This window comes from Borostomias antarcticus, assembly GCF_949987555.1.
Source record: "Borostomias antarcticus genome assembly, chromosome: 13".
NCBI lineage: Eukaryota > Metazoa > Chordata > Actinopteri > Stomiiformes > Stomiidae > Borostomias > Borostomias antarcticus.
In genome coordinates this window covers 3,642,964-3,713,723 of record NC_140246.1, presented here as the reverse complement: position 1 = coordinate 3,713,723, position 70,760 = coordinate 3,642,964, and the positions used below count along the sequence as shown (strand labels likewise).

Sequence of the window (70,760 nt, the reverse complement as noted above, 5' to 3'; positions counted from 1 at the left end):
ATGTAGTTGTATCTAGTCTAAACTCACCTAATCTCATATAGTCTAAATCTGAATTTCCTAAACGTCCTTGCTTTTTCTACATCTCATTTTTTCCCCGGATCTTTGCAGGTACACAAGTGTTATGACGGATCTCGCGACTACATATGATATGTTGAGGGACTAACAATTATACCAAAACACAAAGGCCTCAATACAGCATTCCTCCAGGCCTAAAGTGATCTCCGTGCTTACAAACAGCTCAAGACAAGACGGTGCTCCCCTCAATACGATGTCCTTGACTCCCTCACCCTGTACAGTAGGTGGCAGTTGGCCGTGTGTATAGACCGGGGTTCTGTAGGCGGAGGATGACAGTCAAGGTAAACTGCTTTCAGAGCACAATCAGCCCCGAGAGGCATTCATCAGCAGTGAGCACTGCTGTCCAATCTGAGGAGCAAGTTAGTAGTCATGCTAAGATGTAAAAAGCCGGCTGCACAAAAGAATGTACATCCAGTGGACGAGAGAAAGAGGAGAGAGAGAGAGAGAGGGAGAGAGAGAGCGAGAGAGAGAGAGAGAGAGAGAGAGAATGAGAGGGTAAACAGAGACAGAATAACAAAACAACAAAGGTGGGAAAAGACAGAGAGAGACAGACAGAGAGACAGACAGACAGACAGACAGAGAGAGAGAGAGAGAGAGAGAAGACAGAGATAGAGAGAGAAAGAAGACAGAGAGAGATAGAGACAGAAAGAGAGAGAAACAGACAGAGATAGAGAGAGAGAAAGAGAGAGAGACAGAGAGAGAGAGAGACTTTAAAAGACAGGAAGCTGAGTTAGCAGCAGAACAAACTCCTTTACAGAGTGCTTGTGAGACTCGAAAACAATTATGAGCCATCTCCTCCTCCTCCTCCTCAGTACTGCCTGCCTTGTTCACTGCTTTGTTTCTCTCAAGGACATATTCATTATTTCAGATGAGACTCATTTGAGTCCAAATAAAGTGTTTCCCTCTCTCTCTCTCTCTCTCTCTCTCTCCCTCTTTCTCTCTCTCTCTCTCTCTCAGATCACAGGTCCTGTGATGTGTCGCCTGTATCTGAAAGGATGTGAAAGAAGGGGTTTGAATGCGCTTGATGAAAGTGTTTTGTGGCACTGATGCCGGTTCATTAAGTTTGTCTCTCATTTATGTTTTTGTTTTCATTGGCGGGGCGAGTCCAGGCAAGGACATTTTATCCTTTTTTAAAATTTGGTTTCACAGAGGAAAAACAGACAAAAAAATAGAATATACAGTCTCTCAACTTAAGACGCTGTCAGGGACCAAACCGGAAAGCAAGAGGAGTCAGAAAACTATTTATTTACTACTTATTTACCCAAAAAACATCACAAACATGAGACAACGTGCTGGGCCCATAAAAGAGGTCAAATTAATCAAAGGGTTTCCACAAACAGAATAAAACAGACCTCCCAAACAGAATATAACAGACCAAACTGAAGACAGAGGGGAACTGATATACTGGCGGATCAGACCATTAAGAAACAATAGGGGTTTTAACCAACAGACAAACATACAACCTAACCCACAAATAACCAAAATAAGGCAACTATGAAAAGGTAATGGACAAATAATTACAATATAATATAAAGGTAATGATTACAATATAATATAAATCATAAAAAAAGATCCCAATACAAAGATCTAAAGAAATAACTGAAATACTCAAACTAAACATAACATTCCCCCCACAATGCAGCAACATTTGGACTAGGCCAAATTGGCCGCCTCCTCTATTTAAGGGCGGAGACTGGTGGGGCGTGTCCCTTTTGTTCCCGCCTGGCATGTCGTCCCTCCACAGCACTGGTAACTCCAAACAAACACAAATGAGACACCATACCTAAAATCTTCATATAGCCTATTGAACTGTACACAAGTAATTAAATGAGCGCGCTACAAATGGAACTAATGTGATTTGTTTGTTTGACCATGTGGTGTGCCAGCAACAAAGGAAACTTCTCAATAATAACTATATTACTGAATATAATGTGAGTGAATGTAATGTACTGTGAGAGAGTTACCAGACCAGTTGTGTGGCTGTGGATGCGGCCATCACAGACGCCCATTCAGATACCTCTGCGTTGGACCTCTAACCCAGGTAACTGGAGCCCCGGTTGTGTGTGAAAAGGCTATAGAAAAGCATTCTTACCTGAGATGAAAGGAATGTCTTTTCTCTGACCACGACAGTGAGAAAAAACATGGCTGACAAACAGTAAACAAGGAGGCAGCAGTCTTTTGTGACTGAGGGAGAGGTCAGGGGTCAAACCAGCGTTAATACGCTCACTAAGAGCCCCGGGTCAGGGTGCCACAGCGAGAGGAAGGCTGGCGTATCAGGGGTCAAACACACTACAACAATGAGATGGAATTAGAGGTTTTAGGTGCCATCTCTCCTTGTTCAGAGGGTATGAACGTGACTTGTGTGTGCAAACATGTATTGAGAGGGTACACACACACACAGACGCACTCACAAACGCATACACACGGACACACACCCATAAGATGGCCTTCGAGAGCTCTGCATTCCACATTTAATTGGAAGCAAAACCCAGCAAACTACACCCTTTAAAGTAAACTTCTCAGAGGTCCAAGTCGTCCAATCAGAGGCCGGGGCGAGGTCTCTAGAGAACTGGCGCTCCCGCCCTACAGAATTGGGCACAGATTACCTATTGTCCAATAAACCGTGGACACACTCAATCACACGCACGCGCGCACACATTAACACACACACACACACTCAAAAAGACATCAAGCTACAATGCTTCTCAAGAATACATACACATGTACACACACAACATAAAATGTACAGCAATTTAATATAATAGACTAAACTGTTTGAAAGAGAATGAGCAGCTGGAAATGTGTGTATATTCACTGAGAACAGGAGAGAGTAGCCTATTGGTATGATTTAACCTAGAAAAAGCCAAAACCCCAATTAGGACTAGAAATGCATCTTAAATTAAGTAGAGGTCATTTGGGCTGAACAAGTAAAAAATAAGTGTGGGCTTGTTACTAAGGTTACTGAAATTAGAGATCTGATCATCTGTCAAAGATTGTCAAGACAAGTCATGATTTTATTCCAATTCCCCAGTAAATGTGTAAAGAGACGTTATCTTGTCTTCAAAACATTTGTCTTGTGTTGTTTTAAGACGCATATATACTGATCATAGCCTGTATGCTATCTTTACCTTATTTTAGGTAGGAAATAAACTGGATTAATGCACATTAATTGTCAATTCTTAACCTAGATTTATCCACAGCTTGTACTGTTGAGGACGTTTTTGACGCATTTATCCAAAGGTATAATATTTTCCATGTAAAAAAACACAAAATTTGAACTTGAAATGTGAGGTGATTTTATTTATCCAGAGAAACACCTTGAAAAACAGTGTTCAGACCTGCCATCAGTACGATGATCTTAGCTCGAGAACCATCTTCCAGCCGTAGAGGGAGGCTCGGGCGGGTTTTACATGGTTCACTGCTGCCATCTACCAGTAGAAGTGAAGTATGACAACCCGGAGACCAGGCATGCAGACTCAATGATGGGACATGCGAAGTCTAGTTTCATGTGGACACTAAACCCAAAACCTCGAAGGCACTTTCCTGTATCTGAAACGACAATGTTAAGCAGGAGCTCTTGTCACTACAATGTATTCCAGAATAGGTTATATGCCAAGTCGCCTATTTCCTAAAATCTATCTTCATGATTCTTCATGTGGAAATTATTCATGTTAAAATTTATTTTTACTTTATTAGGGCCTACAAGTGTCCAAAGTCGTCAAACGGAATATGTGAGTTTCACCTGCTATTTCAGGAAACACCATTATTTTCTCATTCAGTCCCGGGGTGTGTGGTGTTATGTTTCAGAGATGTTCTCTGCTGTTGTCTCTGCTGTCATTTCTCCATGGAGACAGGAGCCATGTTGGATCTCTCAGGCATCTGTTTCCTGCCGTCTGGCTACCTATCCTCCCGCTCCCCAATTCCCACAATCCCTTGCTGTCTTTTTGGCTCAACTCCATTTTCCCACAATGCCCCAGTGATGGCTGACACCTGACGTCCCTCTCTGTATCATACCATCAGATGTCTCAAGCCAGCAAGTGTACACACACACACACACACACACCACTTGGGCCAGGCGGGGCAGGCTGTGGCTGCTGTGATGTGGAGTGTGTTTAACGGAGTCCTGCAGGGTGTAATCTGATTGGTTTCTCAGCAGAAGGTCCAGGGTCCCAGCCCTACATCTTTTTCAACAGCCCAGTCCCTCTGCCCTCGATGGGGCTTCAGATACTGTCACTCGGCAGAGAGAGAGAGAGAGAGAGAGAGAGAGAGAGAGAGAGAGAGAGAGAGAGAGAGAGAGAGAGAGAGAGAGAGAGAGAGAGAGAGAGAGAGAGAGAGAGAGAGAGAGAGAGAGAGAGAGAGAGAGAGAGAGATCATGCTTGTGTGTTTGAAGAATGTTACAATCCCTACTGATAGCACATCGAGTGTATGGGTGGGCTCGTGTCTCGCAACTCGGCACTATTCCGTTTGTGAAGCTGCTCCGCACGCGTCTTCCACCCCGGTAGGTCAGAAGAGAGGGGGTGGGGTGGCTGAGTTCGGTTAAGATGGTCAGCAGACACCGGAGAGCGAGGGGGCGGGGCCAAGCTAACGGTGTTTCTTTCTCAGACGCCAGAGGAGACGAGAGGAAGACGGCGAGGGATGAGAGGAGAAGATGGGAGGGGCCAGAGGATATTGTGTTCGTTGCAAACTGTTGAGTGGCTGGGGAAATCGGGACCAAAATATGGAGGGGCAAAAACGATTAGAAAGAGAGGAAATTAGAACAAGTGGCTCCAATATGAGATATCCTGTACATTAGCCTACATGCTAGTCTCATCAAGAGCTAGTTCCGCTTATAGCTTGATTGTAGCTCCTGTGTGTGTGTGGAGGCATTCATATTAATATAACTCTGGGGCCTAACATCATGTCCACACACAACTCAGAGACCCGCAGTCCGCACAGCTCAGAGACTTTTACAATAGTCCTGTTGTTGACAGATTCCATAGTGTTTGTGTATTATTTGTCCATCAACGGTGGGGTGACCAGGCTATGACAACTGCAGCCTTCACAACAGGCTGAGAGATAGAGAGAGAGGGGGGGGGGGGTCTGTTTGATCCTGGGGGATCTTAGGATGTAAGGCGTTTGAAACTGACAATCCCTTTGTGTTCATAACACGTTTTTCACTATTTACTTATCCACCTCCTCCACCGCTAGCCTATTGTAGGCTATTATCCCCGGCAGACGGCAGCTGCCTGCATTGTAACGCTGCGTCGCTAATGTGAAACAATATCTCTAGCCGTGTGCATTAGAGAGCAGCTGTCGGTATTGTGGGAGCTGAGCGATGCTAATCTGCCTCAGTGTCGGTAGCCCTCCGTTTAGCGCTTTGATCCTCGCCATTATGGCGCGCATCGCACAGAGGGCCGAGTCGGGGGGAAGCTGCGGTGGAATGTTTCCACATGGCTGAAAGAGAAAATCTCTCATAATCATCAGCCTATCTATTAGCAGATGTTGTGTGTCTCTCTCTCTCTCTCTCTCTCTCTCTCTCTCCCTCTTTTATGCACACACATTTTTTCTGTCTAATGAGCTGTTTACACCTGTGAAATGTTCTTATAGGACCCTCACAGTAGGCTACTCCTGTATTTTGTTCCAGGCCACACGCCGAGTTTGTTCCAGGCCCACACGCACGCACACGCACGCACCCATGGGCGTAGCGTTTAGGGGGGCACTGTGGACATGTCCCTGTCCCCATCAGTATTCAGAGACTACTGAATTGTCCCCAGCAATAATTTGGTACACAAACGCTTAACAGATCTCCTTCTCTACTAGTCCAGCCTATAGCCTAGCCCATGGGTTCCCAAACTCCATCAATGTGGGCCTCCCCTCTGAAAACAGTGACACACCCGCGCCCCCCCAACCCCCCAAATTTTGCCAGGCAGCGTTAGCTGGCCCATAACGTTACACAGCTAAGTTAGCTCGGTGGCACCTGTTGCTAGTTAACGTTATGACGTTTTCGCACAATACATTCATGACTGCGGGGGGAGGCTCTCTCTGCACTATCCACACATTTTGGATACATCTCTCCCATCAATTATTTCGAATTTCTGACCTTTAAAATCACATTTCATTTATAAAAAACATAGAAACTTCTAAAATAAAAAATGTTTTCCTTTTTTTAAATTTTTCTAACCATCCCTCTGCGCCTCCCCTGAATTTCTTTGAGGCCCCCCAGGGGAGGCCCGCCTCACAGTTTGGGAATGCCCGGCGTAGCCCAATAGCTTATCGCTAGGATTGGCTTGCCGTTTCTTGCTAACGCGTGGCTGTATGGTTGAATTTGGTTCCGTCAACACTACAGTTCTGTGCACATGAATACGGGAAATTCCCTGCGTCTCGTATTGATTCAATATTAGAAGTGCATTTTATTTTTCAATAGGCTACGGGACAATTCCTTACGGCAACAACTTGCCAACCATTGCAACCGCGGCCAGATTTGAGCCTTGACGAGGCTCACTTGCCTACTGAATTGCATAATGTTAGTAAACAAACCGGGGGCCTCATTTATCGTAAAGCGTGTAAAAAGACAGTACACCATGTCTGAAGGACGTGTAATGTACACACCTTTTGTTGTGTGTACTTTACACACTTTTCCATTGTTAAATGAAATCCCAAAGTTGGTGTAAAATTGTGTGTACATTTTTAGACACTTTTTTACACCATTTTTCCCCGATTTTGTGTGTAAACCACAATGATAAATGAGGCCCCAGACATCTAATGTTTACGTACGTTTTTGAACGCTATGGTTGTTATTAATTTATATGCAGCAAGTGCACATATGCATGATCATCAGTTCAGGAGGTTAAACAACCAGCCATCAGGATAATCCGATCTGACTGTAGGTCAAATGTAGGCCTATGCTTTTTTTATTTTATATAGAGCAAAAAAATCCAAAAATAATCAAATCAAAAATACGCCCTTGCCCACACCATATCAAAGCCCTATATCTACGAGACCATTCTCCGTGGAAAAAAGTGATCACACTCGATTGAGATTAGGCACAATTATACCTTTGACTGGTTTGGACCGTAACAATGAACCACTTAATGAGGTTAGAGCAGCCAGAGAGAACTGGAGCGAGGCGACAAGCTGTGTACAATGAACAGAAATATAAATATCAGGCCGTGCTTAAGCAGCCATTAATAATGTATAAATAGAGTGAAAGAGCCTTTTGTGATTAACGAGGTGAGACTTGTGCTAATTACTGTTTCCTCCGCGTGTAATTAGGTTGGCACGTCTAATAAAGATGAAGGAGCTCTGACCCTCCCCTGTCCCACAGTCCTCCTCTCCTGCTCCTCCTCTCCCCACACTGCCTCTCTCCCCACTAGTTGCTACTCTCCCCACTAGCTGTTCCTCTCCTCCTCCTCTTCCACTCCTCCTCCTCTCGTCCTCTTCCACTCCTCCTCCTCTCCTCCTCGTCCTGTCCTCCTCCTCTCCTCCTCCTATTCCTCCACTCCCTGCTATAGCGCCCCTCCTCTCCCCCACTCCTGCTCTTTCCTTCCCCTGCTCCTCCTCTCCTCCACCACCTCCTCCTTTCTCCTCCACCACTTTCTCCTCCTCGTCTCCTCCATCACCTCCTCATTTCTCCTCCTCTCCTCACCAACATGATGTTCAGCATAATGACCTCCAATAAAAGCTCTTTCAGTGTGTGTGTGAGTGTGTGTGTGTGTGTGTGTGTGTGTGTTTCAGTCTCATAGCTTGGGGGGAGCTCCTGGTATCACTCTCTGGAAGTGATTCTACAATGACCTTTGAAATTAACATAAGTGGAGGCGTGAATAGCAGATATTGAATTCTGTAATTAATGTGCAAATCTGTGAGCTGGAGGGATGAGTTAATTGAATTACAGGCAAAGTGGAGCAGCACTATTCTGTTGTAATTATTTCACTCAATAAGAAAGTTCATAATAGAGCAACGGATGCAGGTATGATCTGTGCGTTTTCAAAAGGGTTGTTAGAAACTGGTCGTGTCAGGGATTGTGCACATAAGAGATTCACTTAAAGGGGCTATAGATTACATTTCTATGTAGATGAATCATTTGTAATATATATATATATATATATACACATACATACATACAAAGAAATGTGTAGCATAAAAGTATTGAAATTAATGTTGTTTCTCTGAGTTGTCTGAGGTTTGGCCCCACCACCTATGGCTCACGAGCCTTGTTAAGAGTTATTTATTAATTTTAATGATTCATCTACATAAAAATGTCATCTATAGCGCCTTTAAATGTAAACTGAAACAGTATTTTCCTAATTTGCATTATTAACTCATGTACTGTCACTAGCCACAACTCTTGTTGTGAATGATATAGCTAGCATTCTAGATAATCATCAGCACTGTGCGGCACTTTCTATTGACCTTTCTAAGGCCTTCGATACAGTCGTTCACACCATTTAATTGAATAAATTAACTTAATTTGGCTTTGACTATTCCTCAGTTAATTGGTTCCATAACTACCTCACCTCAAGGTCTCAGGCTGTTGTAGCAGATGGGGTCAGATCAAGCTCTCAGACAGTTCTTAATGGAGTCCCACAGGGTTCTATCTTAGGCCCACTGTTATTTACTCTATATATTAATAACGTTGTTCCTGCCCTGCATGATTGTTCTATTCATTATTATGCAGATGATACAATCCTTTATGCTATGGGTTCTTCTCTTGAAACTGCTTTTAATAGCCTCCAATCTGCTTTTAAACTTTTTTCAGCGGTCTCTCATTAGTCACAGCGGTTTTTCTCAAGATCAGATATATCTGATGTTAACTCTGGCATTATCACGCTACAACGAGAGGAAATTGAGATAGTTGACTCCTATAAATACCTCGGTATCTGGTTAGATAACAGGCTATCCTTCAAGACCCATGTGGAGTACCTCACTGATTCAATGAGAAACCAGGCCAGGTCCAGCCTGGCTTATGTGCGTGGCTGGCTTGTTTCCGTTCAGGACTGGTAGGACGGAAGCTAGTCATGCCACTGAAATAGCTGTGAATTGAAATGACATGAAATAATGTCTGATAAATTCAGATAAGTCTTGTTGCTTGGACACATCAGTTCCAATGCTTCCAATGCTATTCCAGCACAAAAAGAGCTGGATAGCCAGTTAGCTCATGAGCTCACAACAACTAGCAGCAGCTTCCATAACATTAATGGTAGTGGTCAGAGGCTAAGGCAGTTACACTGATGATAACATAAAGTCATCCCCATCGGGAACCCCGGTCTCCTGGGTGGGTGTCCAATCAATACATTAAGCTCATTCCTCCATCAACACCTAAAGCTGTGCCAGTCAACCATTTATAGCATTTATAAGCATTTATATGTAAAAACATACAGGAAATCTATAGTAGCCTAAGCTACTGATGTTTTTTTAACACATCAACAAAGGCCAATAATTTGAGAGTGAGCTAATAAGAGGGCAATATTTAGGCCGAAACAACCAAGCTTTTAGGGACACACTAAATAAACTACAGAGCCATTATATGACAACAATGGCCAAGCACCACAAAGAGAATGACAGGATGATAAAATACACCCCCTTAGGGCACAGCACTCAATAGCCTACTCCCCTACTTCACTAATCGGTGTTTAGGCTACTACAGTAGCCTACTAGGCTACGTATTATCCCACTGCTCCAGGTCTTGATTTGATTTGGTCTTGACTTCTGTAAGCTAGAATCATTTTACCTGGCCTACAATGTTAAGTGAATAACAAGCTAGTAAGACCGGTGTTAACGGACAGTAACGTGGACTGTATTTTCATGAGGACTGTAGGGGGGGACGGAGCACTACCAAAATGCTAAACACGGATGAAAATGAAGCGATATGGCAGAATACAAGACGCATTTAAGTCAAAAACAGTCTCTCAAAGAGACCGCCACCACCACAGAACAAGACTACCTTGGAAAAATAAATTCACTCGGACAGAACGCGTCTAAATAAGTTATTTAATGGTAGCGCTGAGGCTTCAAAACCCAGCATTTGTTTAAATAGACCCTTTTGCTTAGGTAAGTGAAGTTTCATGTTTATCTGACACTTGTAAATATGAGCGCCTCTCCTAAATAGGGTGACACCTATTTATTTTGACGGCGAAGTGAATGGAGCGGGAAAGGACTGTTGTCTGGCATGAGCGAGCGTTATGCGCCAACAGGACTGAGAAGGGCTAGGACGAGAGCTGTGTTCCAAGAGCTTTTTAGCGCTATAGCGCTGTGAGCTCTAGGCTTTTTTTGCAGTTGAAAAAAGTAGAACTTTTTGGGCTAGAGCGAAGGCTGTAAAAGTCTGTTCTGATGACGACAGCGGTCGGTTTTTGGCAAAACTGCAGAGACAGTGAACGTTAGCACTAGCTAACATTAGCTAGCTATCTTAACCAGGCTAGTTAATCTGCAGTCTGCAAAAACACGACACTCGTTGCCAACGTAGGTGTAAAACATCGGTAGCCTGGCCAGCTCTAAACCCCGGCTCTAGTGCGCTCTAAGAAGCTGTAAGCTTGGCGCTGTTCACCTACATTCAGCTTGCCGGTGGACACGCACCCTAAAGCTGTAAAGCAGGACTCACCATTTCATTACGTTTTGCTAGCCGTTAGCCGGTCGAATTGGCCAAAGTTAGTTACGTGCCTCAAATCCCTTGTCTGGCTATGGTCCAGCTTAGGCTGTCTTCTGCAACTGTATCGTAGGGGAAACTGCTGTTAGCCTGTGTAATATAACATTACTGTAGCCTACCTAAACTTGTTTCAATCACAAGAACGCAACAGGTTAACTTTTTGTATGTAACGTGTGTAACGTTAGTTGTTACCTACTTTGATTTGTGTCCTGCTCCTGCCTACTATCTTCCTCTCTTTTTTCTCTGTCTGCTTCTTTCAACACCATCATGCCAGGTACAGTTTGTGCGCTCATGTAGGCACATAAAAAGAAAAAACAGAAATAGTCCAAAATAAACCAAATCCTCCTCCATACTGTTAGCGGCCCGACAGTGTAAAAACAGATGGTAACGGTTCTCACGAGTCCGGGACAGAACGGAGCCAAACGAAACTGCCTTCGGCCTGACAGTGGAAAAACATCTATAGTGTTTGATGTTCTGGGACTTTGATGTTCTTCGTCTTGTGGTGGCACAATCAGTTTGACACAGTTAATTTGTGTGCAAAACAGACTGTACATTTCTTTAAAGATTAAAAAACCAGGCCAGGTCCAGCCTGGCTTATGTGTGTTGGCTGGCTTGTTTCTGTGCAGGACTGGTAGGACGGTGATATCTGATAAATAAAGATGGGTCTTGTCACCTGGACACATCAGTTCCAATGCTTCCAATGCTAATCCAGCACAATAAGAGCGGGATAGCCAGTTAGCTCATGGGCTCACAACAACTAGCAGCAGCTTCCATAACATTAATGGTAGCGGTCAGTGGTAAAGCAGTTACACTGATGATAACATAGTCATCCCCACCAGGAACCCTGGTCTCCTGGGTGGGAGTCCAATGCTCTCACCACTACTCTCCTTGTGCAGTGGAGATCGGCAGGTGGGTTTTGGTGTCCTTCTTCCAATCCTTTGTAAATAGATGGGACGGGCGGCAGGACTGTTTTTTTTTTTTTTCTCACGTCAAAATGTTGCCCCCCCCTTCTCTCAGAAGGTAATGCCGTGTTCAGTCATATAGCCTACAACAAACTCTAACACGGAAAACAAAAGTAGCCCACACACATTTCATTTTTCACAACAGCTGAGCGATCAGTGAAGAAATAAAAAATAAATGGGAGCTACATGAGAACTCAATTTTCTGAGGTCAGAATGCAAACGAAAATGTAACTGGCCTTTTATAGGCTATACGCACATTTCTTAAGAGGCCGAACGAATGAGAACGATGAAAAGAATTAGGCCAGGTTGGCTTCTCGCCAGGCCCGGCCTGTGCATTTCTGCCGCTCTAGGCGAAAAGCAATTATGCTGCTCTCTATTAGCAACGTAGGCCTACCATACCGACAACAACACAAAGGCCAATATAAAGTGAAAACCAGCAACAATACACAAACGCCAATATGCCATACATATGCCTTATAGGTGCTCGGTGTCAACAATATTCGCTTCAGTATGCATGACGCAGTATGCGGGATCCATACAAATAACCCCAATGTCTACATAATAAATATAACCTGTTTACAAATTATTTACAGCAGAGATAACGGCACATCTATTTTCCAAATAATCCAATTTCAGCTCCTCAAGCTAAATACCAGTGCACCTCTCCTATGTGCGTAAAACAAACACACACGAAATGTGCGCATTTGCGCAAGCACATTATATCAGCAGATTCTCCAACTAAATAATATATCTCAGTCCTAAACCACTTTATCATGTACGTTAAACACACACGCATGAATGTGCGCATTTGCGCAAGCAGTTTAAACGACTAGAGAGCAAATGAAGATTAGCTTCATATTTATGATGAGCCTACCTTTCAGAAGACTAGAGAGCAAATGAAGATTAGCTTCATATTTATGATTAGCCTACCTTTCAGAAGACTAGAGAGCAAATGAAGATTAGTTTCATATTTATGATTATCCTACCTTTCAGAAGACTAGAGAGCAAATTAAGATTAGTTTCATATTTATGATGAGCCTACCTTTCAGAAGACTAGAGAGCAAATGAAGATTAGCTTCATATTTATGATTATCCTACCTTTCAGAAGCGGCACGACGTGCCTTCATCGCAGCGAAGGTCAATTGCATCCTGGACTTCGCTTCTCTGTCCAGTTCGTGTTCTATGGAGAGCAGTTCGTGTTCTATGGAGAGCAGTTCGTGTTCTATGGAGAGCAGTTCGTGTTCTATGGAGAGCAGTTCGTGTTCTATGGAGAGCAGTTCGTGTTCTATGGAGAGCGTCTCAAGTCCATTTCAGTCAGTCCTTTGTCATTGTACTACGAAGGTAGTTTTTTATTAGTTTCAACTTTGAGAAACTGCGTTCTCCAGAAGCCGGAGTCAACTCCGCAAAACGTTGCTTGTGAACTTGACGGTAGATCTGGTCCTGGAGGCAGGCTAACTCTGGTCCTGGAGGCAGGCTAACTCTGGTCCTGGAGGCAGGCTAACTCTGGTCCTGGAGGCAGGCTAACTCTGGTCCTGGAGGCAGGCTAACTCTGGTCCTGGAGGCAGGCTAACTCTGGTCCTGGAGGCAGGCTAACTCTGGTCCTGGAGGCAGGCTAACGTTAGCATCTGCTCTCGTCATGGTGCTGCTAGTGCTACAGCTAGCATGCTGTTTCTTCTTGTGGACAAATGCCTGTAGATGGTAGATTGGCTCCTCAATCTCCTGACATTGTGGGCTTGACGGTAGATTTGAAGGCGGCCTGTCTGCTCCGATGCTGCTAAAGCTAGCACCTGCTAAAGCTAGCACCTGCTCAAGCTAGCACCTGCTCAAGCTAGCACCTGCTCAAGCTAGCACCTGCTCAAGCTAGCACCTGCTAAAGCTAGCACCTGCTAAAGCTAGCACCTGCTGCTGCTTCTGGAGCAACGGAGGTAGTTGTGCTAATGTTTCTAGTGCTAGCAGTCTCTTGGTTCGGTGGTGGATTTGAAGAAGGTGCGTCATCCTTGCTACTCCCGGTGGGATCAATATATTGAAACAACGAACCCCTCTGTTTTTGGAGTGCTTGGTCCTTCAATAGTCTCTTTTTTTGTAGTCGCTGCCAGATAATTGTGCTCGTTTGGACCACATGCTTCCATTTTCCCTCAGTCATGGCTCGTGAGAGCTGGGGGCGGCGGCAGGTGCAGACACGTTCCTCAGCCACGAGGTTCCTCAGCCACGAGGTTCCTCAGCCACGAGGATCCTCAGCCACGAGGATCCTCAGCCACGAGGTTCCTCAGCCACGAGGATCCTCAGCCACGAGGATCCTCAGCCACGAGGTTCCTCAGCCACGAGGATCCTCAGCCACGAGGTTCCTCAGCCACGAGGATCCTCAGCCACGAGGATCCTCAGCCACGAGGAATGTGTCAATCACGCATTGACGCCTATATATATATATTTTTTTTTAATATATTTTTCAAATGTTCATTTACTTCACATAAATTCAATAACTGACATAGAACCACCAGGTAACCACATTTTTACATAGCTTATAACATCCAGTGACAAAATACTATCCACACTACAAGTTTTGAACTCACAACATTCAGCATGGAAGACAAGCTACTTAACCAATGGCCAGTGTTTTTCAACCTTTTTTGAGCTACGGCACATTTTTGACATTAAAAAAATCCCACAGCACACCACCATCCCAAAATGAATAATTAACATGGAAAGAAGTATATAACTGGTGCACAAGGTCAAATTTAGGCACTTTTATTAAATGGAGCGCATGAATATGAAACTTGACACCATTTAGGCCTACAAAACAAAAAGCATTTAACACTTTTAATATAATAGCTGACAGGCACACGCAAAGCTCTTGTTCAACAGCTCTGTCTCTCTCTGTTTTTTGTTTTAATTGCAGTTAGGCTTGAGAAGCTGAGCTCGCAAAGATATGTTGTGGAAAGGGAAGCAGAGTTGAAAGGTCCTGTCTCAGTTCAATTAGTTCTTCTTGCTCCTGCAAAGCCATGTCCTTTCTGAAAAGAACAGATGAGCTGTATGGGTTCCTCATCCAGTCCAATGAGTCAGTGGAGGCTAAGAGGAAAAAAATGACATCTCCTCGAGGCTTTCCAAATGTTCCCCTATTGTCTCGTACAACGCTGCATGTCCTTGACATTCTTGAGAGGTAACATGTCAAGCGATTTCTACTTGATTGCATACGATTGCATAGCCTACATGTCTGCTAAAAAAAAGTCAGTCATTCTCAAAATAATAATTATTATAATTTTAATATTATTACTGACATTTCACAATTTTCCACGGCACACCTGACAATCTCTCACGGTACACTAGTGTGCCGCGGAACACCGGTTGAAAAACACTGCACTAGGCCACCAGAGCTTTTACAAATCAATGGTGTCATAGTCTTTTATTTTGATGTTCTGGGACCACTGCCTCTTGTGGTAGCAACATAGAATTGCAGGTCAACAAGGGAACACAGGGATGTATTAATTGGGAAGGGAGAGAGGGACAACCTGACATTTGCTCTCCATGCTGCGCTGGCTTTGAGCCACGCACAAAAAAAAGGTTTCTTGTACAGAAATAAGCAGTTTTTCCACTTACACTAAGAAAATGATTGTACAGTCTCTAATATTACCAGTATGTGATTATGGTGACACCTTGTATATGTATGCTACACAGTCCACCTTAGAGCCTCTTGATTCTGTATATCACAGTGTTCTTCGCTCTCCAATCGTAGAGAACAACACTGTTTGTTATTTATTTATAAAGCTATATCTGCCATGTTACCTTCTTATTTATCCTTGCTTTTAAGACCTAGGGACTCAACACGCAACATACTCATTATCAGTCATACATTACATTCCAGGTCCCTCGCACTAACTGTAAACTAGGAGACTCTGCTTTTCATGTTTATGCTCCAAAAAGTGGAATAAGCTACAGGCCTCCCTTAAGTCGAGCAGTCTTGTTTCTATGAACAAGTTCAAGGATCTTTTAGGTAGTGTCTGTAAATGTGAGGTATGTACATGTTTTGCTTAATATTGTGTTTTATTGTGACTATGTATATTTTATTTATACATTTTGTTCACATGCTTTGTTTTATTTATTTACTGTATGCATTTAATGCAAATGTTTTTATTTGGTTTTTCTTATGTTTTTCTTATGCTCTAGGGCGTCGTTGTAATCGAGGGCTTTGTCTTCAATTGACGTCCCTAATTAAATAAAAGTCTCAATCAATCAACACAGTCAGTCCTCATCAATTTTACTCTGCCTTTGTAGTCTGTGGTCAGTACTGAACTGAACTGACGGCTCTTTATCAATTTCATAACCTCTGGCTCCCCCTTCTGGTGAGATATGGTAGTAGTCCGGGAGCCATGGGGTTGATCCTTGTTTTGTCTGGTGGAATTTTTTTCTTTGCTGTTTCTTGTAGCTTGGGGGTACCTCTTCAAAATACAAGAGGGTGCTCTGTAATATCCCTTGAGCATTTTCAGATATTAACCTTCATGCCCGAAAATGCCCAAATCACACAAAAATAGACTCCATGCTGAATATATGAATTAAATGCATCCAATTTACATTCTCTAATGTTTTTTCATACAAGGGGTGATGGGAAATGCATTGCATTCCAAATGATTAGTATTAACCCTTTCAAGCCAGGCCTGTAAAACAACTTTTGTAGCAGGAGTTATTAGCTGCAACACACAACTCAAGTTTGCATTGTCTTGGTCCATTTATTGATATGGGCAACAAAACATAAGCAACAGGAAAAGGGGTGCAGCTCTTCCCCCCACAAAATGTATCTAACTAAATCAAACAAGTGCATCCCCACCCAGTGACTATGCACCCACACTTATGCACATGTTCATTACAAAAACAGTATGGGAAAAACATAACTAATGTGTGGTGTAATTATAACAGATCATTCTCTACATACAACACATGTTCCCCCAGAATTCCCCTCAGTAGAAAGATATTGGGGGTACCTCTTCAAAATACAGGAAGGTGCTCGATGATATCGCTTGAACATTTTCAGATATTAACCGCTTCATGCCTGAAAATGCCAAAATCACACAAAAATAGAAACTATTATGATATTGCATGCATTATAGGATTAAATGCATCAAATGTATTGTCTATAATGACTATTAATAAAGGAGGTCATGTATTCTAAATGAATACTGCAGAGGTGTAGCCAGAAATCATCTTGTGGGTGGGCGGAGGCAAAAAAAATGGATGGGCAATGAAGCACAATTTATGCCCAAGTTATGGTAATAATATTACGTATTAGGGTCTTGAGCATCCTACCCTGAAACATGTACAGAACATTGTGCATGGGAAACCATGCACTTTACAGCTGCCTTTCTTGGAGCTACAAGGAGTTTCACTCTTGACGCCACACCGGATCATCTTCAGGATGTAGTCTGGAACAAGTTTGACATCTTCTAGTAGGTTGATTGTGATCAGTGCCCTGTTACTAGTGTCCTTTTTCCATCCAAATTCCTCTGGGTTCATTGCAGGTGGAAGATTGTTATTGAGATTTCATCACGTACGCTTGGAAGTGGGCCCTCTTTACATATTCAGTGAACTTTGTTGGAGGTATGGAAGCTAGATTTGGTGAAGACGTGTCCTTTCCTGTTCTTTTTTCCCCAGACAAGTAGCCTTGTGTGTGTCATGTCCATGCTCTCCGTTATGCCATAACAGGCTGAGATGAAGGCAGTGGCTTGGTCAAGGTCTTGCTGGAATGGTGCATGCGTCATACTATGGTTTGACGAAAAGGCTCTGTCATCAAAGCCCTGAAAGCTGGTTACGATCTATCAGCTGTTGGCAATGTGGAATGCACCATTCCAGCAAGACCTTGACCAAGCCACTGCCTTCATCTCAGCCTGTTATGGCATAACGGAGAGCATGGACATGACACACACAAGGCTACTTGTGTGGGGAAAAAAGAATGGGAAAGGACACGTCTTCACCAAATCTAACTGCTATACCTCCAACAAAGGAAGCGTTCACTGAAAATGTAAAGAGGGCCCACTTCCAAGCATATCTGTGGCAAAATCTCAATAACAATCTGCCACCTGCAATGAACCCAGAGGAATTTGGATGGAAAAAAGGACACCAGTAACAGGGCACTGATGTGGGTGCATACTCACTGGGTGGGATGCACTTGTTTGATTGTTAGATACATTTTGTGGGGGGAAGAGCTGCACCCCTTTTCCTGTTGCTCATGTTTTGTTGCCCATATCAATAAATGGACCAAGACAATGCAAACTTGTTTGTGTGTCGCAACTAACTCCTGCTACAAAAGTTGTTTTACAGGCATGGCTTGAAAGGGTTGATATTAGCATTTCCCATCACCCCTTGTATGAAAAAACATTAGAGAATGTAAATTGGATGCATTTAATTTATATATTCAGAATGGAATATCATAAATCTCTATTTTTGTGTGATTTTGGCATTTTCGGGTATGAAGGGGTTAATATCTGAAAATGCTCAAGGGATATCAAGAGCAGCCTCTTGTATTTTGAAGAGGTACCCCCAAGCTACAAGAAACAGCAAAGAAAAAAAATAAGGTTCACCTATAAATCGGGCTATGGCTCCCGGACTATAACTAGAAAAGTACCAAAAAGATCCCGCACACTGTCTAAATTGCAATTCATATGTATTGTAACCTTTCGCTAGAAGGTCTAGTACCTAAACATTACAATACATCTGAATTGCAAATTATACAGTGTGACAGTTAGTGACAGTGTATTAGACAGTGTCTAGCTTGTCACACTGTTAGACTTGCAATTCATATCTATCGTAACGTTTTGGTAGTCTACTAGACCTTCATCAGACAAATGGTCTAGTGAAGGTCCAGTACCGAAATGTTACAATACATCTTCTAGTGAAGGTCCAGTACCGAAATGTTACAATAAATCTTCTAGTGAAGGTCCAGTGCCGAAATGTTACAATACATCTTCTAGTGAAGGTCCAGTGCCGAAATGTTGCAAATCTGAATTTCGTGATTGCATGCGCAGGATCTTTTTGTTACTTTTGATTCCTTCATCCCTCTCATACGCACCTGCCTTTTGAAACCAGATGTGCGAAGTACTGTCTGTACCGTTCCTGAAATACTGACAGTGTGAGAAGTGTGGTGCAGGTGGACCTGCTCGCTATCTGCACCTCTCCATTAAACCACAAACACAGAGGCTGTGAAGGAGGCAATGATAATAGACTTTAATCTTTTTTCAAAGCACTTGTTTACATTATTTAAATGTTACATTTCTTCACAGTTTAACCCAGATTACTTCTTAATCAACAGCAAAGTTTAGAAAAAAACATCTCCCTCTATGTACACTCATTCACATCTGACACTGTTCAAGCAAAGATATTAATTACAGTTGTTTTGAAATGTACATATACACATATGCTACAATGGCCAAGTAGACACGGTTATTACACATTTCTTTACAATGTTTAACAAGCACACACCAGAAGCATTGTTTTTTTTCAGAAGAGAGTGTTCAGTCTTTATACACTAAATAAGATTGGTCTAGCAGTCATACTTGAAATGAACACTAGGGTAACATCTACTGTATATAGGTGCAGTCATACAATGTGACATGATAGGACTGTGTAAACACAGAGACATGAAAACATGACAAATCAAAACAACCGGACGCCACACAGGAAGAAGAACCATGACCTTCTAGGACCCCCTCCTAACCCGACAGAATGCACACATGAACCAATCTTAGAACAAGCACTGGTTTGATGTCAACCGAGGGCAGTACTTGTGTACCTCAAATTAGGATTTTGGTCCAAAACAACCCAATGTCTGACTATTCCTCCATCTACGATCAAAAGCTGGACAACAGCGACAGACACTGACAGGCAGGTCGAAGGTCACATGTCAAAATAAAGGCAAGCATAAAGTAAAGAGTTTTAGACGGGCATATGGTAGGGCATATGGTAAGACGGTAATGCCTAGGCTCCATAAACATGGTCATGTTTGCCTCAGTGGATGAATAGGCTCAACAGATAGAGAGCTCATCTTAATATAGCAGGAGCAAACCCAGTCTAGTGTAGGATCTCTTCAACAGACTGAAAACCCACAAACCCTATATGATACTCTCCGAGAGCTACAAAACAGTTAAATAGGTATAAAAACTTGCCGGTTTGAATCAAATATACATTATTTTTCTTTCTTTCTTTCTTCCTTTCTTACATCTATATGGAAAAATACCATGTGCATTATGTACAAGCAAAGAAAATAAAAATCAGCACTTTGGTGTCGGTTTGTCAACCCAGTGGATATAGAACCCCCTCGACCAAACACTGGTAAAAACAGATAAATGAAGACAAGAGTGTGTGTGTTTGCGCATCACAGTGACTCATTCAGATGACTACCATCACTCAGAGACAAAGACATAAACAAAGATGTTGGTCCACCAATCAGAATATTACGATTTTTCACTGCAGCCGTGTCACACAGAGACTGGCGCGCAGTCCCAGATTAACCCACATCTCAATCTGGACTAGGAAAGCACTATCGGTGACCATTGTCTGGTGCAAAGTGGCGTTGGCTCTTCAGCACGCCAGTGATACTCACTAACTCTGGGCCTGTGGCGCCGTAGGGGCGCCGGAAAACGAACGCTCGGACGTTGGGGCCTTCAGCGGTGACACGGTGTTGTCGTGAGGAGCCAAACTAGATGCCCTAGAAGTGCCGGCTTGTCTCGCTCAGCGGAAAGGGTATGTAAACCGAGATATGTGCCTGTGTTTTATACGGAAGCTGGGAACAGAGAACCTACCGTATAGAATCCAGGACCTTGATCATAGAACCTTTCATTTAGAACCAAAAGCCTAGAACCAAGGGCTTAGAACATCAAACCTAAAACCTAGAGCCTAGAACCTAGCCAGTCACATTTGGTCGTTACAAACAAAGCAGGTTCAAACATGTCCATATGTCTTTGGTCATTCTGAGGACTAGTTCTTCCAGACTTGTCAATGTGAAGTGCATGGCTGCTCTGGCCTTCGACAGACAACTACATACAGGTCTATGGTGATGAGCAGTATGCGTGGTGAGGTATGGAGTCTGGTTCAGTCTCAGGTGGGGGGAGGCAGAGCGAAGCCCACAGGCGTGCTATTTAGGGCCGGCTGGGGTCGGCTGGTCGGGGCTGGGGCCGGGGCTGGTCAGGGCTGGGGTGGGTCAGTGCTGGGGCTGGCCAGGTCAGAGCAGGGCAGGGCAGGGCAGAGCAGGTCTGGGCAGGACTGTTCTGGTCTGATCTGGGCATCTTGTCTGGCTTCTCTCTCTTACCCCTAGGGGGAGCTCTACAGTGAACAAACAAGGACCGGCCATGAGTGAGGGGGGTACTTTTATTCTGGAAAGTTCAGCGCTGCCACCTCCGGCTTCATCTTGAAGTACTGTCCGAAGCGAAGGACTGCATATCTGAAAAAAGGATGTGAAAATAAAATCAGAGAGACGTCAGACCGACACAGAACATCACCGCAAAGTACTCAAGGTGACAGCTATAGTATGCATTAGACATGGCTTACGTCAACAGTATCATAATGAAAAGGGACAGTGCAATCCAGTACAGCACTGCTGATGATGCTGCTTACCCCAGGAAGTCAAAGTCAATGGTGGAGAACTTGGCCTGAATCAGCGCCCAGAGACCCCAGAAGAAATGAGATGCCTGGGGAGAGGGAGGGAGAGGGAGAGAGAGAGATGATTAGTGTTCAATCTCCATAAATATTCCAGTCATTTAACACAAAGTGAAAAGTTACCTATACGCACATTGATTTTACGTTAGAACCTGCACACCGAGTTATTATTCAGACTTCTTCATTATCAAAGACAGGCTCGACAGCGTTTCGATCCATCGCGGATCTTCGTCGGGTTGATTTAAAAACACCTGTTTTTTAGCGCAAAGAACACATTTGACAGCTAGGCTAGGGTCCTTCTTCTCTGAGGTGATTTCCAGAGGGACTCGTGTGCTGTGATCACGGTGTGCTGTGCTGTGTGTTCCAGCAGGTTGCTAGGCTACCCCTGGTTCAGGTTACGGAAGCCAGGACTAGGTTTCTGTTTGTTTAGCCTGCGTCTCCGGGGCTGTTACAGCCAACAATAACAATAGCAGACCTCCAGGAGAGAGGCGGCTTTGTCCTTGTGTTGTCTAGCTTTCACAGGTGCCCCAGTTACCATCTGACCTGCTTTACTTTCCTTCAATGTGAGGACAAGGTCACCTTTCACATGCCATCAGGGAGCAGATTGATATGGCTCAATGGATGGAGTCTGTGTATCTACTATAACTATGAAAAGACAGCAACGCATGTGACCAGGACCTGGCTACTGTATAATACAGTTCTTTTATCAAGGGTCTCTGGTGAATTCAAACTGCCTTCTGAAGAGTGTGAATACATCCTGGCCCTTTTATCCACTAATAGGTAGAAGTAAACAAACGACCTGCAAATGCATTTCTCCAGTGCCGTTTTGTGTCAAGGTCCGACATACGTGTTGTTGTGTTTAGTTGTGGACCCACTGCCATCCGGAGAGTTGTTGTAGTACAAGAATGTGTATGTGTGTCTGTGTGCGTGCGTGTTTTCTGTGTGCGTTTCTGTGTGTCGATGACAAAAGTCGGTAGGCTGGACTTGGCAGACCACACCACAGTCTTCCCACGCTCAAGGCTAACCTGGCTACCGGCAGCAAACTGAAACAATTCACTAAGCGCCATTGACACACAGAAACACACACAGAAAACACACACACACACAATTGTGTAATTAGTTTCCTGCAGTGTTTAATATAGTCCTCTGAGGAGCGTAGCGGAACGTCAGAGGTCACGCACTGATCTCTGGGTAACTTCAAAGCCAGCCGGGCGTTTTATCGTCTCTGTGTGAGGAGCTTCAAAAGGAAGCCGGCCTCTCCCGCGTAGCTCGGAGCTCATCAGAAACCTTGCCAGACGACAATGGAGTGATAGACTGAAGGATGACTTCCAAAGGACGACTATCTTCATAGAGGCAAATACAGATATGCAATAGTGTGTAGTTGTGTGTTGTAATCAAGGCTCCGAACCGGTTCAAGGAACGATAACGAACCGAAACCGAAAACAAACGGTATTTTACGAGGAACAGAAACAGGAACGAAAACGAAATGGTCTTTAATTGTTCCAGAACAGAAACCGGTTAATAACGTTATTTTTTCGTTCTTTGTAGTAGGCCTACATTTTCAAATTATGTACTTATCGTTTATAAATTATTGGATAATCATTAACAAATGTATATTCATGGTTTGTTCATGATGAACAAATTATCTACTAATAGCTTACAAATGATTTATAAAGTTAAACTATTTAATAATCATTTTCAAATATATACAAATGCTTAATTCATGATTAGTATACTATCTACTATTAGCTTATAAATGTGTTATAACACATGGTTATTATAAAGTGTTACCAGGGCTTTTTATCGGCCTACTGATCAGGAGATAGGTCTATTCATTTGTTTCACTTCAAGACTTTCTCAGTATTGGAGTATTAGTTTCCTCAAAATCTATAGATGCCATTCATCTTACACATCATCTGTATGGGGTAGATATGGTTTGAGATTCCCCAAGATTCCCAACGTGTGTGATCCATGATGTGTGTGTGTATGTGTTTGTGTGTGATCTATACAGTAGTCCATGGTGTGTGTGTGTGTGTGTGTGTGTGAGAGAGACTCACCAGTGCGAACTTGTTGACCTGTACGTAGAGCACCTCCACCTCCCTGTCGCTGGCCAGGCTGCCCTGGCCCTTGTGTTGGTTATAGGCCTCCAGGTACGAGCGCAGCCACTGCAGCTGGAAGCTGCGCTCAGGGTAGTGGCTGTAGTCCACCTCGTTCAGACCTACACACACACACACACACACACCAGACGTACACACATGGACACACACACATGCACACACACGCAGATGCACACACATGGACACACACGCACACACACGCAGACGCACACACATGGACACACACACATGCACACACACACGGACACACACACACATATGCAGACGCACACAGACACACACACACAGGTTAAAACACAGCAGTGGGGTAAGAAGCTGCTGAAAACAGATACTTGAGTGAAGTACAGATTATTCCAAAAGCTACATGAGTACAGTAACAAAGCAACCGGTAGTACCAGACAAACATCCTTCACATTTCACTCCCACCTTGACAGACTCACCTGCAAACTCATTGAAGTGGTTCCCAATGTCGTAGGCTTGGTAATTGTACCCTGCGTACTCGTAGTCTATGAACTTAACGTTGCCTGGAAGAAGATGAAGGCTTGTTTAGACACGGACAGAGAGTGGGGACATGAGAATGATGATGCTGTGTTTGACCCCACAGATAAACCCCCTCTCTCTCTCTCTCTCTCTCCCTCTCATCTAGGTGAGCTTCATTTCTTTCTCTCTCTCTCTCTCTCTCTCTTTCGTCTAGGTGAGCTTCCCTCTCTATCTGACTGACAGCCTTCGAGGGGCCCTGCAGGTGAAGAGGAGTAAGAGTTTGCATTTTGAGAACGGCGAGTTGCAGGTGAAGACCTTTTGAGGTGAGAGGAGGAAAGCGGAGTGGGCAAGAGACCATGACGTACACAGAGAAGCACACGTTGCAAACACAGAACATAACCATGCAGCTAAACGCTACGACGGAGAAAGTTGACAACCCACATCTCCGTAACGGACTCTTTTATCAGGGGGCTCTGCCCCCGTTTTACTATCCCAAGATGCTTTGTGTGCACCCATAATGCAATGTAAAACGACTGGATCGGCCTGACGCCAACAGAGAGGGTTCTCAACTTTTTCCGGGAAATGCCTCAATTAGCAGCACAAACACACTAGCTCGTTCCACACTGTTGTATCAGAGCGCAACGCAAGAGATGGAGCTGCCCGTTTCATGCAGACGTCTGGAAGAGTGGTTCGTGGTTCATGCACTGTAATAAAGACGTTGTGGTGAAAAGATGGAAGAGATCGGTCAAGGGGACAAGCAGAGGAGTAATGCTGTGTTCACACCGGGTGCGGCGAGAAAATTTGCGCCGCCCAGTTCGCCCCAATCTCGCCGCGGGATCCAATGGTTCACCGCGCGAATCCACCGCAGAAAGTAAAAAATTTTGCAAATGTCGGCGCGCGGCGAATCCTGGCGGCCGAGCCGCCGGGTTCGCCTGATTCGCGTGAATTGTATTGACTTCCTATGTAAACTCGAAGCGTGGCCGGACAAATTTGCGCCAGGTGTGAACACAGCATAAGACCCTGAAAAAAGATAGGGTGGACAAATACCGCCCTCTAGAAAAGGAAGTGAGCGCTGCAACCGGCTACTGTGACCACTGCTGGACTATGGGTCATTCTCTGTTAATGCAAGGAGAGGTGGACGTCTCAAAATACAAAGCCTTACCCCCTCCATGTCATACCCAGAGCTGTGAAAGGTATCTCGCTGTCCCGACACTGACCAGGAAGCACCTAGCCCTACAGCGCTCTCTGTTCAAATGGAGTGGATGTTGAAGTACTCGTTTGAGCTATTCTGCATGTCAAATTCAAATTCAGTCTAGCTTGCATTGTTGTCGGGTCTGGTTTTCAATACAGTGTGTGTGAGTGTGTGTGTGTGTGTGTGTGTGTGTGTGTGTGTGTGTGTGTGTTGTTGAGTTAATCTGTGCTTGTTCTGGGGTTGTCTGACAGTGCTGGACTACAGAGGAAGACACGTGAGGTGGTTACCAGACGCGGTGCGGTCCTAGCCGGACACAACAGAACACCTCCAGTCACTGCCTATAGCCCTGTGCAGCAGACGAAAAGATTTGGGCAAACTCACATCTGTCACACACACGCACGCACGCACACACACACACATACACACAACCTCATGTCATGCAGGCTGCTGCCAGCCGCTCTTTCCTCTCCGTGGCCTTGTGTGCATACACACTTCCCCTTCTCACAACACTCCCCTCTAATGCTCCGCTCTCATTGGCCCACGCGGGACCCAATGGCAAGACCCCCCCGCCCCCTCCCACACACTGTACGTATGCAAATGATAAAACGCTTCCTGGTTTAGAGAAAACCACGGGTTGGGCCTCAAGGGCTTGTTTCTATTCTTCTCTCTCTCACTCGCTCTCTCTCTCACTCGCTCTCTCTCTCGCTCACTCGCTCTCTCGCTCTCTCTCTCTCTCGCTCTCTCTCTCTCTTTTGTGCTCTCACGCAAAAAGAAAAAAAATGTGTGAAGACAGACAGACCTTCACACCGTTTCTCTCTCAGTAACTGACACACAGTCGCTGAACTCCTAGGAGCAAATCCAGAGCGAAGGGGGAAGTTGGAATAAAATGTGAAAGAACAAGTTCACACCTCGGCCGGCCAGAGTGTGCTGGGGGGTTGTGGGGGGGGCATATTTCTGTGACTGCGGAAGGAACAGGCCGCGGGCTACATTCCACCTCGACTAACAGGCCTGCGGGACGACCGTTCACGAGCAGCTGCGCTGTGGCGCTTCCAGGCGCTTCTACGATGGATTGGACATGTGACCCGCCGACGGGCGTGGTTCGCTCTCAAAGCGAGGCGCGGGAGCTCGGTCCGGGCCGCCAGTCGGAGCTGGATGCACGCACGTGCTCCCTAGACTCCCCCCCCCCCCGTATGGCGGGGGTTCTGAACGCTTTTAGGGCGTGGCACACTCTGACACTGAGCCGCTGGGGCGGGGGGCACGGGGGGGGGGGGGCAGCCGCCGTTGCCGTCACTGCTGCGGTCACTCCTAGGAGAGAAAAGCTGGAGCTGTGAGATAGCTCCCCCCCCCCCCCCTCCCACCACACACTCCTCCCTCCATCACCCCTCCACTCCCGCCCCCCCACCACCAAAACTCCTCCCTCTATCACCCACACTCCTCCCTCCATCACCCAAACTCCTCCCTCCATCACCCAAACTCCTCCCTCCATCACCCAAACTCCTCCCTCCATCACCCAAACTCCTCCCCCATCACCCAAACCCCTCCCCCATCACCCAAACCCCTCCCCCCCCATCACCCAAACCCCTCCCCCCCATCACCCAAACTCCTCCCCCCCATCACCCAAACTCCTCCCTCCATCACCCAAACTCCTCCCCCCATCCCTCCTCATCCCTTTTCACAGGTGCCCCCCCCCTCCCTCCCGTGCCTCCCCCCCCCTCCCTCCCGTGCCTCCCCCGCCCCTCTCCCCGAGGACAGTCACACCCAACACTCTCACCATGCCAGTATAAAAACCAAGCCTGTCCGGTTCTGTTTTCATCCTCTTTTGATTCACTGGGGCCGTTAGTGCAGAAAAGGCATTCACAACATAACAAAAAAAACATCAACATTCCCAAAAGCACCACACAAAAAAAAGAAGAAAAAAAAAGATGATATTAGTGAAACTCAAAACTGGCCACTCTGCGTGGGGTGACCGACCCGTCACTATCTGGGTCGGGTCGGGTACCGAGACCGGTTCGGGTCGAGATGGGGGGGATGTTAGATACAATGCATGGTGCTGTTCACTCAGAACTACAGACAGGCCCGTACATTAGGAGGTAGGGGGAGGAGCTGTATAAATGCAGAAGGCGGGTCCTACCTGAGCCTCCACCAGTGCCGTGGCAGAGCAGCGTGGTTCTGTACAGTGCGTGCTACTACAGTGGGCGGGGGTGTGTGTGTGTTTGGGCGGAGGAACTCACCTCCCTGAAGGTTGTAGATGATGTTCTTACACAGGAGGTCGTTGTGGCAGAGCACCACCGGAGAGCCCAGCACAGACAGGCTCTGCTGCAGCCACACCATCTCCTCACGCAGACACCTGGGGCTGGGCACCTCCACGCTCAGCCTGGGGGAGGGGGGGAGGGAGATGAGGGGGGAGAGAGGGCGGGCGGGTGGGGGGGGGGGGGGGGGGGAAGAGAGTGAGATGAAGAGGGAGAGGGGAGAGAGAGGGGGTCGGGGGGGAGAGGGGAGAGAGAGGGGGTGGGGGGGAGAGGGGAGAGAGAGGGGGTGGGGGGGGGGGGAGAGAGAGGGGGTGGGGGGGGAGAGGGGAGGGTTCGGGGGGGAGAGGGGAGAGAGAGGGGGTGGGGGGGGGAGACAGAGAGAGAGAGAGCGAAGAGGTCAGGGGTTGACGAGAGAGAGCCCGAGGGTATACTATACCGTATAGGGTAAAAGCATGTTTGCAGGATGGATATAGGCAAGGAGAGAGAGAACTTTATCTTCTTTTTTTTAAGTGAAGAGGTTACATAACAGACATTGTGCAATATATGGTACCACCTACACATGGCCAAGTACATCCTAAACTGAGAGCCTACGGGGTTGTCAGTGTTGTGCAATCAATTAAAATGGCCTTCACATGACTCGCGACTCATGAGATACTTTCCGTGACTAAGTAGCATCAGTGAAAGATGCCCTAGATGATGTCAGACAGGTGTACTTGTTCTAGAGTAACTCTATCCCTGGGCACGCTACAGGCATGCTGATGCTCAGGCTTTCCTGGTTTACCTGGTCTACTGACTGACCGACTGACCGGTTGACTGACAATGAATGAATAACAGAATTACTGGCTGACTGAATGAATGACTGGCTGACTGACTGGTTGATTGACTGACTGGTTGACTGACTGACACTGACTGACTGGCTGGCGGACTGGCTGGCGGACTGGCTGGCGGACTGGCTGACTGACTGGCTGGCTGATTGACTGACTGACCGGCTGACTGACCGGCTGACTGACCGGCTGACTGACCGGCTGACTGACTGACTGACTGGCTGGCTGGGGGGCATGCACGTACAGCCCTTGGAGAGGTTACATAATCTGGACAGAAACACCTGGAGTGCTTACATAAACGTTGGAATGTTCCTCAAATATTCGCTCAGGGATTTGACACACAACGTAAAATGTGTACACTGTAGTTAAAGCACAGCCAAACCCCACGTACTGCATGGTAGTCGTTACTTAGAAGAGCCTAGATCTAGGAACTCGTTGAGAGAGGAAAGGGAAGAATTTTTACAGATCCCTTTTCTGGCCCCTGGGTGATACTTTTTTTTTTTTTTTTTGCTTCCCTCTGGAATATGTAGGGGTGGGTCGTATGCCCACCTCCCTTGTTCACTGTAAAGCGCATTATGTTGCCTCTGTGTATGAAATGCGCTATACAAATAAAGCTTTGATTGATTGATTGATTGATTGGTTGATTGATTGATACAGGGAGGGGATATGCCCTATGGGGCCCCCTGGCTCGGACAGGGCTTACTTTATGCACTGACGGAGGACTGGACAGCTGGCCTCACCTCATGTTCTGTTTAGGGTCCTCGAAGTACTTGGGCACCAGGGCAAAGTACTTGCCCATCTTCAGCCAGTGGTCGGACTGGGGCACCCAGCCGTTGTGGGCGTGGATGGCGTGGTACTTCGCCATCTGCCTGGCGATGAGCCTGTAGGGCGGCAGTAGAGAGACAACGTGAGAACTCAAATTGTTTTTCGCAGTTGAAACGCACAAAAGTAACGTTTCTGACGAGGTAACTGTACTTTGAGTAAAGAAATCGGGTTCTTACAACACTGGAATATAGTAGTAATAGCATCGTTCGAACGATCTCGGTGTTACTAGAACAGAACTGTGGTGCCAATGACAGCTGGATGACATACTGGATTCAACTGGATCAATCTGGATGATTGTTGTAGCGTACCATGACAACGTCGGCTGAACTGTGGCGTGCCATGTTGTTGTTATTGTTGTTGTTACCTGAACATGGGCAGGCTGCGGATGTCCTCTGGCTCCAGCGCTGTGCCCTGGAGGAACTCGTAGCACAGGCCGTTGTTGAAGGTGCAGTAGAGTTGCGGGGCGCAGCGGTGGGCCTGCAGAACCCGGAAGCTCTTCACCTCGTTCTCCCGGTCCACAAACAGCTCTGTCTTGTTGCCGTAGATACGGACCAGCACCACGTCCTGCATGACTCCGCCCACATAGCAGCCCAGAAGCTTATTGGTGATCCCGTCTGTGAAGAACTGGGGAGAGAGGGAGAGAAAACAATTAAAACCATTCCAGCCTACCACCTAGAACAGACAGCATTTCCAATCAGGCGACCACCCAGAACGAACATTTCCGGACGCTCAGGTCCATCTCTTCTGCTTAGTTTGATACTCAGCATCTGAGGAGTTTATTTTCTAAATAAGGCTTTTAAGCATCAGTCTGCACATCAACCCATCACCATTCAACAGCCTCGTCATTCACATCCTCCATAGTTGGGCTTGTGGTGTTTTGACTGTCACAAATTTCTGACCAGTGCTGGGGTCAGGTAGAGGACAAAGAGATAAGCGTGGATGTGGCTCTATAGATGAGCGATTGTCTGAGGGGGTTTAGAAAGAATTGTTTCCCCTAAAAGAGAGCGGGAACATTTCAGGAGGGCTGGTATTTCCAACCATAATCACATACGCTATCAGGGATTGACCAAGGGCGAAAGGAACGCTTGGAATTTTATTTTGCAGGAGCAAAGTATGGCTGGCATGTGCTGAGTCCTCACTTTCAGATCATTGATGAATAGGCATACAACAGGGGTAGGAGGGGTGGACCCCCCTTCCCTAAGCTGTGTTTACCTAGAGTAACTACGCCCCCAAAATGTGATGTCAGGGGAACCACTCCTCCCAATTTGTTTTGGTTTAGAGGGGGTAAGACAGCCAGGCTTCGCCAGACCCAATTTGCGAGAATCAGAATGTGAGCTCACGTGATCAGGATGGCCCAGGCCAAGGGAAAGGTGCTATGAATATCTTTCATAGGCTAAGTTGTACCGCCCCCCCTTACACAAGATGTGTTTCCATGACAAACATATCCGTTTGTTTATACTGATCAACCTGCAGGGTGGGTTTGAAACCTTTCTCACATGATTTGGAGGTGGTCATAGGACTGATGTAAACACGTTTAGTCTGTGTCATGTTTTCTTTCTATGTCATGCTATTTATCTCAACTGTGTAGGGTTAATTCATTTGTGAATCTCAGTGCCATTTCTACAGTCTATTAAAGATCAGGACCGTTTAGAGCAATATAAAAGCCCATTCTAAAAACTTCTCAGAAAGGCACTCGTAAAACTCATTGCTGGGACTAGCTACCACTTATTCCTGGGGAAATGGTTATTGTAGCGTTTCAGCTTTTTTTTATATAAATAAAAATCTTGCACGTGACGGGCCCTATTCGTGGTCATATTAATGCGGCGCTAGCACTAGCTTGCTGGGTTATCTGCGATCATTGATCAATATCCTGCTTGTTATAAATGCATTGGCTAACTGCCCCGTCCAAAGAACAACTTGAACTGGAAGTTGTAGTTGGAGGTTGCAATCTCCCAATGATCAAGATAAAGCCTTGACTTGGCGCACGAATGACAGCTACGTCAAGAGGCCTGTTCCGCCGCCTCAACTCATTCATTTTCCGGCTCCCACCGTCTACCAGCAAGCGAGGAGTTGACGCAGCTAAGTTACTATTTAAAAAGCCGCATCGCATCACCAGTGTCAAAATTATGTAACCCGTGCACGGTAAGCATAAAGCTAGCTACGACATATCAGTATCATTACGATCAATGTACGAGAATGCATGAAGCAAATAAAGAAATAACGTAATACCTTTATTTTGACCTCAGACGGTTTCCAATTCGGTCTCAGCTCCTTGATGAGTCTCAGTGCGCCAGATCTGTAATCACTCTCGTCTAATGTGACATTTATTTTGGGGACAGAAGGAGCCGCGTCGGGTACATGAATGTAGTTGGCCATAATGCGAGGATCCAGTTATTCGCCAAAGTGATCACTGTAACAGCTGCAAATGCGTATGTATGAAAGATCTTGTCTGGGTACTGGCTTAAAAAGTCTACTCGATATGCGGCAACGCCTCTCAGAAAATCCCACCCAGAATCCCAAAAGAACCGAATCGCAATGCATTCTGGTAAATGGGGTGATTTAAAAACGTTCCTCGTTTTTTTACCTCGGACTGCCCGGCGGTACACTATTCCTCCACGGGTACAACAACAGGAGGGAGCCTTGTCGGTTTTATCCATGGATGTATTGGTTTTATCTGGCCATGAGACGCATCGTTGCCATGTTCGACAAAACGAAGTCAAAACGATTCTCTCCCTTTGACGAATGTTGCCGATATAAATCGGACGGACATGCTATTTAGATTTTAGTTGTCGATTTAAAATAGCATGTAGTGTGAAATCCACTATGTGTGCGACGTTTTAGTAAAAAAAAAAGACTTAATTCACACACTGTTAATGGTAAATTTGGTAAAGCCGAATAACAAATGACACAATAGCCTACCAACTCGTCTTGTCAAATTCGAGAGCAATTAAGCACATCATCAACTAGTTGCAAATTGGTTGGTTACTATACTACGAAATCATCATTTCAGAGTAAAAGAAACTCGCTCATGCTAGAGACTGATTGAAATCAAGACCGCTAAACCTTTACTTTGAAAATCTGCTGAAGTTCATGACACCGGAAACGCTTTAGCTACTTGCGTGTTGTTTTTATTTTTTTGGGGTAGGTAGCGTTGCTGAAGTCACGTTGCTGGGCTAGTTAGTTGCAATATTGTAGCTATTAGCACGCCCTAGGCTGGGAGTGAAACCCTTTTCCTTCACTAAAACATAATTTGGCTAATTTTAGCCCTCCTAATTTTGACTATCTACAACACATTTCCACGGCCGTTTGTTTCAACTAGTTTTAGCCCCCCAGCCAATATAGATAGAACTGCACCGGTAACGTTGGCTCCCTAGTCTAGTTAGCTAACTTTAGGCCAAGACAAGTTTCGCTAACTTTAGCTTATCAAAGCCAAGGCACGTTTCGTTTAGACAACGTTACTCATTTTTGATAAGGGTATTCAAATTACATTTCCTCGTGCAACAAAGCCTGGGGAAGCATGTCTATGAGGCAAACCCCACTCACCTGCTCAGGCCACACCAGACCGGTAGTGGATCTTGCCTTCAGTGGAATAACCCCTTATGGTTATTTTCTCATCAGTGCCTGCAAAGGTAAGGAGATTCTCTCAAATTTGACCCTGGAGCTGATTTAAACATTATCACGTCTAATGTGAACAAGAGGGTGACACTTATGACATCCCATGAAATGTGACAAATCATTGATATGTTCATGGTCATGTTGTAGGGGTTAACTAGCTATGTGTTGGTTCATTCATAGGCAACCATTCACCTTAATTATTTTTGATTGTCGTTGTTTTTATGATTGTATTATATTCTGAGTGGTTTTATGTATTGAATTTATTTTTAATGTCTTTCCCACCTCAATGGATTTCCGAGTTTTAAAATAAAGGTTTGAATGAATGAATGAACTTTGTGACTTTGCTGATCTAACTAGTCTCTCTCACCCGGCTGTAGATGGTAAGCCCATGTTGCGCCAGGGAGACACGGGGGACTGGGTCGGAACGTTCCTGGGTCACAAGGGTGCAGTCTGGGGTGCCACTCTGAACACAGACGCAACCAAGGCTGCCACGGCTGCTGCAGACTTCACAGCGTGAGTAATGGGACAGTCACAGGACGTCCCACCGAAACTCCCCAAAGAGCTGCATAGCATTTCCAATCCAATCCAACTTTATTTATAGAGCTCATTTAAAACAACAAGAGTTGACCAAAGTGCTTTCCATTTCAATCAATACAAAAAACACAGTAGACAACACAATAGAAGCATAATGAAAGATAATAAAGAGCTACTGTGATACTTAGTATTAAAATGCCAGGGAAAACAAATGTGTTTTTAGGCGGGACTTAAACACTGGAAGCGTAGGGGCCAGCCTAATGTGGAGGGGCAGCTCGTGCCAGAGTTTGGGGGCAACGACGGCAAAGGCTCGGTCCCTCCTGTCCTTAAGCCTAGATTTAGGGACGACGAGGAGCGACTGGTCAGCCGACCTGAGAGACCGTAGTGGGATGTACAGATGTAGGGTGTCAGAGAGATAGGGTAGGGCCAGACCATTCAAGGCTTTATAAGCAAACAATAAAATATCTGCTGTCCTTGGTAGAGTAGGAATCGCAATCACCTACCGTTATATCTCATCTCCGTTCTTTTGTGAAGATCTGAAGGGATGGACGGGTGGCAGTTAAAGCATACCTTATGTTTTCAGTGCATTGGGAATTGGGTTGATTGTGAGCAAGGCCATTCTTTGTCTGACTGTATAATTTTATCCTTCAGAAAGGTGTGGGATGCAGTGACTGGAGAAGATGTTCTCACGTTGGCACACAAGCACATAGTCAAGTCTGTCAACTTTACTCAGGTATTTTAGAGCCCAATGGGCAATATGCACAACTCCAGTACTTCCTGAAATTAGACATGCTTCTCTATTTCCTGTCTTACACTATTGGATGAAATTATTATTCAGGTGTGCCTGATCATTGTGCTGCAGTCAGGCACACCTGATTAATCACTTCATCCAATAGGACAGGAAATAGAGAAGCATGTCTAATTTCAGCAAATACTGGAGTTGTGCATATAGCCTTTTGAACATATAGCCTTTTGAACATATAGCCTTTTGAACTCTTGTGGCTATGAATGGATCTGCTGGGACCATGGATATGTTAAAGAATAGGTTCACTATTTTGGTAATGGGTCCATGCGCTGGGTGAGCAGCTGTTATTGGAATGAATGGGCCGTATTATTTGAATGCCTCATCCACTCTTTAAACGATATGTAGGTTCACTTTAGGACGTGTTCTTTAATACCCAGTCTGTCTTACATGAACCTGATCGCCTCAGTATTTGGCTAGCTACAGTTGTTCTGCAGGGGCCCACTGTAAAACGTCCAGAGTACATTATAGAGAGGTCATTGTGATCATTGAGCTCTACAATGTACTGTGAAAGTTTACAGTGTGGAAAGTATGAGGTAGTGCGGTCACAAAATCTGTTTCAAATGGAACATTTGTTTCAACATTCGGTTTTGGATTGCAATCAATTTCACAGGAGAGCATATTGCGACCTGAGGCAAGCTCTTGAGATTATTACACCCTGTGCTTCCCATCTTGGAAAAGCACATTTAGCCGAGTACAGTACGTGCCTGCAGAACAACTGTAGCTAGCCAAATACTGAGGCGATCAGGGAAATGATGGTCTCTACATGTCAGGTTCATGTAAGGCAGACTGGGTCTTAAAAGATAGGTCCTGAAATGAACTTTTCCTCCTTTAAAGAATGCATGAGTCATTCAAAGGCCCATTCATTCTAATAAAAGCTGCTCACCCAGCACATTATCTGAGCAGTAGTGTTTTCTTTGCCCCGCCTATCCCTCATAGACATACATGGGAAAAGAAACAACTGGGAAACTCTGGCGGTGGCTTCTAAAGAAAAATGATTAAAAACTTTATCATTCAAAGTCGTTTTTGACTGGTGGTAACCAGAAAATGTTTTGTTTCTTTCTTTGGCCATTTAATTCCCCATGTATGTCTATGGGGAGATTTTGGGCCCAGTGACCTCAAGTGACTTGCAATATCAAGCTTGGCCACTATGCTAATATTGCTGTTCCTCTGGGCTTGTCTGGGACAGATGACTCACCATCTCTCTCTTTAAAAAAAAAAAAAAACTGACTCTTACCTTTTCTCACCTTTGCTGTTCTCTCTCTATCTCTCCTTAACAGGATAGCAATTTTCTGCTGACCGGGGGTAATGACAAGCTGCTGCGCATCTTCGACCTCAGCAGACCCCAAGCAGGTCCGTCTCCACGCAGTCATGCCAGTCAGTAGCTGTGTTCGAAATCGTTCCCTCACTCCCTATTCCCTATATGGGGTTCACCATGTAGTGAACTACCTAGGGAACGGAAAAAATGTAGGGTACATGCACTGTTCCCTGGAAATCAAGGTGAATTGTGGGTAATAAATAGTGGACTATATAGGGAACGAAAATTCTGTGGAGAATTCGGACACTACAAACAAAATCGCTGACGCACTATATAGTGAATAGGGAGCGATTTTGAACACAGCTAGTGTTTTTGGCGTCAACTTTGTCTTAAGCCGGGCTCAGACTACATGATTTTTGGGCCGATTTATCCCCGATTCACCCCTCCCGACAATCGGAGGAGAAATCTGGTCTGGAACGTTGGTCTGGGTCAATGATCAGCCCAGATTATCTTGTAATGTGAGGGGTTTACAGATCCAATTTTATACCTCCCGATCGGCTCGCAGACCCATCGGGGCGGCCCCGATAATATCAAACATGTTTGATATTTAAGATTATTACGTCACTACTTTACAAGTGAGACGGTGAGACCAGTGGTTCGTTGCTCCCTCGGGCACGATAAGATCCTGTAGTGTGTGCTGAGCCGTTATTTTCATCTTGCTGTGTGTGCTTGTTTGAGATGCGCAAGAAGAATATCGGTTAAGATTCTCCTTATGTGCGTGATGTAACCCGATTTCGAAATTGGTTAGGATTTTAAATATCCTGTAGTGTGAGCCCGGCATTACTTTACTACACAACTTGTTCTTATTCACCCCAGAGCCTCAGGAGTTCTCCGGCCACACCTCTGCCATAAAGAAAGCCCTATGGTGTAACAACGACAAGCAGATCCTCTCAGCTGCCGATGATAAAACCGTACGGTCAGTACTGTGCCCCAAGGTTTTTCCTGCATAGATGATTTTTTGGCGCCCCCCCCCCCCCCCCCCCCCCAAAGACATTTTAGCCAGAGCCAAAGGAATATCACCAGTGCCAAAATGCTAAAAATTTTGAATAAAAATAGCAATTCAAATTCTTTCCAAATGTGTTTGATAGCTTGTTTCAAGTGCAGCCCATCCCCTCTTTCTTGCATTGTCCATGGTTTGGACCACTTGTAGTCGAGATAATAAATGGACAGGTTATCAGTATCTTAAACATTTTGGCTTCATATCCATTTTGTGTCATGTCATCTCATTGGGAGATTTCTCGCGATTGTGAAAAGTGAGCTCAGTCAGACAGCGAAGAATATTTAAAAATGTGTGCGCCTCACCCCCCAAAGACCCATTCTGAGCCAGGAAAAACTCTGTGCCCTCTACGAGTGGACCTGATCACAACTAAACATCTGCACCAGAGATCTGTGCAGAGGTGCAGACGTGTGTGTATGTGTGTGTGAGCCCCTTCACCCTCTCGTTCTAGTTTTGAAGGGGCTTAACGTGATGACTGCACAGCCTATCACCCACAGAGAACGTAGAAGAATTTGCATGATCATTTCCCTTGGCAATGTGGCCTGTACTTACTATGAATACAGTATGTCACTAGAGGTATTGTCATTATAATGATCATCTAAAAGTGTGTGTGTGCGCGCGCGCGTGTGTGTGCGTGTGTGTGCGTGCGTGTGTTTAGCTTGTGGGACAGGAATTCCACGGAGGCTGTGAAGACGCTGTCCTTTGATAGGGCAGTCAGCAGCATGGAGTACCTCCCTGAGGGAGAAGTCCTGGTCATCACCTACGGAAAGACCATAGCTTTCTACAATGCCCTCAGGTACTGCAAATCTGCAAACTTTATTTGTATAGCACATTTCATACACAGAGGCAACACAATGCGCATTACAGAGCGCAATGGGAGGGTGGGCATAGGTCCCACTCCTACATATTCCAGAGGGAAGCAAAAAAAACAGTTTCACACGGGGGCCAGAAAGGTGAGCTGTAAAAATTCGTCCCTGACCTCTCTCAACGAGACGATCGAGCAAGCTCCTGGAAAATGTTTGTCTATTGGCTAAGAACATAAACAGAGCAGTAATATGGGCTAAATACTTCATAAGAGAGACATGACTAACAGGAGAGTGCACAAATAGTTACAGAGAAGTTGCCTACATGGTAGGCCATCATGTGTTAGCTATCCCTGTAGTGTCTAATATGATGTTAAAGTGAATCGTGTGTGTGCGCCATGCGTGCGTATGTGAGTGAATTGACCCCGAGTTGTGCTCCCTGCTAGCCTTGAGCTGATCAAGACAGTGGACGCTCCTGCCTCCATCCACTCTGCATCTCTCCACCCCGACAAGGACTTCTTTGTTGCCGGTGGAGATGACTTCAAGCTCTATAAATATGACTACAGTACCATGGAGGAGTTGGGTAAGAGGGGAGTCTGTCTCCGGATGTCCTAGGCTTGTCTTGTGCTGTCAGATTATTAAGGCTAGTCCTTGATTACTTTGGGATTGTGGTTTAGTCAATGACGAGGCCCAGTGTGTGTATGGGAAACTGGACCGCTATACTTTCAACCTCGGTCTCTCTCTCCACCCACCGTAGAATCCTATAAGGGTCATTTTGGACCAATCCACTGTGTGCGCTTCAGTCCTGACGGGGAGCTGTATGCCAGTGGCTCTGAGGATGGTACGCTCCGGCTGTGGCAGACGGCAGTGGGGAAAACCTACGGCCTATGGAAATGTATACTTCCTGGTGAGTCTTGATTGGGCACCCAATGTACTGTACGTTACACACGCACAGTAGGGCTAGGGTTGGGCATCGAGAACCTGTTCCAAATCGGAATCGATTCCAAAATTCCCATTCTAAAGGAATCGCTTAGAAAAATAAATGTTGATTCTGCTTATTGATTCCTAAACAAATTTCACTCGCGCGCTAGTTTCAGTGTCCGTGTGGCGGTTTTCGTGTGCGCCTTTTGCCTAAACACCTTCGCCTGCATGGTGTACAGATCGAGTGTACTGCTCCCTCTCCTGAGCCAACAGCCAGCACCTCGTCACAATCAAAGTGAAAATTAAATAACGTTTCATTCTCAAGAGCAAGACGGCAAACAAGTTACACTTGACCAAATTGCTAAACTGTGTGTCAAATAGTACTTGCCAGCCTAATGTTACTGCTGCTAAGCCAGTGACCCCACATTGTGATGCTACATTCATCTTAGCAAAGGGAAATTATGTCAGTGGAGAAAGTTGAGAAGTGCCACAGAAAAGTCAGTTTATTGGTGGAAAGGCTGCATCCCTGCTCAGATGTTGAAGCACTGACGTTTAGGTAAGCAAACATAGGAATAGAGCTAAATTAGCTAAGCTAGCTATCTTAGCTAAGATAGCTAAACTAAGATAGATACCTACCCATCCACCACCCTTACCTACAGTAACCAGGGTGTGAGTTTTATTTGGTTTGGTTGCAATTAGTTGTGCACCAATTAAGTGCACCAAGCACCACACAGACGTTCCTGCTTCTGTCTCGTCAACACTCACATGGGCTGCAGGCAGCTCCCTAAACTGTAAATGAGCTGGTTTTGACTGGTGTGGTCATTTCAGGTTACGTACTGTAGAGTGAATGAAAAAAGAATGGATTTATTAATGGATAACATAAACCAAATTAAACTGTATGCAATGATTTACAGGTTCAATTGTATTTAGTCAATTGTGAATATGAATATGATTTGTGTAAAGTTTTATAAAAATAAAAAAAATTCTTATGTGAAATAAGAATGTGACCTGTTTTCTATGTGATCTATAGTTTCATCCAAATTATGATTTAATTCCATGCACTGCCATTAGGTACATCATTCAAATTTATCATAATCATCTTTATTGTGGGCCTAGTAGGTAATCATCCAAATTATTAACCCTATTAAAAAACTAATTTATGTATCCGACCAATGTGCTCTGCACTTCTCCACATTGCAAAATGTAGCCTATTAAGGTCTTGATCTCAAAAAGCAACAAGAACAACATCCGATTAAAAAAGATTAAAACAACAATATATATTTTCATTTTGTAAGAATAATACTAGCCTACTGATTTTTTTCTTTGACTGACTTTGTTCATCTGTGCTTCTGTCATGTCGGCTGTTAAAATAAATTGGGGCATAACGACATAAATCATGTCTTGATATAAACCATATAATTTAGGAAACACTTGTAGTCTATTTTATTAGTGTTATATATATTTTTTGTAACAATAAGCTTTGCGATTGCTTGACCTATACCATCTGCTGGACTGTTCCTTGTGCGTTCTATCTCTGGATTGGCATGTGGATTGGCATTTGTAAAGGCAAAACATGGGAATGTCATGGCATGTAGCTCATGTATGAACAGTGAAAATCACTATGGCCCTGGGTGTGATATCACAGTAATGTTCAGAGAACTAGCTGTGTAACCCCCCCACCACCACCAAATAATTATGAATTTATCATTTTACAAATGTTGATGGGTCTAAAATGAATGTTGTTTATCTGTGTCTGAGGTTTGGTTCCCACTTCTGACAAGGCTCATGAGGCAATAGTATTATGACGTTGGTACCACTATCCTGCGCTATCTCTGTAGTTGTAATGAACCTTGTCATTTTTTTATGACCCGTCTACACAATGTTCTATCACACGATGTGATTCACACCTTTTCCTGCCATTTGTTCCAACAGAGGAGCTGGCATCAGAAAACTCTGACACCCTGTACTGCATGCCCCCTGAGATAAATGCCTGAGCCTAGAAGAGGAGGAGACAGGAGAGGAAGAGGAGACAGGAGGAGAGGAGAGGAAGGAACAATGTAAGAGCAGGGTATTCCGGTCTTTCCACACCGTGCCCCAGCAAGGACCCCGGTACCTGTCCTGTACCCCCTCGTCTCCAACGGGGGACTGATGGGGAGCTGAACTCTTACCTGAGGGGGGTTCAGACGGACCAACAACACACACACAATATGGGCTCCAGAGGAAAGTAGTAGACCTGTGAGAATTGATCTCATCGCTGCCTGCTTTCTCTCTGATCAACCCTGATCTACTTTATCTTTGTCTGTCCGTTTGACATTGCTGTGACACATGAGCTACTTATGTTTCAAATTGGGGGGTCAATTTGGCCCTGTGCTGTTCTCTTTTTTTCTCAACAGGGGAATACACAATGGTTAGGGTGGGAAACGGGAATTATTTCTCAGAAAAACTTTTTTCTTGAAGAAACATCCAGGTTTTCTGTAAGAATGGTATTTTTCTAGTTGTGTACAATTATTTGTAAAATATCTTCTGTAATAACACACGAGGACAGTTACTTTGCTTAGTTTTTATGTCTTTTTCTTCTAATTTACAATGCTACAGATGTTATGAGTTTTGAAATAAAGATATGACACATCGTTTATTTTATTTACATCAAAACCAAAGAAAGTTTGTGGCAAATGTTTGTGTGATTAGCATTTTATTAATTCTTTAGCATATTATCGCATATGAACATACTGCAGAAGAACTATAATTGAGCACTATCTTGCTATATTTTTGTAATATTTTTTATTTTCCCTAAAATCGTGGTACTTTTTGACTGCGCGTCTGATAAGCGCTAAATATTTACGTGCTGTCCCACCAATGGTAAAGTTCGTTCTTGCCGTTTTGGGCCAATAGGGGCAGATTTCACAGGGCGGTGGCACAGATGGTCCTTTCTTCCCAGCCTTCCCTCAACGTCACTGGCAGAGGGCCGGTGTTTTATCCACAGCTATAGCAATGGTCGCGGTAGCACTTGCAAACTCATAGCTTAAGACTTAGTAATCTGTTTCACTTCTTTTATTCAATCGATGACTGGACAAGAGGAACCGATTCTAACTGCTCGCTAGGATTTCTGCCACACGGATCTTGAATACCAATGTTTGTGTACTAGGGTAGCCGACGGATAGTTTTTGTTTTTCGGATTTAACCCGACAAGAGGCGCTAGTTGGCTGATTAGCTGCAAAGATAACCCACTAGTTGTTCGAAGGATTCTTTCCCACAATCAACAGAGATGCCGGAGTACCTCGAAGACCCGTCGGTTCTCACCAAAGAGAAACTCAAAAGCGAGCTTTTGTCCAACAATGTGGCTCTTCCGAGCGGAGACCAGAGGAAAGATGTCTATGTGCAGCTCTATTTGAAAAACTTGACCGCGCAGAACAAGAAGGACGCTTCGCTAGACGCTTTCTCCAGTGATGAGGAGCTGCCAACGCCAGTGGTGTCCAACAGAAGTCGCTCTGGCAGGGTGAGAGAGTGTGTTTGGTTCTACACGTGTAACTGTTTTGTTACAATGTTTCACGTTTAAAGCAGTGCAACTGCTAGTGTTGCAACTCCCAGTAATTATCACGCGCGCTTGATCCGCGTGTGGGCAATTTTAAGTAGTTATTTTAAGCTATTTGTCATGTTTATTTAATGCATTGTTTTGTTTCTAAAGCGTTAAATGCCGTGTTCTGCTTCTGAAATGCGCAGACATAATTAATTCGCAAACTGGCATTATTTCAAGTGTTTGTAATTTTCCCGCTTAAAAGTGTCGAGAGAATTGCTTTTATTGAAACAGCTGGCTGTATCCTCGTATGTTCAGTCGGCCGCTTTCAGTTCACTGCACTGAAGCTCGCTGCCTATTTGAAACGTATTCGAGTTTGTTAGAAAAGTATTTAACTCTGATTTCCTACTGTGCAGTGATTCACTTAAGCAACAGCTGTTACTTCGTGTATTCTAAGGATGGATCATCGCAATAGGAAGGGTGGTTGGTTTCCCCTGGCAGTGTGAGGCAGTATTGTTCTTCCGGGAAGTCTATGGTGCAAACGTTGAAAGATTTGTAAAGAATATTATGATTGGAATACCTTAACACATAGGTGACATTTACTTTTTTTGATTGGACAGGTGCCCCTTTAAGGAAATGCATGTCATGCACATTGTTTACACTTTGCAATGCCAGATTGTCAGGACTAGTCAATCCGTTTGCTGCAGCATCAACAATCACCTTTGTGCCTGAGCCTCACCAGCCATGCCTGTTAAACCCAACATCTAACCAGTCAGGTCACTTGTACTTGTTTAGTTATTGAGAGCTGTGGACAGTTGGCAGATTACATTAGTCATTTAGATGACACTTTTATCCAAAGCAACTAACAATAATTGCATTGAACGCAGGAAAAGCCAATGTACTACTACTTGCTAGAACTCAGGATTGCATCTCCTTTGTAAAACAAGTGATTAAGAGCATGATCTAGTGCTGAAGGCAAAGTGCAAGAACACACTTGTCCATTTCCACCCTCTAGATAAATACTGACAGGGTGTGGGTGTGTGAGGGGGGGTTGAAGGTCAAGGTCAGAGCCTTGACCTCTCACTTCCTGTCAGTAGTACCAGACTAGACGTAATAGCTGAATGAATGGAAGGGATGGATTCAAAGAGGTGTGTGAGGGAGGATTCCTGTATCGGACCGGAGGGAAGCTTAAGTCTGTGCGGATGGAGCTGTTTTCCTACTGGGTTTGGTCTCTTTATTGAGGAAATACTTTCCCAGGAAGAGGAATGTGCTCAGGCTGCCTCACTACAGATGTGTGTTTGCATGCACAAGTGCTTGTGCTGGCGTCCATTTTATTTTGATTTTCACGCTTCGGCATGCGTCCGTGATTATAGCCTGCGCCATGAAGGCAACCAAGATCTGAGGTCGAACTTTCACAGATGGCACACGCAGAATATTCCCAGCCATCAAAAACAAGGCTGTTTGAGGATAGAAAAGTCCCCAGCTGTTTCTGTTCGCTTCTGCTGCAGTCAAAGTTTTAGAGAAGTGGTTTGTTGCCATTGTGGGGACTTAAGGTGACGTTTTGGTGCGCGTTATTTAGCTTGCAGTGGTCACGATGGCCGCAAATATGAAAACAATCGTGTGCTCCATCAGTTCACATTATGGTTAACCAGATACACGCCCCCATAATTCAGTCTGGCATCCTCTTCCTGTACTTTACCTCTCCGTGCGGAATCACTGGATCCTCAAGTATTTTCACCATTCACAACAATTACTGGCTCTGTTTGGTACAAAGTACTACTGTCATTGTTTGGGCATTATAGAAAACTGGACGATCACGCGATCACACTTATCCATTTTGTTGAGCTCTGCGGAGACGTAATAGTTTTTTCCATGTGGAGGGCTTCTAGCCCAGAGAAACTCTGATTGGCTAGCCTGTGACCCTAGCTGTGAGCTCAGTGGCCAGATGTTAAAAGACTATGGGTGTGGTCAGAGAGGAGGAGTTTTTTTCTCCCCATCTTGGAATGCGATTATGAAATCAGAGGGCCGCATGCCAAACTAATCCTACTGAGGGCCCACTGTGAGCAGCCTCATAGCAGCAGAGGGATCTCTATACCCCCTCTGTCTGTCTGTCTGTCTGGGATTCTCTTGCCTTTTCTTTCTCTCTCTCTTTCCCTCCACATATTTTCTCTTCCCATCTCTGTTTTCTGTCTCTAGTGCCACTCTATCCCATCACGTTGCATGGAATGAGGACTTATGGCTGTGTTCCACTTCCAGCCCGAAAAGAATCCGACAGTTAGGTTACTGACTCCGTCACATTCTTGTCAAATTCAAAAACAGGTGTTCTACCTCTAGAGAGAGCCAGCCAGGTCTCTAGGGCACCAAGGGAGCTAATGAAGGTTAACAGGATTTCTCAGAGGAGGTAGGCTACACTTCAAACAGTGCAATTTCCTGCAGGCTGGCCAAAGGGGCAGCCTGTTGTTGTGACTGCAGTCTGTGATGACTGGTTCTGTATCTGTGACGACCCTCCCACTCTGTCTGCAGCCTGGAAAGGTTGTGGACACACTACTACTACTATATTACTACTACTGCTACTACTACTACTATATTACTACTACTGCTACTACCTTTACTGATACTATTATTATTAGTATAATATTACTACTACTACTACTATTACTACTACTACTACTGCTGCTACTACTATTAATATTACTATTACTACTACAGGGCTCAACGCTAAGGTTTTTTTTTCACTTGCCCGGTCGGTAGTATTACTACTATTACTGCTGCTGATACTACTACTACTACTACGGTCGGGCAAGTGGGTCAGAAGTCATTTTTTACTGCCCGAACTCCTATTTCGCATTCGCCTCATGTTGGCATGTTGTCTGACTGTGAGAAAGACTGGAACCACTACACGTCACGTACTCTGTAGGCGCTACTCAATCTTGATTGGCGGAATGGCACATTCAAATCAAATCAGGCAAAAAAACTTTATGTTCAAAGTAAACTATGCTGTGTACACGTCTTTTTTTTTCTTTTTTTTGAAAACACGCTGAGCAGTGAGTTATATTTTTATGCCCGACGTAGATGTTTACTGGCCCCGGGCCATCGGGCAACCGTTATTGTTGAGCCCTGTACTACTACTGCTGCTACTACTATTAATATTACTATTACTACTACTATTAGTACTGCTACTGCTGCTACTACTATTAATATTACTATTACTACTACTACTATTAGTACTCCCCCCTTACATTCCTCTAGAGACGTGTGTGTGTGTGTGTGTGTGTGTGTGTGTGTGTGTGTGTGTGTGTGTGTGTCATGGATCAATCTGAAAGATCAGTTAAGTACCAAGTGTTTAGGGATTTCAGATCAACAACTCTCCTTTATTCAATTCAGCTTTATTTATATAGCGTTTTTTACTGATATACAGCAGCTTTGAAAAATAAAATAGCTAAAAAATCTAATCAGTAGCCTACATGAGGTTATGTATGAAACCGATGACACACAGCACTTTTATCTTTATACTTTATTCTCCATATGGTAGAAATTAGTCAGTTGTGCTCATTAAGGGATAAATATGTGGTTAGAAACCTGCTAAGCTGGTTTAAGATCTCTACAAAGGCTACATTTACACTAGTCCCATACAGCCAGACCCGTACAGCCAGACCTGCAGTCTCTCCACACTTTTGCCTCCGCCCCATTTTCAGTTGCGTGTGTTGGTTGGTTGGTCCGTTCTTTAGCGGGATTCAAAAACTACCAGATTTGATTTTCGGTCGGCTCTGTGTAGGCGTGTAGCGTGACACAACTTCCGTATCCGAATCACTGGGCGCCGTGGGCGGATCCAAAAATTCAAACAAAGCTTTCGCTTTAGCTCAGGTACCATTTCCGGTGAAGGCACAGTGCCTTCAGTGGTGTAGTGGGAAAGCTTTGGACTTTGGATACTGGAGTCCTGGGTTCAAATCCAGTTTGTTATTTTTATATGAGTGGTTTATAGTGTAGTAATGTATGTAGTAAGTAAGCATGTAACGGTATCCAAAAACTCACGGTACGGTAATATCAAGGTCCACGGTACGGTATATGACGGTATTGAACACAGTTTTTTAAAGAGGAAGAAGATTTGTACTTTGGAAAAAACACCATAGCATTTATTAAACACATTTCTGATGTGTACAGTTTTTTTCCTTTAATTTAAAGTGCTTCTGCTTTCCTTACAATCACGGATCAATGATGAACCGTTGCACCACTATTCAGTAGTGATAGAGGAGGTCTGTGGGTATAGATGGTGTGTTGAGCAGTGATGGAGGAGGTCTGTGGGTATAGATGGTGTGTTGAGCAGTGATAGAGGAGGTCTGTGGGTATAGATGGTGTGTTGAGCAGTGATAGAGGAGGTCTGTGGGTATAGATGGTGTGTTGAGCAGTGATAGAGGAGGTCTGTGGGTATAGATGGTGTGTTGAGCAGTGATAGAGGAGCTGTGGGTATAGATGGTGTGTTGAGCAGTGATAGAGGAGGTCTGTGGGTATAGATGGTGTGTTGAGCAGTGATAGAGGAGGTCTGTGGGTATAGATGGTGTGTTGAGCAGTGATAGAGGAGGTCTGTGGGTAGGTATAGATGGTGTGTTGAGCAGTGATAGAGGAGGTCTGTGGGTATAGACGGTGTGTTGAGCAGTGATGGAGGAGGTCTGTGGGTATAGATGGTGTGTTGAGCAGTGATAGAGGAGCTGTGGGTATAGATGGTGTGTTGAGCAGTGATAGAGGAGGTCTGTGGGTATAGATGGTGTGTTGAGCAGTGATAGAGGAGGTCTGTGGGTAGGTATAGATGGTGTGTTGAGCAGTGATAGAGGAGGTCTGTGGGTATAGACGGTGTGTTGAGCAGTGATGGAGGAGGTCTGTGGGTATAGATGGTGTGTTGAGCAGTGATAGAGGAGGTCTGTGGGTATAGACGGTGTGTTGAGCAGTGATGGAGGAGGTCTGTGGGTATAGATGGTGTGTTGAGCAGTGGTAGAGGAGGTCTGTGGGTATAGATGGTGTGTTGAGCAGTGATGGAGGAGGTCTGTAGGTATAGATGGTGTGTTGAGCAGTGATAGAGGAGGTCTGTGGGTATAGATGGTGTGTAGAGCAGCAGTGATAGAGGTCTGTGGGTATAGATGGTGTGTTGAGCAGTGATAGAGGAGGTCTGTGGGTATAGATGGTGTGTTGAGCAGTGATAGAGGAGGTCTGTGGGTATAGATGGTGTGTTGAGCAGTGATAAAGGAGGTCTGTGGGTATAGACTGTGTTGAGCAGTGATAGAGGAGGTCTGTGGGTATAGATGGTGTGTTGAGCAGTGATAGAGGAGGTCTGTGGGTATAGATGGTGTGTAGAGCAGTGATAGAGAAGGTCTGTGGGTATAGATGGTGTGTTGAGCAGTGATAGAGGAGGTCTGTGGGTATAGACGGTGTGTTGAGCAGTGATAGAGGAGGTCTGTGGGTATAGACGGTGTGTTGAGCAGTGATAGAGGAGGTCTGTGGGTATAGATGGTGTGTTGAGCAGTGATAGAGGTCTGTGGGTATAGATGGTGTGTTGAGCAGTGATAGAGGAGATCTGTGGGTATAGATGGTGTGTTGAGCAGTGATAGAGGAGGTCTGTGGGTATAGATGGTGTGTTGAGCAGTGATAGAGGAGGTCTGTGGGTATAGATGGTGTGTTGAGCAGTGATAGAGGTCTGTGGGTATAGATGGTGTGTTGAGCAGTGATAGAGGTGGTCTGTGGGTATAGATGGTGTGTTGAGCAGTGATAGAGGAGGTCTGTGGGTATAGATGGTGTGTTGAGCAGTGATAGAGGAGGTCTGTGGGTATAGATGGTGTGTTGAGCAGTAATAGAGGAGGTCTGTGGGTATAGATGGTGTGTTGAGCAGTGATAGAGGTCTGTGGGTATAGATGGTGTGTTGAGCAGTGATAGAGGAGGTCTGTGGGTATAGATGGTGTGTTGAGCAGTGGTAGAGGAGGTCTGTGGGTATAGATGGTGTGTTGAGCAGTGGTAGAGGAGGTCTGTGGGTATAGATGGTGTGTTGAGCAGTGATAGAGGAGGTCTGTGGGTATAGATGGTGTGTTGAGCAGTGGTAGAGGAGGTCTGTGGGTATAGATGGTGTGTTGAGCAGTGATAGAGGAGGTCTGTGGGTATAGATGGTGTGTTGAGCAGTGATGGAGGAGGTCTGTGGGTATAGATGGTGTGTTGAGCAGTGATAGAGGAGGTCTGTGGGTATAGATGGTGTGTTGAGCAGTGATGGAGGAGGTCTGTGGGTATAGATGGTGTGTTGAGCAGTGAGAGAGGAGGTCTGTGGGTATAGATGGTGTGTTGAGCAGTGATAGAGGAGGTCTGTGGGTATAGATGGTTGAGCAGTGAGAAGAAGAGGGAAAGAGGCTGAGCAGAGAGCCCAGGTCTGATCTCTGATGCTGCGCTTCTACGGCAGGAGACTGGATGAAAGAAGTGACGGGTCTAATAATAATAATAAAAAACGACAGAAGAGAGAGAAAGAAGAGATGAGGAAGGAGAGAATGGAAAGTAATGATGGGAGGACAAGAGGGGGGGGGTGTAGATCTAGGCTAGATGGTTCTGACATCTAGTTACAGAAAATCTCTCTACGGTTCGCACGTGGTCCGCGGATAGGTTTATAACAAATAATAAAACAAAAAAGGATGTAGGCGATGTGGTCACGTAGGGCGCATGTTCAATCCACACTAGTCGGGCGCTGCCAGCGGTAGTCATGGCTAGCGGAGGAGCTGAAGAGCTTGAAAAACCTCCTGCTCAACAACCGCTCATCACCACGGCATTTAAGCAGCCCTTAGCTAAAGAATCCGACCGGGCTAAAGCTATTACAAAATGTATTATTGGGGTGTTTATAGCTGCAGTATCCCTTCCTCCTGCAACTTGCCCACACTGGCATCATACCCAGGTCCTCTGATCTGCGTTCACACATGACCACCCGTCATGAACACCACTACCAGTTACGCCACTGAAAAGGTTACTCTTCAGTGGTGCAAGTGGGTGACATTTATACTGAGGAGTGAGTTTAACAACATGACAACTTAACAACCAACAAAATGCATTCATGGGTGGAGGCCTGTGCTCTCTGAGCACCCTTTCCAGTTCATGTTGCGCTGGAGTAAGGTCTGGCTGCGCTAATTACCATGGGGGGGGGAAACCTATTTCTTTAAACCAATCACAATCGTCTGGGGTGAAATGGTTGCTACGTTGTTGCTGCTTCACATAGTGAAGGGGACGTTAAAAACAGTAAGACGCAGATATTAGAAGGGGAGGTGTCTGGAATCTGGATCGAATCTGATTGGTCGGGAAAATCTCCATTGCCACTAAACCGTATGTGTAAATGAAACCTTGGAAGCACAGTAAACAAACTACTGATCTAAATACAGACCTCACTGTACAGCTCGTAAAACCCCAACACTGAAAGGTCATCCGGTTCTGGTTTTTCCTGTTTTGTAATGTCAATTGTAGCCTAAATCCTATTCAAGTGCTTTCTTGTTCAGTACTGAAGGGAAAATACTGTTTAGGCAAGATATGTTCCCACCCAATCCAACAGAATTGAAAATATGGACTTCACATGTTGTTGTTTTTTCTGTTCTGTGTCGTTTTAATTTTGTCTCGTGTTGTATTGCCTTTTAATTTATTACTGTAAAGCACTCTGTGCATCCGTGCTGTGAAGAGCGCTATATAAATAAAGCTTACTTACTTACAAGTAAAACGCCCTCTACTCACCAGTTTAACCTCTGACCCCGCCCCCCCGCCCAATAGAAAGCCACCAGGAAGACGGACAAACCTCTGCCAGAGGACCTGGATGTGACTGAGCTCACCAGCGAGGGCCTGAAGGATGAGCTGCTCAAATATGGAGTCAACGCTGGGCCCATTGTTGGTGAGTCACAGAGGACAACCCTATTTCACCTGTTGCAATACTACTCACTAGTAGCTGTAGCAGTAGTAGGAACCATCATGGGTGAATCATATGTGCACCAATGATGCTATGAAATGACTGTTGCCAACCCGTCAGTCAGTCCTCTTTAATATATTTTATTAAAACGAAGAGAGAAGATTTGGTGTTGGTTCAGAATGTTATGCGGTTAGCACTTAAAGGGGATAGTTCACTCAAAATCCCTTCCAACTGTCTGTTTGTCCAGCGTCCACTCGTAAGCTCTATGAGAGGAAGCTGCAGAAGCTGCTGGACCAGGGGCCTCCCGAGGTGGTGGCTCCCCCTGTGGTCACGGAGGTAGACAGCAACCACAACGGCAACTCCGACTCTGACCGCTACAGTGACAAGGAGGGTAAGAGACTTCTTAATGGGTTTGATTTATGCACCTGATCACTTAAATCATGTTACTTGAAGTGAAACTATACAGTAAGTTAAACAGTGTATTTTGTGTATTTTATTTTCATTTCAGCCTTTGTTTCTGATTAATTGGTTGATTCCCCAATTATTGATTCTTGAACAATCAGTGAGTGAATCTAGTCTAGTCTGACTTTGGATAATGTCCCTGTCTATCAGAGGAGACACCAGCTCCAGAGCCAGAACCAGAACCGGAGCCAGAGCCAGAACCCGTCCCGGTGGTGGAGAGACCACTGAGGAGCAGAGGGAAGACCCCCGTCCCCGTCACCACCAGGACACACAGCAGCCAGCACAACAGGGTGAGCCGTCACCCGACCATCCAGCGGTCATGGATCCGCACTTCTCAAGAACACCTCACACTTTCAGACTAGAGGCTGCAGACGTAGTAGCTCCTTTATGACGCCCTCAAATCACCTGAGGTCTGACCTGCAGCGGCACCTCAACATTCTCACAGCAAACGTTTCCACCCGTGCAGTGAGTAGTATTGTGACAAACACCAGTAGTATTGTGACAAACACCAGTAGTATTGTGACAAACACCAGTAGTATTGTGACAAACACCAGTAGTATTGTGACAAACACCACTAGTATTGTGACAAACACCACTAGTATTGTGACAAGCACCAGCAAATGCACCCATTGTCACTGGCAGTTCGGTCAGAGTACCGACTAGCTAGCCGGCTAGCCGACGTTAGCCGTATTCCATGCTAAAGCTAGTCTACGCTATAGCCGCATGGGATGTCACCAGACAGATCTAGTTGCTGAACCTGCGTGTGTCTGTCAGAGGGAGAGAGACCTGATGGGCTGTAGCACGCAGCCCAGCTGGGCCTCATTAAGCCAGAGTCTTCCTGGAGACAAAGGGGAACGTGTGTCTTTATGAGTCGCCTATAGGGCTGGAAATTACACTGACGTTGTCAGACCTCCCCTTTCTCTCTCTTTCTCTCTCTCTCTCTCTCTCTGCCTCTCTCTCTGGCTCCCTCCTTCCCCCCTCTCTCTGTCTGGGAGTGAGAGTAAAGGCAACAGGCTTTGATTTCAGGAGCAACCACATGACTTGGATTAGGGGGTTTTCTCGTTCTCGCCCACTGCTCCCCCCACCTTACAGGCCCTGCTGGCTTATCTGCAAACTCTCTCTTCCTGTCCCTCCTTCTAGCTTGGTTCTCCTCCCCCGGGCCCATGTGATTCCCATTGCCCTAGCTCACCAGGAAGTAGGTCTGTTATTGCAATTACATTGCTGGTCATAATCTTCCCAGAACGTCCATATCTGGTCCCTACATCTCTTACTGACTGAGAGGTTTGCAGTGGAAAGCCTCATATAGCAGCGTCTGCTGTTGAATATATTCTGGCTGATTCAGTTACCTAAATGTAGGCAATCATGCGCCGAAAATAAAAAATCGAATATAGCGTGCGAGTCATTTCCTTGCCTGTACATTGGCATGTGGTTGCGAGCCTCTGCTCTCCTCCTCATGGGAGTCTGCGAGGTGCTCCTCCTGGTGTCCAGATGGGGGAACATTCGCCTGAAGAGCCGACACTTCTGGGAGTGAAGACCACAGTCGGATTAGAAGCTAGTGTGCGATCCAACTGCTCTCACAAGCTTTGGCTCTGCTATGTCAGCGTTTCTGGACCTGTGTAAGGCCAGGTGTGTGTGTGTGTGTTGTGTGTGTGTGTGTGTGTGTGCTTGCGTGTGCACATGCAGCTGGACAAGGCCGTGTATGACGAAGAGGTGGTTGATGATGATGATGATGATGATCTGGAGGAAGAGCAGCCGTTCCTGAATGTGAAGAGGAGGTCGAGGAGGTGGTCTCGTAGAGTGGACCAGACCGTACCTGCTGCCGGCCAGGACTCTGTAATCAGACCGCTCTCTTCTATGGTGGCCCCGGGGCCTGGCTTGACCAGTGGTGTGCACGGGAGGAGGAGTCAGCACTTTGCATGGCACATCGGGATGAATACAATATTTCACTGTAAAGGCTTATTTATGCTCCTTTTTCTCTAATCTATCCGTCCATTTCAAACGTTATAACAGTCACCGCCCACATACTTCCAAGCGTCCTGTACGTTGGCTTAAGTATACGTTAAATACATCCACTAGAGGGCACAGCCTGTCCTCAAAAACGTCCGCCATTTAAATCCGCCGCTTTCAAAATGATGGCCTCTTCTGTTCGTCGTGTCCGGATGTGTCTCGCTTAAACTGTGGCTACACTGCCCCCACGACTTCCTGTGGTGAGGCCCTGGTACTGCTCCGTTACGCCCGTATCCATCCGTCAGCTTTCAGAAGACGGACTAAATACGGACGAAACGGTCGCAGAGTACGGACGGAAAGCTCCATCCGTATACCCTCTGCGTTCTTTATGTCGAGCATAAATGAGCCTTTAGGCGCATACAGGCCGATTCGTCACTCCTCAGATAGGTGTTGTGTGCACAGAGTTGCAGCTTTGTTGTGTGTTGTTGGGTTCACTCCCTCAAGATGTCGTTTTGATGCGTTTCGTTTTGATGCGTTTAGTTCACATATCTTCACTGGGTTTGTTACGTTGGTATTGTGGTCCACATTGAGGGTGTTGCCGAGTCCTAATGTCACGTCCTGCAGTAGGGCTTTGTATTTGTGAACGATGTGATGATTAATCTCATGACCTTCATGTCATGACCCCCTTTTTGGTACCACTTCGACCCCAGGGTTCAGAGTGCTCTGCGGCTGAGGTGGCTCCAGCCCCTCATATCCCACCCAGAAGTGTCAAGACCAAGGTACCACTTCCTCCTTGTCCTCCTCTGTCATCCTTCTCGTCTCCCTCACATGCTCGTTTGCCATTCACCATCTCGTTGACGCCGCTTTACTACGTCTGGCGTGTTCCAGGGACTACCCGAGGAGCCCAGAGCTCTGCTGGCCGACAAGCCGGCTAAAGCCCCTCCCTCACTACACGGCCTGTCCTGGTACGAGGCCAGAACACTGTCCCCGACCGAGTCTACGTCCCTGCCCCGGCCCAACACCCCGGTCCAGATCCAGACCCTGTCCCTGTCCCAGACCCAGCCCACCAGGGCTGCCCGCCTCATCTCTAAGGCGGAGGCTCCCTCTATGGTCCCCAGAGTGACTCAGGTAGCTCCACCCGCCCGTCTCCGGAGGCAGGGACCACCTGGGACGCTGTGGAACTGGTCGACGGGCATAGAGGTGGTGGTCATGTGATGGATAAACCTGGGTGACCGTTAGAACACAATGATGCTCTATTCTTGTAGTAAATGATGGGTCTTTACTGTTTTGGACTGGATATCTTAAACTGCTGGTTTTCGATATTAATCGTCCATTACATTTCCTTGATGCCGCCATGATGCGTCCAGAGGATCCACCTCCACAGGTCCCCCGAGGGCCTCCGGGCCCCTGAGAGCCCCTGCTCCCTGTCCCCTTGGCAGCCCAACAGCAAGGTCTTGTCTCTCTCACACACATTCCCTGGTTGATATAGTTGTATAGAAAAGCTGCCACTTTCAAGCAGATGAGGCTTAGGCATATTACAGCTCTAGTTAAAAGCACAGCTGGTTATACGATGTGTATATATATATATGTAACTATAAGTTCTTTGTATTAGTCATGCGCGTACCCGTGAGCACATCGAGAGCAAGTGAGTATGTTTGTTTGACTGATTGATCAATTGACATTTAAGCTCAGCGAAGAGGTTGGTCTTCCTCCTACCTGGGTTCAGGCTCCCTGGGTTCAGGCTCCCTCACCTTCTACAGTCTCCCTGCTCAACACCGCTGTGATAGAGGTTAGGATTGGAGCCTTCACTTCCTGCTACTGAACACACGTGATGGACACTTGTGGGTTGAACACACTGCTCTTTCCACCTAGTATCTTAGATGCTAGGTTTAATGGTACATTGTTTATGGGGAAGAGTCAACTTAACTGTTAGGCTTTTTTTTGGTGCAGTTGTCACAGTTTGTGGTGTTGTCTGTTCATTGCCCTTTTTATCACCGTGGTTTGGTGTGACCTCTGACCTATCTTATCAGTCTGTACGTGTCTGGATCTCGGCTTTTAGATTATATTCGCTCTCTATCTAGATTCCCAAATGTCTTCTATGCCTTTAACCTTTCACCTCTGGCCTTCTCAGGAAGCTGAACAGAGCGTTGATGCTTCTATAGGGAAGAGCTCGAGATCCCTACTAGTGGCTCCGGTGGGTAGACTCAATGATCTGATGAAATTACTTCTTTAATCCCATCCTTCCGCTAGTTCAACTTGGGTCTATGAGTCACCCAATAGACCCAACCAATATTCCCAATATGGATTATCAGCATTTTACACCAAGCCAAGGCAATTTTTAGTTTCTATTGGTTTTAAGTGGCGGTTTTTGAACCAGGGATTATGGTACTGATCCGGTCTAGTCTGCTCCTCCTCTCCCAGTCCAGAGGTCTTCCTGAGGAGGTCTCTCCCCTCTTTGCCGCCCATCCCTCCAAGCGCCCGACCAGAGGAGACCCTGGGCTCTTCTTCTTCAGTCCTGGAGGGGGCCACATCATCTCCTCCACCCCCCTGGACCACCCCAAACCCCTGCGGGAACAGACCTCCCTTTCTGACAGCCCTGACCCACCTCACTCTCCAGCTAACCGTTTGTCTTGGGTAGAGTTTTTCGCCAGTCCGTTCTGTTGATGTCACACTGGGTGATAAGAGGATGCACTGCTGTGTCTCAGTGGGTAAATTGAATCTCTTGGGCTTATCTCATACGTTGTGTAATTTGGAGCGTGCGTGTGTGTGTGTGTTTCACAGGATGAATGAATGCAGCTGTTGAGTGAATGTCGGGTTCGGGTAGTTGTGCCAGCTGTTGGTTGGGCAGTTGTATAGGGGACTAACTTGCGTGCATGGGCACGCCCGTACATGCTCTCACACACACACACACACACTCTCTCTGGGCAGGATGAACATGAGTCTACAGACGCGCCTCTGCCTAAGGGCAGGCAGGCGAAGATGGCCCAGTCCCTCTCCTCAACTCTCACCCCGCCGGTCAGACAGGGCAGAGTCTCTCTTCTCCCCAAGGACGCAGGTCTAAGAGAGGTAGCTCTCAACGACTGCAGTAGAATATAGAACACCACTCACCTTAAGCCTAATTTATACTTCATAAAACGGCTCATGGCTCTTGGTTGCCATGGAATGCCTGGGCATTGTCTTTAGCTTCCATTACATGGCAACCAAGAACCATGAGCCGTTTTATGAAGTATAAATTAGGCTAAAGTCTCTCACGGTCACCTGAGAGGTGGTTCTTCTGACACTTCCACCAAGGCCCTGGTGTCCTGGTTGGGCTGTCTGTCCCTGGGACTGTGTTCACAAGGTGACGGCAGGGGTGTTATGGTGAAATGGGTCACAGTTTGGCTTGGTTCTTCCGTCTATACCATCACCAGACTGTGGACACGCATGAGCTGAACACCTGGTTACCACTGACATGCACATGGTTGCAGCTCTTGCACCAAAATGGGGGACCCAGTGGCAATATGGTAGAGGGTTTCCTGAGCACATTAGAATATGGCTGTGCATATCACCCCCCCACCCCCCCACAAACCAGCAAGACCTCCCTCACGTTTTCTCACACCAGACTGTCTCCTTCACACCTGGGAACAAGGCGTCACCCACTCTTTGTCTATAATAAGTGTGTGTGTCACCCAGGTGGAGAAGATAGCAGCTGGAGACCAGACACCCAGACTGGACGAGAGGGACGTTCTGAAGGACATGCTCTCCAATAACATCATCAGCACCCCAACAGGAATCAGGTACAACAAGGGTTTTTCATGACAACTCGTATCTTCGACACGGTCGATAATGATAGTCCACACACCCCGTCCTCTAAAGCAGTATACCTGCTGGTATCTGGGGTCCAGTATTACTAGAGCTTGTCTGATCAAATCCTCGGTGTGAAATGTTCTTTGCAGGTGCAATAAAAGCTCACTCACTTTTCTCCCTTCTACCCCTGTCCCCTCCTCCTGTATCTCTCTCTCTCTCCTCTCTCTCTCTCCCTCCCTTCCCCTTCTCTCTCTCTCTCCCTCCTCTCTCTCTGTCTCTCCTTCCCTCCTCTCTCTTCCTCCCTCCTCTCTCTCTGCCTCTTCCTCCCTCCCCCTTCTCTCTCTCTCTCTCTCTCCCTCCCTCTCCCCCTCTAGTGCCACCTGTCGACCGCCCATCCGTGGCGCTGCCGGGCGGCCCGTGAAGTCAAGCGACCTGTGGTCCGAGACCACCCTCCTCCGCTCCCCCAGGGAGACCACCTCGTCCTACACAGAGACCCGCACCGTGCACAGAGTCACCAGCCTGCCCCCCTCCTCCTTCTCCTCCAGCTCCACCTCCAGGCTGGTGGCTGCAGCGGCGCCCCCTGCCGTCCAGGCCAAAGCGCGGTCGGGCCGGTCCTTGTGGCTGCAGCTGCTGCTGCTCGGCGTGGTGGCCGGCTTCCTGTTCTTCGTCTACCAGGCCATGGAGACCAACGCCATCAGCCCCTTCGGGGGCCCCTCCTCCACCTCGGCAGACCCAGCAGAGGTCACCACCAGCAAGTGAAGCCCCCCCCCCCCCCCCACACCCTCTTCCTCCTTGCGTCTCTGTATGCCACTCTGTTTTTTTTTGTTTCTCCATTTAGTCAGTTTTAGAGTGACTAGTATGGACCGGCCCTGTATTACCACATCTTGAAGATCACAGTCATCATTTCAGCCCTTTTCGTTACCCCTATATCCTCTCCTGGCTGAAAGAAAGCCAGTCGCCGGCCATCGGCAAACCGAATCAGTAGGCTTCCAGAAAATGTGGACTTTGCTTTAAAACGGTCACATGTTTTTATATACATGTATCTGCATGGTGTGTGTCTAACTGTATGACTGTGGGATGAGAGAGAACTAATGCGTTTTTGTTTCACACTTTGCCTTTGTGATTTTGTCTGTCGAACGAGATGTGATCTCCTATGGTTATTACCGTGATAATTCTGGGTGAGGCTGAAAGGTTCCAACCAGCCGTTTAAGCTGTTGTCTCGGTTGGATCAGTCTGTATATCACTAATGTGACAAGGATATGTATTACTCGTATACAGTAGCTCTCATTATCCCTATGTTGTCCCCCTATTGTTTAAAAAGATTGAAATTGTCTAAATGTAGCCCACTTAATTATGTATTATTCATTGGAATAAATCTTCTCAATAAACTGTTCTTATCTCTGAAGTTGATGGATTGTTTCATTGCGTTATTTTATACTGATCCGATAACTGTGTGTTACAGATGTGTCGCACAACAGATGTGTTAACTACCAGTAAGTCTGGACTGCCAGTAACCTCTAAATAACTGGGCTGTCAATGACCTCTAAACTCTGGACTGCCAGTGACCTCTAGCCTACAGTATACTTGGTGATGGTGCAGAGAGGATGATCTGACGGGCACCACACAAAACACTGCCCTGACAATGGTCACCTAGGGTCGTGCTCTGTACCATTATGGACCGGTGAGTGACTACACACCAACATACCAAGGAGGTCAGACGTGCACACAATTGTCACATTGTAAATTTCACTATTTCCTCCACACACTCCCAAGTGATGTTCTGAATTCTGATAGGGGCTTTGACAGCTCAGTTGGACAACACAAAGTACTAGGCCTACATGAATCCAGACCATGGGATCCAGTCTCATAAATAAGATGCATACTAGCTAAAAAGCCACTATAGTACCTTTGCTTGCAGGCCTATGATAGTCTTGTTTATGATTGGGCGACATATTGAATGGTCGCATTTCCTCGTGCCTTATTGGACAGAGCAGACCAGATCCAGCCCACCCTTTTCCCGTGACGTCAGGGAAGGACAAATGGTCATTCGGTCTCTCCGAGCCGCCGGTTGCAGAAAAGTGGAGGCGCCATTTTAAGACATTTAGAGAGTGAGTGGAATTATTTATTTATTATTAGGGTTAACATGCATGAAACGCGGGAAGCCACGTCTTCTATTTAAAATATTTGTTCAGGACGTTTCTTTCTCTGTTTTTTTTTTCCCCCCAGTAGAAGTCCTACGCGACCCTTCCACCTTGGGCTCAGCTAGCTAGCTCACTAGCCTGTTAGCATCACGGCATCACTTAACTCTGGTTAGCTAGCATGTCCGCTTGGTGCTCACTGCTTTTCACCCATGCGAGTAGCTAGCTCGATGCTAGCTAGCAAATTGAACGTGTGTACAAAGGTGTGCTGCATTTATTTGGGAATATTTTCTTCTTACTACTTTCTTCCAGGGATGTATAAGATCGCTGACATTTTGACATTAGAATTAAAGGTGACGGCACACGTGACTCTCCATGTGATCCGTTGCTCTGGATAACCGGCTGATGGTCGTAGCTAGCTAGCGGAGTAGCATCAGCAGCACAGGAGCACCAGCACGCTCACTGTTAGCTTAACATTAGCTTCTTTCATCCCTGCAGCCCTCCACAGTCAGGACACCATGTACCCGACGGCGCTCACGCAGCTGGCCCGGTCCAACCCGTTCACCGCGCCCAGGTTCTCCCTGCAACCCGTCGAGGAGCCGGAACCAAGCCTTCCACCACATGGACAGACCCGCAGGCTCGCCGCTGCGGCAGTGGCCGGTAAGGACACGGGGACTCAGGGAGCAAAGCCTGCTAACGTTAGCCACGCAGCTAAGTGTCTCAAACTAATGTTCTTGTAACTATTCAGTAGGTTATGATCTATTTAGATTGCTATGCGGCGGTGCTGAGGGCAGTTGTTTCGAATGATGGTCGAGTTGGCTAATTTAGGCCGGTTGTAGCTGTAGGAAATTGAATGTGAAGCTTGGAGCAGCTAGGCTAGGTTAGGAACAGGCCTGGTCCGCCGTAGCAAGCCACGTTATGGAGGACACAGAAGGGCAAGTTTAAACATCGACCCCCTTTCCATCGCAGGAGAATGGCTAAATAAAAAAGTTAGTTTGTCCCACCAATTGTCGTCAAATGTTCTCAGTAAATGTACAGACATTTACAAACAAGAGCAAATTGAAGGTTAGGCTAGGCAATGCATTGCTGGCTAGTAGGTTAAAATCGGCTTCTGACCCCTAGCAGGATGCGTGCTACTGACTTGCCAGTGCAAATACAGTCTCTGGTTTTCCAGGGTACTGTGACAGGTTTTATGTGCATTTGATGATTTAGCATAGGAAGAAACCAAATCCACCTCGCTTTCATGAGTACTTAGGTGCACTGTGATGTTTTATGTTTCATTAGGATAAGGTCAGCTGAGCTGAGGGTTCACCTGTTCAGAACTTTGAGCCCGTGATGAGGCAGGTTGGTAGTAGATGGGGCTTGTTCTTATCAGACCAAACGGTGTGGTAGGTTAGTATGTATGACCATAGTAAAATTTAAAAAAAACTTTATGGTATCACTATCGAGAGGTAAAGAACCATGATGATGGGGAGGTAGAACATTTCTAACTGTTACCCAACTGTTATGCAACAGATGGCTAGGTACTAGTAGACTATAATTTATTTAGTATAATGTATAGTCAGTCTTCTGGTAGTTGGTTAGCCAACTGTTGCGTAACAGTACAGGAACATTTAGAAATGTTCTACCTCCCCCTGTGGTTCTTTACCTCTGTTGATACCATAAACAGTCTTATAATGGTGACAAACATACATACATACATTCATGCTCCCATCAGACCCAGTTCACCGTTTTCAGAGTTTTTTGATGATCAGTAAACTAGATATTGAAAGGTACTGCCTGTTTTTCTTCAGAGGGAGACAGTTGTGAGTTCGGCTCCCAGAAGTATTTCATCCTGTGTGGCTTTGGTGGGATTCTGAGCTGTGGCACCACACACACAGCCGTTGTGCCCCTCGATCTGGTCAAATGCAGAATGCAGGTCTGTCTCCCGCGGCGAGTCGCTGTTACAACTCCGCCCCTCCCCCCCTTAACCGCGTTTCTGTGTTTTTGAAATGCGTTAATTTGCATGGGAAAAGTAACATATCAACGAATAGTCACACGTGTGCTGGAGTCGTCTCGTCGTCGTTGTTGTTGTTTTTGGTCATCATCCATTTGATCCCTTGATTTGTGTTATTATACCTATGGAATGACCACCACCATCACCGTGTGTGTGAGATCCTACACTGTTGCGCCTTTGTGAGTTAAAGGTCCTGTGCGTTGTCTGCAGCCTTATCTCCTCCTCACCTCTCTCTCCATCCAGAGCGGACAAGGGGGAGATATTTACAGACTGTTCACCGTTCTATTTTCAACAGGATCAAAGTGTGACTCAATCAGCTGTTGAAACATATGCTTTTTATTGGGCCTATAGGTGGCCCATGGCCCCTACTCATGAGGCAGTGCCATGGCCCTACTCGTAAGGCAGGGCTGTCTATTATTGCAGTCATTCTGGCCAGTCTAAAACAAACTATACACTCAGCATCTTTTTGATATGGTAGTAAGTCTGTTTGAGAATAGCCTTCAAAATCCATTTGACATTTTGGGGTAAGTTTTAAGCAATGAACGGTCGAGATAAAATGTTTAGGAATTAAGTGTGATTTTTATCCTTACATTTGATTGTTTAATGCCAAATTAATACATCTGAATAATCACTTTAAATCTATTGCAATCAATAATCGTGTGTGTATCATGATTTACCCTTGGTGTGTCATTAATGGTGGCATGTTGGTGGTGATTGTGTCCCTGTGTTGCATGTGACTGCATGTGTGCATGTTTGTCATTTTCCCCCTGTTTCAGACTCTGAAGTGAGCTGTGAGTTTGGCTCAAACAAGTACTATGCCCTGTGTGGCTTTGGGGGTATCCTGAGCTGCGGCATCACACACACAGCTGTCGTTCCCCTCGACCTTGTCAAGTGCCGCCTCCAGGTTTGTACAGTAGCTAACCGGGGTCAGGGTTCAGTTCCTGCCAGTTTTCGGAAGGGATCTGAAAAGGCCCTACTCCAGTGTGGAATGGGGCCCTTGGTCCTAGGTCACAAACTGAATTCATAAAAAATTAAACGCCCTGTTAATTGCAAATAGATTTTCAAGTAGCTTGCTGAATAGACGAAATTGGGGAAGGAAAAGACTCCAACCCTGGTAGCTAACCATAGTAGTTGTGCTCAAGGGTGGTTAGCACAGCGCCGGTTAGCCTATATCCTGGGCTTGTGCGGAAGGACTCACGTAGCCATCTTATCAACCATCATATCAGTAAATCCCACTGCAGCCAGTTGCAGTGATGCATCCGCATTGAAACCAACACTCAATTACCCAACCCAAAGCACATAGCTCTGTCTACTCACTAGGTGCTAGATCCCTTCCCACCGCTCTGTAGTCAAATCTGCCCAGCTGTTAAAATACTTTGATTCTGTCCTCATGGACCCCTTCTCTACCCCTCTAGGTGGACCCAGACAAGTACAAGAGCATCGGCAACGGCTTCTCCATCACATTGAAGGAGGACGGAGTCAGAGGCTTGGCCAAGGGCTGGGCTCCCACCTTCATTGGCTACTCCATGCAGGGGCTCTGCAAGTTTGGTTTCTATGAGGTGTTCAAGGTCATGTACAGTGACATACTGGGAGAGGTGAGTGAGACCACCTGGCTGGTTGGAACCATCATAGATGGGGAGGGGATAGTCCTGTCACCTTCTGTAGTTATATGGAACTCATTGTCACTTTTCTGCCTTTCTCATTGGTTCTAAGTTATCGCTCTATTGTGTAAGCTTATGTATAGCCTCTTTCTGAACAGGTGTCCCTTGCAAAAAATGTATTTTCTTAATGTGACTTGCATAAATTAATATAATTATGCAACCAACAAAGTCCTTGCACAATGTTTTCCTTTCTTGTTAAACCCAACTCGCTACTCTCTCCATTCAAATGTATACTTCCTCTTTCCAATGGCCTCTTGACCTTTGCCCCTGTGCCCTCTGTCTCCTACCAGGAGAACACCTACCTGTGGAGGACATCTCTGTACCTGGCAGCCTCCGCCAGCGCCGAGTTCTTCGCTGACATAGCCCTGGCCCCCATGGAGGCGTGTAAAGTGCGCATCCAGACTAAGCCCGGCTACGCCAACACCCTCAGACAGTGCGCCCCCAAGATGTATGCAGAGGAGGGGCTCTGGGCGTAAGTAACCCCCCTCTACGGCTGGATGGTTGGTCTCAAGACGATTTATTCGTTTTTTTATCCTTCTCTTTTATTTTAATGTGCCCTATAGATGATCTTCAGGTGGACCAGAAACCTGGTTCAACAAAGCCGGTCAGTGTATAAACCAAACACGCTCCTTAGATCCACCTCTGGGGGGCGCTCCCGGTCTGGTGCTGCCGTCTCTCCCGAGTGCTGCAGCTCCGGCCAGGACGCCCCCGGCAGCTTCCTGGCTGTACAGTTGGAGGTGCTTGAGTCATTGGCGTGTGAGAGCAGTCTACCTGCCCCCCAGCCCCCCCACTGCACTGGCAACCCTCAGTTCTACTGGCAGGGAGCTCCCAGTGCAGACAGGCTGGGGTGCGGACAGTTAACATGAGGGATGTGCACCAAGAGGCCCGTGCTTCCTCTTAGCCTGCTGGTCTCACTGTAGAGGACTGATAAACTCTCTATTTCTCACTCCCCTCTCTTGTTCTCTCTCTCCTCCCCATGCTCTCCCTTCATCCTCCGTTTCTCTCTCCTGTCTCTCTCTCTCCGGCCTCTCTCTCTCTCTAGCTTCTACAAGGGCGTGGTGCCTCTGTGGATGAGGCAGATCCCATACACTATGATGAAGTTCGCCTGCTTTGAGCGCACCGTGGAGCTGCTGTACAAGTATGCGGTGCCCAAGCCACGCAGCGAGTGCTCCAAGGGCGAGCAGCTGGTCGTCACCTTCGTGGCCGGCTACATCGGTGAGCAGAAAGCTAGCAGCGCCGAAACAAATCAAGACTCTTTGTTTTAGAGGGTCTCGGTGCACCTTGCGTAAGAAGGTCCTTACGCAGTGAGAGCTAGCAGCAGAATTTCTATGAGAATAAAACTGCATGAAAACGGTCCCTCGAGTATGCAGGAGGTTTTGTACATTCGTTGGGGACAGATTATTCCCTCTTAAAGTGGATTCTAACTATAAAAAAAGAAGCTTCTCTCCATTATGTGAAGTTCCTGTGGAAGTATTAGTGCTGATTGTGGCTGCGCGTGTGTGTGTGTGTGTGTCCCCTCTCTGCAGCCGGTGTGTTCTGTGCCATCGTGTCCCACCCCGCCGACTCCGTGGTGTCTGTGCTGAACAAGGAGAGCGGAAGCACCGCCATGCAGGTGCTCAAGAAGCTGGGGCCCAAAGGTCAGTATCGCCGCCACACCCCCTCCTGCCGCGGGCCGAGAGGGAGAGAAGGAAGGTTGCATCTACCTTTCGGGTCTGAACAGGCAAACACGCTCCTTAGATCCACCTCTGGGGGGCGCTCCCGGTCTGGTGCTGCCGTCTCTCCCGAGTGCTGCAGCTCCGGCCAGGACGCCCCCGGCAGCTTCCTGGCTGTACAGTTGGAGGTGCTTGAGTCATTGGCGTGTGAGAGCAGTCTACCTGCCCCCCAGCCCCCCCACTGCACTGGCAACCCACAGTTCTACTGGCAGGGAGCTCCCAGTGCAGACAGGCTGGGGGGCGGACACAACAAACCCTTTTTATAAGCCTTCTGAATAGGAGCCTTTAATGTTATATACCTGCTGATGGGAATGTCTCCCTGGTCCAGGAAGGCACAACATTCTAGAATATAGAATGGAACATTCTAGAATATAGAATATCCATTATGTGCATGCAACTGTAACTGATTCCCTGTAGAGAGTAATGACACACACACACCTTCTGACTGTCTCCCTTCTCTCCCCCGCTCCGTCAGGTGTATGGAAGGGTCTGGTCGCCCGTATCATCATGATCGGTACCCTGACCGCCCTGCAGTGGTTCATCTACGACTCCGTGAAGGTCTACTTCCGCCTGCCCCGCCCCCCTCCCCCAGAGATGCCCGAGTCCCTCAAGAAGAAGCTCGGCCTCACCGAGTAAGAGACCCCTCCCTTCTCCCTGGACTCCACCGACCAAGCAGCAATCTACTCTCTGATCTCAAGAGTCAGACCTCACCCCCTCCTCACCCCTGCAGTGCACAGCTCTGTTTTCTATATTTATGTTCCTACAGCTACTCATCTATAAGGGAAGGGAGACTGTCTCGTCTCCTCTGCTGCCGAGAGATAGGAGAATACATGTAGAAACATGGTCTGGTTTCAAATCCTGTCATTAGTTATGTGAAAATTATAATAATTAAAGGAATGATTCTTCCCTGGAAACCCCTTCTGGTCGTGTCTCTTATTTTTATGATTTAGAATCGTTTACAGCTTACATGGCAGGTATTGTAGTACATTATTACATACTGGGATATTTTTGGAATAAAAGCCCTTGAGTTTGGGATTTTATTGTGGTGCCACTAGGTTTCAAATTAGGTGTTGTTTTTAACACGTCCTACCACTAGAGAGAGCTCTTACCTTTTCTACCAGGTTAGGGAGTTCATTCAGGTATGTGTAGCCAACGTAATAAACCAAGTATACACGCTATGTATACTGTAGAATGATTTTTATTCTTTATGCCTCCGCCAGGCGATAGCCGTCTGTACGGCCATTGTCCGTCTGTACGATGTTTGTTAATGTAAATACTCGGGAACGCATTGACAGAATATCTACCCCTTTGATACCAATGTTCACTGGCACTTAAGGATGAACTGCTTAGATCGTGGGGGTCAAGGGTCACTGTGACCGCCCAAAAGGCGTTTTTGGCCTAGTGAACACGATATCTCAGGAATGGCTTGACGGAATGTGTTCATATTTGGCCAAAATGTCCAATATGACTGAAAGAAGAACTGATTCGATTTTGGTGGTCAAAGTTCAAGGTCACTGTGACCTCACAAAATGTGTTTTTGGCCTGCTGAACACGATATCTCAAGAAAGGCTTGACCAGAATTTGTACATATTTGGCCAAAATGTCCAGTTGGACTTACTTGGATTAATTGGATTAGATTTTGGTATTCAAATGTCAAAGGTCAACTGAATGTTAACTGCAACTTGCATTGTTGGGCGGAGGCATTTAGCCGCTATGCGGTTTTTCTAGTTTTCTTATGGTATGGTGGTATGTTTTGAATTAGATTTTTAGTAATAACGAGGTAGCAGTACTTTACTAATATACCCACTTGTGGGTAATATACCCACATACACCAATGATGTAAAAACGGAACAATTTCAGAATATTTGCTGTTATAGTGCAGTATACCCACTTCAGTCACCACTACCACTGAGAGAACCCTGGTGTTCTAATGACTTGAATTTTAGATGTGCTCCCTCACTGTGAACAGGAAATGAGTTGCTCCCTCGTGAGGTTTGAGGTTCACAGAGACATTAGAGACAACCCCTCACTGCCTAGTTAGAGGCCTGAGCTATGGCACGTGCGTCTGAATATATTTAGTCGGTGTATGGGGAGGAGAGTTGAGCTGCCTGAGGACTGAACACTAATGGAACAAGCCTGCATCACAATAACCTCGGAGGCCGCATCAGCGTCGGCTGCTGTATCCAAACACCCCTTTGTGACGCAGAATAATCATAGTTGTCATTATAAGCCATTGGGTTTCTCGTCGCAAAAAAGGATAGCTTGGCTATGAAAAGGATTTTCACAATGGAACTGCGTTCTAGGAAATGGGACGTCTTTGTGTGCGTGTGCGTACCTGTGTGTATTCTCGGGACTGCTGGTAGCAGAGGTTAGTGGGTCATGGGAAATGGAGTCCATTTCTCTGTGAACTGTGCTCATTGTGTGCTTTTAAACAATGATGACTCAAAATTACTCCCGTATACAAGCAGGGCTGCTGCATCCTGCTGAATAAAGGATGATAGATCTCATCTAATGAGCAAACCTCCCGTATCTCCGTCTGTCTGTATCTTGTCTCCATTTTCCTCTGGCACCGTTGGCCTGACAGCATTCATATTTGGCACGGGTACCGGCAGGGGTCCCGAACAGATGGTGACACGGCCAGATTTTTAAATTAGGTTAATTAGGGCTGACTAAATGGACGATTAGTGTTTGCATGCTCCAACGGTCATCAGGTTTAAACATGATTTAGCCCCTCAATAAAGGCTTATCAGCTTTAAAAGATCCTACACGCTTGCCTGGATGTCCACTTATTTCTACAAGACTTGTCCCCCTTCCTGAGCATCTGTGGATTTTTACTCTCTGAACTATCCTCCTTTGAGCTGCGTGTCAGAATTAGAATAGGCCTAAACTGAATGATGATGAAATGTTGAAATATGAAATTAAGCTGCGCAGCCTTGTAACATTTCCTTGTGAGTTGTTTATTTTCATTCATTCATTCATTCATTCATTCATTCACAGCTGATCATGACTTGTTATGTTGCCTCAGAGTAAGCTATTACATTGAAATGACACCTTGTTGGACCCAGAGAAACAGTATCCCTCCAGTTAACTGCGGGTGGAACATGCAGGGGGTAAGGGTCTATTTTTACCGCAGGCAGTGTACCAGCATGCCAGGGGGCAGATTAAAACAGCCACGACTCTCCAGAGACAGGGTCCATGTTTCCACTGCAGCCTGCCATGGTCATTTCATACAGCAGGGAGTGTTTCATTCATACAGGGAATTCAAGATTTACAACAACTTATGATACTGTCCAAGCCCTGGGGTGCTTGTTTGAATGTCATGCGTGTGTGCGTGTGTGCGTGTGTGTGTGTGGGTGTGTGTGTGCATGCATAGGGTTCTGCATACAGTACTTCTCTGGACACTTCCATATCTGTTTGGTTGTATTGGTTTCCTATGTGTGTGTGTGTGTGTGTGTGTGTGTGCGTGTGTTAGGGATGGGACATAGGATACTGTAGATGCTTGTGTCCCCAAGGTGAAGCTCACTTTTTCGTAACAGTGTGCCGGAGCTCAAATTACGATTCCCACGTGATTGATGTAATCGGAATTACTGGAGATAATAAAACAAAACCCTTTTGCCCTGTTGCACAAGAACATTCCAACACTCTTCTTTCACCTTCTCTCATGGCACAGTCACATTCCTCACTCAGTTGAAACACTGTGGAAGACAAAAGTGGAAATATACCATACATACTGTCATGGCAAAACATCTACAATACAGTATGGAGCTACCATTGGCCGGCCTGTCTGCTGTCCGTCCGCTGTCTGTCCCTCTCTCACACCGTTGGCCTGACAGCATTCAAATTTAGCACAGTTATCCACAGGGGTCTCAGACAGACCATGACACGGCCGGTGTTTTAATTCATTTAATTTACATTTTGGCAAATTTTAAATACGGCTGTCAATTTAATGTGTTAATTAGATCAATTAATAATGCAAGAATTAATGAGCTAATTTAATTAACGCAAATTAATAAAATAAAAAACCAATATATTTTATATATTTATATTTTTATTTTTTATTTTTATTTATATATTTATATTTTATATATTTATATATTAATTGATTAGTTATATTAATTGATTTTACCCAGCAGACCCTATAGGCTACAGAGAGCATGCAGCACAGAATGAGTAGGCTAAGTCTACTTCAGACAAATTGACAAAATTAATTGCTATGGACTGCAAGTCAGTTGCTACGGTAGAATGACCATAAGCACACACCCTAAGCACACTGAATGTCCTTGAGTGGCCCAGCCAGAGCCCAGACTTGAGCCCAAATTAACATCTCTGGAAATACCTGAAAATAGCTGTGCAGCAACGCTCCCCATCTAACCTGGCAGAGCTTGAGAGGATCTGCAGGAAAGAATGAGAGAAATACCCCAAATACAGGTGTGCCAAGCTTGTAGCATCATACCCAAGAAGACTTTAGGCTGGATGGACCTGAACTTCCTCAACTTAAATGACAAGATGGAGGTCATTATGCTCTCTTGGATGACTCTGTTGGTGCTCTGGGCCCGTGGGCTCTGTGCCTCCAAAAATGTTTCTGCTAAAGAGCATTGGTTTTTACTTTTTTGACAGCGCTTTTAAATTTGAGAAACAAATGGTTAAAGCCGCCTTTTTTCAGTTATGGCTCATAGCCAAGGTCAAGGCCTATTTCCCTCCTAAAGATTTGCAGAGGGTTGTTCATGCTTTTATAACCTCTAGACTGGAAAAAGAAAGCGTGACCACATCACACCTGTGCTGTCCTCCCTGCACTGGCTTCCTGTCCACTTCAGGATAGGTTTGAACTGAGCCGAACTCCTTCATGTCCATAGCCCGGCTAGAGCACTCAGGTCAAGTAGTCAGCTGCTCCTGGGTGTCCCTAAATCCAGGCTCAGAACCAGAGGTGAGCGAGCTTTTGTAGTTGCTGGCCCCAAGCTGAATAGCCTCCCACTGCATATTAGAACTGCCCAGACCTCGGATGCCTTTAAGTCTCTCCTGAGAACTCACCTCTTCTCTATGGCCTTCATTACATCAACCCCACTATTTTATATCTGTATTTCCTGTTTGTATCTTGTTATTTGCTATTTATTACATTGTATTTTATTGTTTTGGTGCCGTTTATCCCACTGTACAGCACTTTGGCCAACCACTGTTGTTTTTAAATGTGTTTTATAAATAAAGTTTGACTTGACTTGACTGTTATCTCTGCCAAAGGTGCCTCAAGAAAGTACTGAGTAAGGGCGTGAATACCTATGTACATTTGATATATATTCAATATTATTTTCAAAATTAATCAATTTTGGAATAAGATTCGAAACGTGTTAAGTTAACATGAATATCTAAAGATCACAATGAAAACACGAAGGCGTTTATAATAGGCTTTAGTTCGTTTATAAAATCAACGAGACGTTGTACCGTTGTAGGCCTACCAGTAGCCTACTTTGCCTGCAGTCTCGATCTTAAATTGCTGCTACAATTTCCGCAAAACACCAGATGTCACTGTGTTCTCCCTTTTCAATGCCTCCGAATTATCTTTTTCTAGCACAACCGAACAGGAAGAAAGACCTAGAGCTTCACAACGCTTCGACCGCCCACACTATGTGTGTGTACGTGCGTGCAGGCGGGGTGAACGGAGTAGTTTGCGCATGCGGGAATACGACGTGCACTCATGCGTGAGTGTCTGTCCATTGTCTCCATCATGCCCTTGTGTTGTAGGTTTTGAGGTCAGCCTGTCCAGTCACATGAGCCTGGTGGGGGGGGGGGGGGGGGGGTGGTTGGCTTGGGTCTGTGAAACCAAGTGGGAGGGGCCAGGGGGGCCACTTGACCTCTAGAACGCTCAGCAGGGCTTGTACGGGTTTTAATAAAACAAGTTCAGTGGTGAACTCGTGAGTTGAATAAAGACAGAACTAAGTAGGCCGTCTAGTAAGTAGTGTCATCTGAGCAGCTGGTGCATAGTCGTTGAGTTTCAAATCAGGGACAGGGGTTAAGTGTAAGTGTATGTGCATGGAATGAGAACAGCTAAAGCATCACACAACAGAGTGGATCTAGTCATTTGGAACATTGTTGTATTTTGAGTGATCAGGTTTGGTTATAGGCTTATTTGGTTATAGGCTTATCTGTCCCTTCTCATTGATAGGAGCATTTGTTATATATATAATTTATTTCCACTGCTTAAACTCAAAATGTCCCCCTAGGGATCGTTAAAGTATCTAACTTGTTTTAGAAAGAAGATGCACTTGTGAGTTCTGGCAAGTAGTAGTACATTGGCTTTTCCTACGTTAAATGCAGTTATTGTTAGTCGCTTTGGATAAAAGCGTCTGCTAAATGACTGTAAGGTAATCTATCTATCTATCTATCTATCTATCTATCTATCTATCTATCTATCTGTCAACAATATCACTGTTATCAAAGTACAGTATTAACTATTAAGTATTGAGAGAAAAATGCCTCGGTTCTTCAAATCATCAGAGCAGGAGAAGAGCTTCATTGCGAAATTAGACAAACACCATTTTTCACATTTGCATTTTATTATAAAAAATGATGGCTAATAGGTACCTGAGGTACACTCCCAAACTCAGAGCCGAGATCGTTCTGAAGACTCTTCCTGCAATGAAAAGCTTCATCAGTCAACATATAAACTTATGAACAATGATCCTCTGGTGTACAGCTCTGAGACTACCACCTGTTTCTTGGTTCACTTGGGATGGGAGACAAACAAGGTTATTAAAACATAGCTTCAAGGCATGCATACATTTACTACTAAACAGGGTTCTTAGGCATGCATAATTTTACTACCACACTGTGGTAGTAGAAGAAGCTTGTAGAAGCTTTTCAAAGTATTGTGATTGGTATAAAGCTAGTTCCCCATAGTGATCAAGTTTACTGATTGATCTGGTTAGTAAATGACCTACCACGGACCAGATAGGTCATGGGGTCATCACTGGAGAATGCGCAGGATAAAATAACATGTGAATCTCAGAGGAAAAGGATATCTGCATGCTGGATTATAGCTCCCAACGCTTCATTCAATTAGCAACGTCTCAACCCAACAGGGTATTCATCGGGTTAAAAAAAATAATCCTCCAACATAAACACTAACACTCAACACACGGCTGCTTTATTGACAGTAATAACTGAACAAGTCAGCCACTCTGTTTTGCATAATAACTTAATAAGTGTATGATGTTATAAGATAATAATGGTACTGTAAATGTGAAATACTGCCCTGCCCCTCCCTTCCTCCTTCTGGGTAAACAGTGCAGTATATGATGAGTGAGTTTTTCCACAAACACACACGCTAGTCTTGCTATGCATGTAAATGGTATTGTTAATGGTAGATGCAGTCGACAGAAGTTGGCGAATTGGTCTGTTAATCTGCTTGAGGCGCTCATTGCATATTTGTACCAAAAATTCCCATCAAATACACAACATGTATTTTTTAACGGGTCATGAAGAACACTTGAAGAACATTTCAAGTGTTTGTCCACTTAAAGGCAAGTGGTTATTATGCTCTGCTACCTCCTGGCCTTATTTTTGGTTCAGTTGTTCTGTGTGTGCTTGTCTGTGTGGTGCCATGGCTCTGACAGAGAGAAGGAGGGAGTGAGAGAGAAATGGAGGAGAAGGGGGGGGGGGTCCTGGTGGGCCTCTAT

At 45.7% G+C, this 70,760-nt stretch overlaps 4 protein-coding genes across 4 annotated transcripts; 3 read left to right on the top strand and 1 right to left on the bottom strand.

Annotated features, from left to right (window-relative positions):
- Positions 1-18,869: 18,869 nt before the first annotated feature.
- On the bottom strand, positions 18,870-31,736 carry etnk1 (ethanolamine kinase 1). The gene is made up of 8 exons (XM_084448079.1): positions 31,208-31,736; positions 29,343-29,602; positions 28,894-29,034; positions 27,312-27,454; positions 23,849-23,932; positions 23,349-23,509; positions 21,250-21,323; positions 18,870-21,076 (listed from the first exon to the last, which is right to left on the bottom strand). The coding sequence occupies exons 1-8, from the start codon at positions 31,352-31,354 to the stop codon at positions 21,004-21,006; spliced, it is 1,083 nt and encodes a 360-aa protein (XP_084304205.1). The 5' UTR covers positions 31,355-31,736; the 3' UTR covers positions 18,870-21,003.
- Positions 31,737-32,070: 334 nt separating this feature from the next.
- strap (serine/threonine kinase receptor associated protein) lies at positions 32,071-40,557 on the top strand. The gene is made up of 9 exons (XM_084447567.1): positions 32,071-32,607; positions 32,971-33,106; positions 33,779-33,860; positions 35,210-35,282; positions 36,064-36,163; positions 36,903-37,040; positions 37,494-37,630; positions 37,805-37,954; positions 39,901-40,557. Exons 1-9 carry the CDS (start codon positions 32,496-32,498, stop codon positions 39,960-39,962), a joined length of 990 nt encoding a protein of 329 aa, XP_084303693.1. The 5' UTR covers positions 32,071-32,495; the 3' UTR covers positions 39,963-40,557.
- Positions 40,558-40,944: 387 nt separating this feature from the next.
- On the top strand, positions 40,945-56,899 carry tmpoa (thymopoietin a). Its single transcript, XM_084447909.1, has 6 exons — positions 40,945-41,464; positions 49,256-49,373; positions 49,636-49,779; positions 50,001-50,140; positions 55,470-55,573; positions 55,958-56,899. The coding sequence occupies exons 1-6, from the start codon at positions 41,234-41,236 to the stop codon at positions 56,340-56,342; spliced, it is 1,122 nt and encodes a 373-aa protein (XP_084304035.1). The 5' UTR covers positions 40,945-41,233; the 3' UTR covers positions 56,343-56,899.
- A 711-nt stretch (positions 56,900-57,610) lies between these two features.
- On the top strand, positions 57,611-63,995 carry slc25a3a (solute carrier family 25 member 3a). Its single transcript, XM_084447826.1, has 8 exons — positions 57,611-57,691; positions 58,220-58,381; positions 60,494-60,621; positions 61,133-61,312; positions 61,669-61,850; positions 62,421-62,593; positions 62,905-63,015; positions 63,566-63,995. The coding sequence occupies exons 2-8, from the start codon at positions 58,240-58,242 to the stop codon at positions 63,724-63,726; spliced, it is 1,077 nt and encodes a 358-aa protein (XP_084303952.1). The 5' UTR covers positions 57,611-57,691; positions 58,220-58,239; the 3' UTR covers positions 63,727-63,995.
- The last annotated feature ends 6,765 nt before the right edge of the window (positions 63,996-70,760 follow it).

Excerpts from the sequence above, each read along its gene's own strand:
- tmpoa (XM_084447909.1), top strand. The coding sequence starts at position 41,234 with ATGCCGGAGTACCTCGAAGACCCGTCGGTTCTCACCAAAGAGAAACTC. Across the intron at positions 50,141-55,469 it reads ACAGCAGCCAGCACAACAGG|GTGGAGAAGATAGCAGCTGG; the intron begins GTGAGCCGTCAC and ends TGTGTCACCCAG. Across the intron at positions 55,574-55,957 it reads AGCACCCCAACAGGAATCAG|TGCCACCTGTCGACCGCCCA; the intron begins GTACAACAAGGG and ends CTCCCCCTCTAG.
- strap (XM_084447567.1), top strand. The coding sequence starts at position 32,496 with ATGTCTATGAGGCAAACCCCACTCACCTGCTCAGGCCACACCAGACCG. Across the intron at positions 36,164-36,902 it reads GCCGATGATAAAACCGTACG|CTTGTGGGACAGGAATTCCA; the intron begins GTCAGTACTGTG and ends GCGTGTGTTTAG. Across the intron at positions 37,631-37,804 it reads CAGTACCATGGAGGAGTTGG|AATCCTATAAGGGTCATTTT; the intron begins GTAAGAGGGGAG and ends CACCCACCGTAG.
- etnk1 (XM_084448079.1), bottom strand. The coding sequence starts at position 31,354 with ATGGCCAACTACATTCATGTACCCGACGCGGCTCCTTCTGTCCCCAAA. Across the intron at positions 29,035-29,342 it reads CGCAGCCTGCCCATGTTCAG|GCTCATCGCCAGGCAGATGG; the intron begins GTAACAACAACA and ends GCCGCCCTACAG. Across the intron at positions 21,324-23,348 it reads AGGTCAACAAGTTCGCACTG|GCATCTCATTTCTTCTGGGG; the intron begins GTGAGTCTCTCT and ends CCCTCTCCCCAG.
- slc25a3a (XM_084447826.1), top strand. The coding sequence starts at position 58,240 with ATGTACCCGACGGCGCTCACGCAGCTGGCCCGGTCCAACCCGTTCACC. Across the intron at positions 61,851-62,420 it reads GCAGAGGAGGGGCTCTGGGC|CTTCTACAAGGGCGTGGTGC; the intron begins GTAAGTAACCCC and ends CTCTCTCTCTAG. Across the intron at positions 62,594-62,904 it reads CTTCGTGGCCGGCTACATCG|CCGGTGTGTTCTGTGCCATC; the intron begins GTGAGCAGAAAG and ends CCCTCTCTGCAG.